This window comes from Oryctolagus cuniculus, chromosome 16, assembly GCF_051225735.1.
Source record: "Oryctolagus cuniculus isolate XC-2025 breed Fujian yellow rabbit chromosome 16, ASM5122573v1, whole genome shotgun sequence".
NCBI classification, from domain to species: domain Eukaryota; kingdom Metazoa; phylum Chordata; class Mammalia; order Lagomorpha; family Leporidae; genus Oryctolagus; species Oryctolagus cuniculus.
This window is the reverse complement of record NC_142882.1, coordinates 52,079,634-52,132,436: the sequence shown is the minus strand read 5'-3', so window position 1 is coordinate 52,132,436 and position 52,803 is coordinate 52,079,634. Positions and strand designations below refer to the sequence as shown.

General features: G+C 45.5%; 1 protein-coding gene across 4 annotated transcripts; it reads right to left on the bottom strand.

The window, feature by feature from the left end:
* Positions 1-10,054: 10,054 nt before the first annotated feature.
* On the bottom strand, positions 10,055-34,582 carry FAM221A (family with sequence similarity 221 member A). 4 transcript variants are annotated; one of them, XM_008261537.4, is made up of 7 exons: positions 34,453-34,582; positions 31,432-31,605; positions 22,465-22,655; positions 21,217-21,423; positions 17,233-17,340; positions 14,046-14,128; positions 10,055-10,574 (listed from the first exon to the last, which is right to left on the bottom strand). In XM_008261537.4, the coding sequence occupies exons 1-7, from the start codon at positions 34,515-34,517 to the stop codon at positions 10,506-10,508; spliced, it is 897 nt and encodes a 298-aa protein (XP_008259759.2). In that variant the 5' UTR covers positions 34,518-34,582; the 3' UTR covers positions 10,055-10,505. The 4 variants fall into 4 exon arrangements, with proteins under 4 accessions (XP_008259759.2, XP_051708786.2, XP_008259760.2 ...); XM_051852826.2 differs by having other exon boundaries at positions 10,055-13,049; positions 14,046-14,125; XM_008261538.4 differs by having other exon boundaries at positions 14,046-14,125.
* Between the last annotated feature and the right edge of the window lie 18,221 nt (positions 34,583-52,803).

The following is a 52,803-nucleotide window of genomic DNA, read 5'->3' as shown; positions in this document are numbered from 1 at the left end:
AGGAAGAAACACCTGGCTCCTGGCTTCAGATTGGTGTAGCTCCGGCCATAGCGGCCATCTGGGAAGTGAACCAGCAGAAGGAAGACCTTTCTCTCTATTTCTCCCTCTCACTGTCTGTAACTCTTCCTCTCAAATAAATAAATAAAATCTTTAAAAAAAAAAAATAACAGGAGCCAGTGCTGTGGCGCAGTAGGTTAAAACCCCAGCCTGCAGTGCTGGCATCCCAGATGGGTGCTGGTTCAAAGCCTGGCTGCTCCTCTTCCGATCCAGCTCTCTGCTATGGCCTGGGAAAGCAATAGAAGATGCCCCAAGTCCTTGGGCCCCTGACCCATATGGGAGACCTGGAAGAAGCATCCTGGCTCCTGGCTTCAGATCAGCTCAGCTGTGGCCATTGCAATCATTTGGGGACCAGTGGAATGGAAGACCTCCCTCTCTCTGGTTCTACCTCTCTCTCAACTCTTTCAAATAGATAAAATAATTCTTTAAAAAAATTGACAATACAAACTGCCAAGCTTAGTCAGTAATAAAGATAATTTAATTGACCTCTACCTATTAAAGAAGTTGAATTTGTAGTGAAAATTTTCCTACAAAGAAAATTTCAGGTTCAGGTGGCTACATTGAAGATGTTACCAAATATATATGGAACAAAGTATCAGTTCTCTACAGATGTTTCCAGAAAATTGATGTTGGGAATTCTTTCCACTTACTATATGTGGCATTGTTCTGACAACAAACCACAGACATTACGGGGAAAGAAAATTTCAGAGCAATAGCCTCTTGAACATAGGTACAAAAGTGTTTACCAATTTTAGCAAATTTAATACAAGAGTATATACAAAGCTTAGGCAATCATGATGAAGTGTGTTTCATCCCTGGAATTCAAGGTTGATTCAACAGTTGAAAGTTAATCAACATAATTCATCCTAACAACAAACTAAAAAACAAACACATGATCATAACCAATGGATATAAAATAAGTATTTGACAAAGTTCAACACATGTTTATCATGAAAATTCTCATCAGATTGGGGACAGAAGGTAGCTTCTTCAATCTGTTAAAGAGTATCTGGAAAATCATACAGCTAACCTTATACCTGAGGGTGAAAGGAAAACACTCCTACGTGCTGGGACGTGGCAAGGTTGTCTTCTCTCAGCACTTCCATTTAACATCATACTGGGTGTCTAGCCTCAGCAATAGGGTCAGATAAAAGAAGCAAAATATACCTGGTTTGGAAAGGGGAAAGTTAAAGTCTTTTTTTAAAAAATGTATGCATTTTTATTTGACTGAAAGGCACAGCAACAGAGAAAGAGTGAGAGCAAGTGAGAGAGAACTTCTATCTACTGGTTCACTCCTCAGATGTCCACAACAGACAGGGCTGGGCCAGGCCAAAGCCAGGAATTCCATCTGGGTCTCCCAAGTGGATGGTAGAGACTCTACCTGAGCCATCATCTGCTGCCTCCCAGGCACATTAGGAGGAAGCTGGATTATGTGGGGAGCAACTGGGAGCAACTCGGACTAGACTAAGTTACTCGAATTAAGCCTTATTCTATGCATCTGCTTTCCCACAATATGGCGCTGGGAGAGGAGAAAACAGCTTCTACGCAGCTGCCTCTTGCCAACTTGAGTGATGACCTCCAGGAGCTGATCCTGCTCCTGATTGGAGGAGAGCAGCATACTCGGCGTGTGGGCAGCTGAGTTGGGATTGGCGGAGGAGGACTATAAAAGAGGAGAGAGACAGCATGCACCAGGAACATCTAAGGGGAACATCTGAGGGAACACCTGTGCAGCCCCCGAGAGAGCCGGCCGGCGGTGTGCCGCTCCCCTGCGGAAGTGGGGAAAGTGGCTAGGGGGAACCGCCCTTCCACGGAGGTGGAAGGGACGGTAGCCAACCTGGGAAGAACCAGCAGCAAACCCGGCGAGGGCCGAGCAGACAAAAGAATAGCGCAGGGTCCTGTGTCGTTCCTCCACAAAGACGGGGAGCGACATAATGGTGCCGTGACTCGGATATGAAGCCTAGGCAGGGTTTAGTGTCGTTCCTCCACGAAGACGGGGAGCGACATAATGGTGCCGTGACTCGGATATGAAACTTAGGAGGGAAGAAACGGGAAGAAGTGGAAAATACCGGAGAGAGAGACTAGCAAAGAGCCTAGGGGAAAGCCAGACGAAAAAGGTGCCGGAAGAAGCTATCGAAAGCCTAGGCATAGACTCGGATACGGACTGTGGGAAAGAAGTTAGGATTTAAAGTGAAAGCAAGAAGAAACTTAGACTCAGATACGGACTGCAGGTTGAAAGTGAAAGTGAAACCTATAAGAAACTTAGACTTGGATACGGACTGTGGGGAGAGGCCAGGAGAAATGAGGGAGGAATATTGTTGGAAGAAAACTTAGGGAAACATACCGGCTAGAGAAAAATGTTAGGGAGGATGAAGCTGCGAGTGCAGGCTGAGGCGGAGACGGAAGCCATCTTGGAATTCTTCAAGTCAGCCCGGGGAGCAAGAGGCGAAGATCTGGAACCAGAGGCAGAGACGTGGGCCGCCAGGTTGGAATTCGCCAGGTTAGTCCGGGGAACTTGGATTGAATGCTAGTGGCGGAAACGTAAGCTACGCTGTGTGACTCGCGGAAGCCGCCGCGTGCAGAGAGAGCACGGGGCGTGAATAGATAGGGAACGTGGGGCTAGTGCGAGGCCGTGGTGTGGGCGCGAAGGGGCGCGGAGACCGCGGAGTGCGCGCGCGAAGCCGGGAAGCCGCGCAGCCGCGCAGATGAGAGAAGCACGGGCTGAAGCGGCTCAGAGCCGGGAAGCCGCCGAGAAGCAGCCTCGGGGCGGGCGCCGGGAAGCCGCAGGGATAAGAGAAACAGAAGTCTAGAAGTGATATGAGAGAAATAGGAATGCTGGTAGATAGAAGTAAAATAGGAGAAATAGGAATGCCCGGAGATAGAGAAATAGAGAAAGGCCTCCCCACAACACAGCAATGAGAGAGCTTGGATTCGGTCTGCCTGATTAAGTGAGGCGATGAGCACCTGCGGGCGGCTAGCAGCTTATGCGCCACAGGTCACCGAAGACAGGCACGAATTAACACCAATAAGTCTCCCCACAATACGGCAATGAGAAGGCTTGGATTCAGTTTGCCTGATAGGGCTTGTAAGCACCTGCATGCAGTTCTAGCAGAGCAGAGCATGCGCTGCAGGGCACCGAACACAGGCACGCATCAGCGCCTAAAAACCTCCTCATAACATGGCGAAGAGAGGACCCGGATTCGGTTTGCCTGATTGATAGGACTTGTAAGCACCTGTGGGCAACTCTAGCAAGCAGAGCAGAGTGTGTGCCGCGGGGCACTGAAGACAGGCGCGTATCAACGCCAAAAAATAAAAAGAAAGGGGGATCTGTGGGGAGCAACTGGGAGCAACTCGGACTAGACTAAGTTACTCGAATTAAGCCTTATTCTATGCATCTGCTCTCCCACAATATGGCGCTGGGAGAGGAGAAAACAGCTTCTACGCAGCTGCCTCTTGCCAACTTGAGTGATGACCTCCAGGAGCTGATCCTGCTCCTGATTGGAGGAGAGCAGCATACTCGGCGTGTGGGCAGCTGAGTTGGGATTGGCGGAGGAGGACTATAAAAGAGGAGAGAGACAGCATGCACCAGGAACACCTGAGGAACACCTGTGCAGCCCCCGAGAGAGCCGGCCGGCGGTGTGCCACTCCCCCGCGGAAGTGGGGAAAGTGGCTAGGGGGAACCGCCCTTCCACGGAGGTGGAAGGGATGGTAGCCAACCTGGGAAGAACCAGCAGCAAACCCGGCGAGGGCCGAGCAGACAAAAGAACAGCGCAGGGTCCTGTGTCGTTCCTCCACGAAGACGGGGAGAGACAGATTGGAAGCAGAGGTAGAGGCAGGACTAAATCCTAGGCACCCTGATCCAGGATGTGGGCATCATAAGTGGCAGCTTATGCTGCTATAGCCACACCCCCATATTTATTTGCATATATAATGATCATCTGTGTAGAGAATTCTAGAAAATCCACAAACAACAAAAATTTCCATCACTATAATAAGTGAATTTGCAAAGATGCAGTAAGCATGATCAAAACACAAAATTATATTTCTATATTCTAGCAATGAAATAATCAAAAATTGAAATTAAGAAAACAATAAGGGAAAACTCAGTGCCTGAGTTGGATTCCTAACTCTGCTCCTGATCTGTCTTCCTGCTAACGTGCCTGCTGGGAGGCAACAGGCGACGGCTAAAGTAGTTGGGTTCCTGCCACTTACATAAGAAACTGGGATTGAGTTCCCAGCTCCTGGCTTCAACCTGGCCCAGCCCAGCCCTGGCTGTTTGAGGAGTGAACAAATGGATAGGAGATTTCTGTCCTTCAAATAAAACAAATAAATGAAAAACAGTAAGCAATACTGCTTATAATAACATTGAAAAAATGAAATCTTTAGAAATCAAATAGATAAAAGACATACAAAACTTTTACATTGAAAAGTACAAAACATTGCTGTGAAAAATTAAAGAAGACCTAGGATCAGGCATGTGCTGCAATGGTTAAGATGCTGCTTGGCACCGGCGCCACGGCTCAGTAAGCTAATCCTCCGCCTTGAGGCGCCGGCACACCGAGTTCTAGTCCCAGTCGGGGCACCGGATTCTTTCCCGGTTGCCCCTCTTCCAGGCCAGCTCTCTGCTGTGGCCCGGGAGTGCAGTGGAGGATGGTCCAAGTGCTTGGGCCCTGCACCCGCATGGGAGACCAGGAGAAGCACCTGGCTCCTGGCTTCGGATCAGCACGGTGCGCTGGCAGCAGCACACCGGCTGCGGCAGCCATTGGAGGGTGAACCAATGGCAAAAGGAAGACCTTTCTCTCTCTCTCTCTCTCTCTCTCTCTCTCTCTCTCTCTCTCTCCCACTGTCCACTCTGCCTGTCAAAAAAAAAAAAAAAAAGATGCTGCTTGGGATGTCAGGATCTCATATCAGAGTGCCTGGGGTTGAGTCTTGGCTCTGCTTCTGGTTCCAGGTTCCTGCTAAGACACACTCTAGGAGCTAGCAGTTGATGGCTGAAGTACTTTAGTGCCTGCCTCCCAAAATGAGTTCAGAACTCTTGGCATTAGCTTTGTTCATCTGGTGAACCAACCAGCAAATGGGAAATCTCTGTCTCTTTCAAATACTAAATAAATAAATTGTTTTAAAAGGAAAAAAATAAAACCTAAATGAGTTAGATGCTATGTTCATAAATCAGAAAAGTCAGCATAGTTAAGGTGTCAATTCTCTGCCAATCGGTGTGCAGATTCAATGCAATCCCAAACAAAACCTCAGTAGCCGTCTGTATGTGTGTATGTGTGTGTACGTTCATGTATGCATGTTTATAGACAATGACAAGTTGATTCTATAATTTTCGTGGAACCACAAAGCTAAAACAACTTTGAAACAAATAACAACCCACAAAGTTAGGTTTATAGTACTTGTCTTCAAGGCATACTATAAAACTATAATAATCGAAACAGTGTGGTGTTCGTCTAGAGGAAGCAAACAGATCCAAGTAACAGAACAGAAAGTGTAGAAACAGACTTACATGTACATGGTCAATGTCCCCTAGTATCCACAGAGTGTCTGCAGAATCTATAGTGATGTCACCACTCTCATTCCCAACACTGGCAGTTTGTGTCTTCTATCACCAACCAGTCAGGCTAGAGCTTTATCCATTTTATTAATCTTCCCAGTCAATCTTCAGTTTTATTGATTGTTCTCTATTGTTTTTGTTTTCCATTTCAACCTATACTCTGCTCTTAAATATTTATTTTCCCCCATTTATTTTAGTTTTCATTTGCTCTTCATTTCTAGTGGGTTTTTTCTTTTTTTTTTTTTTTTTAAGGGAAAGGGTTTATTGGAGGAAACCTGACAGACTGTAGGGCAAAAAAAGGAAAAGAAAAAGAAGGAGAGTGTAAGAGAGAGAGACAGAGACAGAGGTCAGGAGAGGGAGAGGGAGAGGGAGAGGGAGAGAGAGAGGAGAGATCTAGTGGTTTTTATTACCATGGTAGATATCAGCTTCTGCTTGCCAGTTCTCAACATTTGGTGGTGGTGGTGGTAGTGGGGAGCTAAGTATATAGATCAAATAATATTCTAACCAGCTGTCCCTCAGTTTTCTGACCCTGTCCTCAATAATATACAGAACAGCCTCTGTATCATACACTGTATCTTCTTTTTATTTTTTTTTTTTGAAGATTTATTTGTTTATTTAAAAGTCAAGAGTTACAGAGAGAAAGGGAGACCAAGAAAGAGCTCGTCCATCCACTGGTTTACTCCCCAGATGGCAAAATGGCTGGAGCTGAGCCAGGTGAAAGCCAGGAGCCAGAAGCTGCATCTTGGTCTCCCACATGGGTGGAAAGGGCCCAAGTACTTGGGCCTTCTGCTGCTGCTTTCCCAGGCCATTAGCAAGGAACTGGGTCAGAAGAGGAGTAGCCACGACCCAAATGGGCAGCCAAATGGGATCCCAACATCGGAGGCAGCAGCTTTACCCTCTACACCACCATGCTGGCGCATTCACCATATCTTCTATACACCATGCTTGCAGTGCACTGGGACAGCTCCACATAGTCTTGTCAGGACATTAACATGAAGCATCGCGAGTGCTCCTATGTCACTCTCCCATCAAGCTTTATCTTCCACCCAACACTCTTTCTTTTTTAAAAAAAAAAAGATTTATTTATTTGAAAATCAGAGTTACATAGAGAGAGGAGAGGCAGAGAGAGAGAGAAGTCTTCCACCGATAGTTCACTCCCCATATGGCCGCAACAGCCGGAGCTGCGCCAATCTGAAGCCAGGAGCCTGGAGTTTCCTCTGGGTCTCCCATGTGGGTACAGGGGCCCAAGGACCTGGGTCATCTTCCACTGCTTTCCCAGGCCATAGCAGAGAGCTGGATTGGAAGAGGAGCAGCCAGGTCTCAAACCGGTGCCCATATGGGATGTCAGTACTTCAGGCCAGGGCTTTAATCTGCTGTGCCACAGCACCGGCCCCAACCCAACATTTCAAGATCTCCTCCCACACTTGTTTCCTAGACTCCTGCATTACTAGAATCTGCAGTTCATTCATGGTGTAACCCATCCACCTTGATGAAGGGCTGTGTGAGGGATCCTCCAAAAATTCATTCAAAACATGTATAATGAAAGAATTGTCACTGGGCTTTAAAATTGTTTTATACAAAAATAAACTTACTTTTTAATTCCATTTTCCACGAGCCTTTTGAAGTCACCTTGAACTTCCCCGCCTGGGACTGTGACGCCCAGCATCAGGAGTTACTGATCCAGAGCTAAGAAGTGTCATCCTGTGATGCAACTGCCTCACGTAGCACCTCTGCAGCAACTCAGGGCGCGAGCAGGCTGCCCCTCGCCAGAAAACTACAAGATGTTGTTCTGCCAGCTCACAAGTCCAAGGGCACCTAAGGGTTCGAGCTTCCAGGCCCACCAATACAAGTGTCCCATTTCTCTGTCCGTGCTCCCCTGTTGCCTGTCACAAGCTGACTGTCGGGGAGGATGAGACTGCCACGGCTGTGTATGTAACCCCTGCACGGCCCTGCCGCCTTCTCTGTTAGATGTGCACCTGATGGCTGGCGGTCTTCCTTGCATTTGTAGATGAGATTTTCCTTAAAGGGTGCTATGGAGGGACTCTGGCTTTCACGGAATACCTTGAATTATGTGGCCAAACAGGAATGCATATCATTTTCTTTTCACAAGATTTCGCAGGCAATTAACAATCACTAACCAACACCTCGGTCCTTGTTAGTCCCATTCCACTGAAAGGATACAGTGACCACACAAGCAAATGCCTCCCTTCCTCCTTTTTATCCACGTCTGCTGAAGTAACTGACCTAGTCTTAGAATCCCATCCTGAGAGTTTGCTTTTTTTTTTTTTAATTTTATTTATTTATTTGAGAGGTAGAGTTACAGACAGTGAGAAGGAGAGACACAGAAAGGTCTTCCAATACACTGGTTCACTCCCCAAATGGCCACAATGGCCTGAGCTGCACCAATCCAAAGCCAAGAGCCAGGAGCCAGGAGCCAGGAGCCAGGAGCCAGGAGCTTCTTCCAGGTCTCCCACGCGGGTGCAGGGGCCCAAGGACTTGGACCATCTTCTACTGCTTTCCCAGGCCATAGCAGAGAGCTGGATCAGAAGAGGAGCAGCCAGGACTAGATCCAGCACCCATAAGGGATGTCAGTGCAACAGGCAGAGGATTAACCCACTGGCTTCCAAGAATTTGCTTTCTAAGGCCATTTTAGAAGCAATCATTCTCTCCTGAGTCTACTCCACACCCAAAAGCAAAGTCTAAGATCAGTGTTCACACACAGGTAATTTGTGTGATCAGAAGGAACCAGAGGGAGTGATGGGGTAGTGGAAAACGGAGAAAGAGAAGAGCAAAATAAGGATATACATGGATTCCTCAAAATGTTCATGGAAAATGGAATTAAAAGATAAGTTTAAGGGGCTGGCATTGTGGTGCAGTGGGTTTAAGCTGCTGCCTGTGACACCAACACCCCATACTGGAAATGCCAGTGCTAATCCAGCTGCTCCACTTCTGACCCAGCTTCCTACTAGTATGTCCAAGAAGGCAGTGAAAGATGGAACAACTACTTGAGCCCCTACCACCCATGTGAGAGACCAGGATGGAGCTCGTTGTTTCTGGCTTCAGCCTGGCTCAGATCTGGCTGGGGCAGCCATTTAGGAAGTGAACCAGTAGATGGAAGAGATTTCTCCCCTGCCTCATGTTCTGCCCTTCAGATAAAAATAAAAAAATTTAAAAAGCTTATTTTGGTACAAAAAGTTCTGAAATCCATGTATATGAAGACTCTTCAAGAAGTTCATGAAAAATGCAACTATGAAAAAACTGTAAAGAATTCAAAAATTTGGGGCACCAAAATAAAATTTTTTTATTTTATTTATTTGAAAGGCAGAGTTACAGAAAGAGAGAGAAAAAGAGAAAGATATCTTCTATCTGCTGGTTCGCTCCCCAAATGGCCACAATGGCAGGAGCTGGGCTGATCTGAAACCAACAGCCAGAAGCTCCTTACGCTTGTAGGTACCCAGGCACTTGGGCCATCTCCCACTGCCTTCGCAAGTGCACCAGCAGGGAGTTGGACTGGAAGCCGAGCAGCCGTGACTCGAACTGGTGCCCATATGATATGCCAGCACCGCAGGCAGCAGCTTTACCCACTACACCACAGCAACAACCCCTAAACTCATCTTTTTTTTTTTTTTTTTTTTTTTTTTTTTTTTTTTTTGACAGGCAGAGTGGACAGTGAGAGAGAGAGACAGAGAGAGAAAGGTCTTCCTTTTGCCGTTGGTTCACCCTCCAATGGCCGCCGCTGCAGCCGGCGCACCGCGCTGATCCTGGCAGGAGCCAGGAGCCAGGTGCTTTTCCTGGTCTCCCATGGGGTGCAGGGCCCAAGCACCTGGGCCATCCTCCACTGCACTCCCTGGCCATAGCAGAGAGCTGGCCTGGAAGAGGGGCAACCGGGACAGAATCCGGCGCCCCGACCGGGACTAGAACCCGGTGTGCCGGCGCCGCAAGGTGGAGGATTAGCCTATTGAGCCACGGCGCCGGCTTAAACTCATCTTTTAATTCCACTTTTCCACAAGCTCTTTGAAGTACCCTCATATTATTGGGTCACCGCTATGGGTGACTGGTGCTCAATCCTACAAGATTTTCTGAAGAAGCTTAGAAAAGGCATCTCGGAATTACCTTCCCAGGGAGAGCATGAATTTCTGGACTACCACCTACCATTAATCAAGGGTGGCCCCAAGGTCATGAGCTCTCCCACATCTTTGGGCTGCAAGTGATGACCCAGTGGGCATCCCAACCCACCGTGTCAGAAGATCCCTGCAAAACAATCAAAAGAGCCGGACGTGGGACCCAGACAGATGGCATCAAACGGCCTCCATGTGAAGCTGTCAGAGCCGGCTTCAAAGCGTCTCACAGCGGTGCTGCAGGAAGCAGTGGGGCCGTGAGGACCTGAGTGGCACATGAGAGGATCCGGTCCAGTCACACTGAAAATGACCACGTATCACTATAAAATTGTTGTGTAGCTTCAAAGTACATGTTTATTTATAAAAACATACATCAAAAACCAGCATTACAAAGCTTGAGCAATAAAAAAAATTAACAATTTCAACTTACTATTTTAGATGGCAAAGTGGCCCTTACATATTTTCAAATAACAGCTTTAATTTTTAGATAGCCTGAAAAATTAAATTTTGATAGACTTAAACATATTTACTGTATTTTCAGGGTTTGCCTCCTGTGAAAACAACCTCATCTGTTAGGAAAGAGCAAAAGCATATACAAAGTGTAAAGTGATAAAATTTTGACAAAAATAATATAAGGTACTTTCACTTATTTAAATAAATTAAACATCTAAAAAGATATATTTATACAGTAAAAAAAAGAAATTAATTCAAGAGAAAATGAACAATATTATTACATGAAAGGACAGTTCAGATGCCGGCTGCGATTTGCCCAGTTGTGTTCATTGTGGCCTTGTAGTTGATGGCAGTGGAGCTTGGCCTTTCTGCTTAGCAGCCTTTTCCATTTTCACCTGTAAGTTTAAAGCATCCACTGATATAATCATTTGTAAAGCACTGTGAAGAAAGGAAGGCCGCACACACCTCATTTGAATGCCTGTCCTAGGGGCCAGGCGTCGTGAGGCAGCAGGTGCAGCGGTGCTTGCAACGCCAGCATCTCACACTGGAGGGCAGGCTTGAGTCCCACACTACCTCCTCCACCGAGGTTAACACAAAGCAGCTGCACACACGCCTAAGCAGTGGCCTTCCGACTTTCCAGACACCTCTGCACTTCTGCTATGGGCTGAAGGACCCCAAAGAAGAAGAAAGTCCACCTGCTTCTTCCTCACCACCACTCAATCACAAGAAATCTTCCCAATGGCAGCAACACTGCCTTACCCTTGCTAGAGAAAGGGGAAAAACTAACGGCACAGTAGGCAGAGGCACGGCCTCCTACCTTCTAGAGCGACAGGAGCCTAGTAAAATCAGTCTTCCCAACCCCATCAAATTGTAAGTAAAAAATTCCCAGTAATAAAATCAGATGACTCCAACCTCTGTTTCTTCCTCATGTTTTATCTCACTCACTCTCCTCTTTGAGTTGTTTTGGAATCCTATTCTCCTATTCAGAAACCACACACTCATCACTCCTGCAGCCAAGATGTCACATGAAGGATCCCCAAAGGATCCCGTATTCTTAGGCAAAGGTGATGGGTTTTGGAGTCTAACAGAAGAGCATTTGAATCCTACCTGGACTCTTGTATTAGCATTTTAGACAAGTTATTTAATCCATAGTTTTTCATTTGTAAAAAAGGTCACAGTAATAGCTACCTCTCAGGGTTGTTCTTAAGGTATAAATAATATACAAGGTACTTCAAAACATTTGTGGAAAATGCAATTAAAAGATAAGTTTATTGGGTACAAAAAAACTTTAGCCCATGCAGGTTTTTTTAATAGTACACTTTTCCATGAGCATTTTGAAGACCCCGTCATATATAAAGATCTAGACACTGAGAAAGCACTCAAATGTTAATCCCTTTTCCCTTCCAATATATAAATTACATGTTAGATTTGTAGTAATGTGATATGATACATAAAAGAAGCCATATAATGGAGCCAGCATTGTGATGCAGCACATTAAATCACCTCGTGCAACACCACCATCCCATATCAGAGTGCCTGTGCCAGTCTGGATCCTGGCTGCTCCACTTCTGATCCAGCTCCCTGTTCATGCACCTGAGAAAGCAGGTGGCCCAACTATTTGGGCTCCTGCCACCCTTGTGGGAGATCAAGATGGAGTTCTTGGCTCTTGGTTCTTGGCTTCAGCCTGGCCCAGAAGTGAAACAGCAGATGAAAGACATATCTCCCTGCTTTTCCCTCTGTGTTGCTCTGCCTTTCAAATAAAATAAATAAATGTCTTTTTTAAAAAAAAAAAAAAAAGCAACTTTAAAATTGTGTCTAAAAGTAATGGGTAAACTACCACAAAGGCTGCAGTTATCAAAGTCAGCTTATACTTTTCACAGATTCGTCCCCTATGCCAAAGGTTGCCCATGGATTTTGCTACAGATACAAGCAAAAAGCAGATGCACGTTGAGCACTGCTCTTGCGGGAGGCACTGAGCCATCAGATGCAGCTTCCCGACAATCCTCCTCCCTTCAGTGGTTCTGGAGAGGGACTATCCCAGCAGTGAATAGGGGATGGGTCAGCTCTGAGAAGCCATCAGGCTTGGCTCTAGTTTACACTCCATTAACCACACAGGCTAGGGAGTTGGTAAGCTGCCACTCATAAATCACATGGGACGGAAAGGTATAAACTACATTTCACAAATCCAGCAATTCCAGATTTGTTTATAACAGACAAGGTAGGCCCTTGAAAGCACTGACAGAGAACTCTTTTCATTATCTTCCCACAAGCAAATATCGTTAACACATTTTCAAGGCAATTATCACTTCTCAGGCTTCTGGAGAGGAATGCAGGCCCCAGAACCTAGTCATGCATAAGACTATGAGGAAAAACTTAAATTCAGCTATGTATGTTCCAAAAATGTGTACACCTAGAGTGGGTATTTTCCAAGAATGGAGACTGATAGGAGTGTAAGTCCCACCCACGATGCTGCTGCTACAAAAACAGTCCTTTCTTTCGCTGCTCTGACCATTGAGCTCTCTTCCACTTGTCTGACTACCTCTTCTCTTTGCTACGGTCTGCGTGCTTGTGTCCTCCCAAATTCACATGCTAAAGCTTAATCAACAAGGTGATGGTATTAAGAGGTGGAGCTCCTGGGAGGTGATCAGAAAGCAGAGCCAAAAATAGAAGAAAGCAGAGCCCTCCTGAATCAGAGTGGCGGTCCCAGAGAGCTGTCACCCCACTGCGAGGAGGCACCTACTGCGGCCCTCACCAGCCACCAAATCGGTGGCCTCTCTGTCTCCTACTCACTCCCTCTGCTTCTGTATGGCAAATGTACTTCGTGTTCTGCCCTTCTCACACCTTCAGTGATTTGATGAGCGATTGTCAGCCTGGAAGAGGACACAACAAAAAGTGACAGAAGTGTCCTTCCTTTCATGCCCGCAAAGCAACTACAAAATAATCCTCAAGAAAGCACTTTCAGCCAGACAGCTGAAATACCATTCCTCACACCTCAGCAAGTCAACGTTCTTTCACCTAGCAAAGAGCAAAAACAAAACTCTCAAATAGAAATATTGCCTTGAAACTTATCAAAAGTATAAGTCGTTGACATTTATGGAAGAGGATATCAATTACTTTTGTGTTAATGTTTCTCAATTTTCCATAAATAGTTATTGGAAACTTATTACAAAGGTACTGAACTAGGTACCAGGGAAAAACCAAAAATGAATAAAATACTATGTTTATCCCCAAGGCATTTACAATGTGGTAAGGAACTGACAGAAATGACCATTACCAAAAGCTGTGAACACATCAAGACTATAGTTGTTGAGTCCTGGGAATTGTTAAAATATGTTTCTCTTTAGTGTTCTCTTCCTTAAAGACTACTGAGTGATTTCTGAGTCTGGATATACCCAACAGTCTCTAAGAAGAAGAAACACTGCCTATCAAAAATTCAAAATATACTGTCTTTATTTGACAACTAAATATTTTTAAATTTAAAAAGGTACGTGTGTTTTAAAAAAATTCAAGATACAGATAATTTACAAATCTGATGGCTGATATTGATTATTGATCACTATATCTGTGTATGTAATGTTGATGACCTTCATAAATCAATCAGTGTACTATACAAGGGTACTTTAAAAGTTCACAGAAAATTCACACTATCTTCTAATTCCATTTTGCCATGAACTGTTGAGTGCTTTCATATATCATATTATTCCTTCATGCTATTTATGTCTAAATTATTCTAAGCCTCAGACCTAACACCAGCTGTAAGACTTTATAAATTAGTTTTAATGATGTCCCCTATTCCACATATAGTGATTCTACAGCGTTTTTGCTACAAGCAAATGTTTAATGCAAGTAGATTTTTTCAAACGTACCCTTTCCTGGTATTGCCTTTCAAAGAAAGCCATATCGTCCTCTTCAGATCTCCGTAAGGTAGAAACTTGACCACTTGTACCTGCTACCAGGAAAAAAAATCATTATATATTTCCCTGAAATTTAAAAAAAAGAAAAAAGAAAAGTTTCCTCCTATCAGGTGATAATGTTTTCTTTTCTCAAGCCAGAAATGACCTAAATGGATAATTGGTTCTACTTAAATTGGTTCTTATTTGGAAAGAACAGCATCATAGGGCAAAAATAATTTTCACTGGCAAAAATTCTTGAAATGTTTAACTGGCTCATATTAAATAACACTATATAGCTACTCCATATAAGAGTACACTTAATTCTGTTTAACTATGTTTTACATTTTATAACTAAAAATCCATATTACAATTATTAGGTAATGCATAGAAGAAATTACTAAGGCTTGGCTTTGTATAGTGTCATAGAGTGGATACTATCTACTTCAACATTTTTCAAAACTAAAGTACTTTAGGAGCTAGCATTTGGCATAGTGGTTAAGAAACCAGTTGAGGGGGCAGTGCTGTGGCGCAGCAGGTTAAAGCCCTGGCCTGAAGCACCGGCATCCCATATGGGCACCGGTTCGAGTCCTGGCTGCTCCACTTTCGATCCAGCTCTCTGCTGTGGCCTGGGAAAGCAGTGGAAGATGGCCCAAGTCCTTGGGCCCCTGCACCCACGTGGAAGACCCAGAGGAGGCTCCTGGCTCTGGATTGGCACAGCTTTGGCTGTTGTGGCCAGTTGGGAAGTGAACCAGCGGATGAAAGACCTCTCCCTCTCTCTCTCTACCTCTCCTCTCTCTGTGTAACTCTGACTTTCAAATAAATAAATAAATCTTAAAAAAAAAAAGAAAGAAAAAAAGGAATCAGTTGGGACACCCACATCCCTTATCAGAAAGGCGGCTGAGTCCAAGTCTCCGATCCACTCCTGATTAAAGCTTCCTACTACTGCAGACCTTGGGAAGTAGTAGCAAGTGATGGCCCAAGTAGCTGAGTCACTGCCACCCACATGGGAGACCTGGATTGAGTTCCCAGCTCTCCAGTATTTGGGGATGAACCACTAGGTGATACCTGTTCTCTCTCAAATAAACAAAATTTTGAAAAGCAACTAAAATATTTTAACCATCTTTCATGGCATTCCCTTTGTAAAATTAATGAAACACTAGTTCATGTGTTGAAAATTACTTCAGGAGGGAGCCAGCAATGTGGCTTACTTGGTTAATCCTCCGCCTGCGGTGCTGGCATCCCATATAGGCGCCGGGTTCTAGTCCTGGCTGCTCCTCTTCCAGTCCAGCTCTCTGCTGTGGCCCGAGAGTGCAGTGGAGGATGGCCCAAGTGCTTGGGCCCTGCACCCCATGGGAGACCAGGAAGAGGCATCTGGCTCCTGGCTTTGGATCGGTGTAGCATCAGCCATGGCGACCATTTGGGGGGTGAGCCAACAGAAGGAAGACCTTTGTCTCTCTCTCTCTCACTATCTAACTCTGTCAAAAAAAAAAAAAAAAAAAAAGGTAAAAAAAAAAAAAAAAAAAGAAAATTGCTTCAGGAAAGAAAATCTGGGTTTCCCTGTAGGGAGCCCAAGAGCCTAGGAAAACAGAGCATCAACTTAAACACCAGTTCTAGTTCTGAAAGCACATGCATCCACCCTCAACCAGCAACACAGAAACATCAACTGCAAAGAATCACTAGAGTACAACCATCGTCTCTTCATTTAAAGCCTTGTTGAACAAATAAGAAATACTGCTTGAAGTAAGTTCTCTGTATCCATTCCCCTGGAAATGCTGGGTCCAGATCATATGAGCTAAGCCTCCTGAAGGCTCACTCACCTTCACTGAGGTGTTTTTTGTTTTTTTTTTTTTTTTTTTTTAATGGACAGGTAGAGAGAGCAAGCACTCCCTTCCACTGGTTCACTATCCAAATGCCTCCAATAGCCGAGAGTTGAAGCCAAGAGTTGGAAACTCAGTCCAGGTCTCCCCCATGGGGGGCAGGACACCAGTGATTTGAGGAATCACTGCTGCTCCCATTGTCTGCACTAGCAGGAAGCTGGAGTCAGCAGCCAGAGCTAGCAGGAGAAGCCAGGCACCCTGATGTGAGGCACACGTCTTCACCTCTAGGCCAAATGCCTGGCTGTGAGTTGTGTCTGAATGGTGCACTACCAAACTCATCAAAGGGAATGACCAGAAGCAAGCAATCATATGTTACATGTGCTGAAAAAAAGTTTTGTGAGGGGCCAGAGCCGTGGCATAGTAGGTTAAGCCTCCTCCGCCTGCAGCACCAGCATTCTGTATGGGCGCCAGTTTATGTTCCCGCTGCCCCTCTTCCGATCCAGGTCTCTGCTACGGCCTGGAAAGGCTGTAGAGGATGGCCTGAGTGCTTGGGCCCCCTGCACCTATGTGAGAGACATGGAAGAAGCTCCTGGCTCCTGGTTTCCCTCTGGCCAGCCTCGGCCACTGTGGCCACGTGAGGAGTGAACTAGTAGATGGAAAACTTATCTCCCTGCCTCTGCCTATCCCTCTCTGTAACTCTGCCTTTCAAATAAATAAATACATCTTTTTTTTTTAAATGAGAAATTCTCTTTGTTCTTACTTTATAAATAATAAAACCCTGCTAAGCTATGGTTATCACTGGATTACATCACTTTAAGAGAACCCAAAGGATCCAGGCAACCCTTCCACAAGGGAGCCCTCTTATTCTAACACTACAATAACGTACCAGAAAAATGCTTAAAACCTCAAATTATAGGGGCAGGCTTTTGGTTTTGTGGTTAAGACACGCACATTCCACACGGGAGTGCCTGGATTTGATTCCCAGCTCTGCTCCTGAGTCCAGCTTCCTACTAATGCAGACCCTGGGAGGCAGCAGGGACGGCCCAGGTAATTGGCTTCTTGCCACCTACATGAGAGACATGATTCTCTCAAAAAAAATTTAAATAACAACTTAAATTATAGTATTATCAGGACTGTAACAATTCTCAGATTTAGCAACTTTTTCCAATATAAAAAGAAGCTGCTTGCATTTTCTCAGTGCCTCGTCACTATAGAGGAAAGTAAAATGAAAGATTTACTTGAAGTCAAATTATAGTAATAAAGACAGAAGCCTAGAAAACAAACCAAAGTTTTATATTCACATTTCTGACACACAAAAGTATTTCTCAGTTTAATTTCAGTACCATCTGCCAGTGTTTCTGGAGAAGAGCCGGACGGTGCTTGGAATGCTTTTAGAAACGGGTGGTCTGCAGCCGTAATGGGAGAATCTAAAAATTCAACTGAAGGTGCGCCTGGGAACAAAATAAACAGAGGATGAAAATTCAATCTCTATGTATTAGGATACAAACTAGGTCTTATTTCTAATGTGAAATAAATTTCAACTGCAACAGAGCCAGCAGGAAAATCCTTCATATAATAGAAACTTTTATTTAGATTTTTAGCTGCCCTATGAAGTAAAGGCAAAAGGGTAAAAAGTGCTTTTGCCTTTCTCAACACATTTCTCACAGACCTTTATCACAGTGGAAAAAATACCACGCAATGATGTAAGTGCATCTCAGCAAAGAAGTGCCAAACCAGCACAGACCCCGGAGTTACACAACACAATCTAGAGCAAAGCACTGGCAGGCCCCTCTGGGCGAAGAGGTGGAATGATTGCACTTCTAATCTGTTCCTTGCTAGGAAACCAACTAAACACAAAGATGGAAAGTTTCTTCTTCGATAAAATGAGGGCACATCCACAACCCCAAACCACAAACCACAAACAGCAACTGCTAAATACACTGACTCCCAGGCCCAAAAGACTGAAACTGCAGAGAAACAGTTCCACCCTCTTCACAAACACCACACCCCATGCAGGTGAACCTGCCTTACCGTGGAGACACAGTGGCAACAGTGTGGGCAATCCCTGTCTCCTCCTTACCCCCCGCCCCTCGCCCACATGGCAGGGGGGCTATACAAGAAGGGCACAGGTCACCCCATGAGCTGCTCAGCTCGGCTCACGGCTGGCCCCAGCTTACAGGAACTCATACTTGCCCTCTCAAGGACAAGACCCCTCAATACCTGCCACTTCCTCCCCTGAATCCCTCAGCTCTGCTCTGCTCTGGGGTCATCTTGGCCCCTACTATGACAGATGCAAGGGCAGGCCTGCTGCCTCTTAGCTGTTCCAATGCCTTCCAAGCACCCCAGAGAGCTAGGAATCAGAGACTCCTGTACCATAAAGGAATCGAACTCCAGTCAGAGTCACCTGACGGACTGTGCGTGCTCAACAGAGCAGTCCCTGTGCCCCATTCCCTACTTCCCCTGAAGTCAGGACCAAATCATCTTCCTTTCCCTCTCCTCACTCTCACCTGCCTTCACCCCATCTCCCCTCAGGGGCCAAAAGGCAGAGATATTCTTTCTTTATACCTTAAAGATACTTAACTGATAAGACACCAAAAGTCACAAAGAGGCAAGGATGCCAGCTACCAACACTACTACTTAGCACTGTTCTGAAAGCACTATTTTGATTAGTCAAAAGTAAGATGAGCCATAAATACTGCAAAGAGATAAAAATGTCATTATCTGTAAAAAAAAATTATTACAAAAACTAAGATTAAGACTGGTAACAAAAGCAACAGAAAACATTTGCTTTTTTATACCAAAAAAATCACAAAAAATAATGTACGATACCTAATTTTTTAGGAGATTAAATTTAGGGACATGCACAGTTGCGCAGCAGGTAAAGCCGCCACCTGCAGTGCCAGATCAGAACACCAGTTCCAGTCCCAATTGCTCTACTTCCCATCCAGCTCTCTGCTAATGTGCCTGGGAAAGCAGTGAAAGATGGCTGAAGTTCTTGGGCCACTGCACCCATGTGGGAGACCTGGCTTTGGATAGGCCCAACTCCAGCCATTGCAGCTATTTGGAGAGTGAACCAGCAGTTGGAAGACCTCTTTTTCTCTCTCTCTCTGCCTCTGCCTCTACATAACTCTGCCTTTCAAATAAACGAATAAATCTCTAAAAAAAAAAAAAAAAAGCCCTTAAAAATAGAAAGAGATTAAATAGAAATAAACTTAATTAAGAATTGTACAAGACTTCCAGAAAGATAAGTTCAGAATTCCACGTAGTTACATAGTAGACAAAGAAATGGAGACAATATTTCAAACTACCAAGGATACCAGGAGGCAAGTACAAGGCTTTTCTCTGCAAGATTGTTTATAATGGGGGCAGGCACTTGGTAATGGGGGCAGGCACTTGGTGCAGCAGCTAAGATGCCACTTGGGGAGTCAGCATTATGGTGCACCGGGTTAAACCCCACCACCTGCACTGCCAGCATCCTATATGGGCACTGGTTAGAAGCAGCAGAAGATGGCCCCAAATGCTTGGGCCCCTGCTACCCGTGAGGGAGACTCAGATGGAGTTTCAGGCTTCTGGCTTCGACCTGGCCCAGTCCTGGCCGTTGCAGCCATTTGCGAGTGAACCAGTAGATGGAAGATCTTGGTCTCTCCCTCTTTCTAACTCTGCCTTTCAAAAAAAAAAAAAAAAAAAAAAAAAAGATGCCACTTGGGATGCCTGCTTTGGATGCCACACCCCACGTTGGTATCCCTGGGTTTGAACCCTGGCTCCGCTTCTGATTCCAACTTCCTGTTAACGTGCACCCTAGTAAGGAAACAGAGAGATCTTCCGTCACTCCCCAGGTGCCTGCAACAGCTGGGGCCCTAGTACTTGAGCTATCGTCTGCTGTCTCCCAAGGCACCCATCAACAGGAAGCTGTAGCAGAAGCAAAGTAGGTGGGACTTGAACCACAGCACTCTTGCACAGGATGCAGGTGCTCCAAGCAATAGCTTAAAAAAAAAAAAAAAAAAAGATGTATTTATTTGAAAGCCAGAGTCACAATTACAGAGAGAGAGAGAGAGAGAGAGAGAGAGATCTTCCCTCTGCTGGTTCAGATGACAACAATGGCCAGGGCTGGGCCAGGCTGAAGCCAGGAGCCAAGACCCAGGAGCTTCTTCCAAGTCTTCCATGTTGGTGGCAGGGGCCCAAGCACTTGGGCCATCTTCTGTTGCTTTTCCAGGGCCATTAGCAGGGAGCTAGATGGGAAGCAGAGCAGCTGAGACTCGAACCACTGCCCATATGAGGTGTCAGCATTGCAAGCAGCACCTTTACCCACTATGCCACAACACCAGCCCTCCCAAGCGACATCTTAACTCCTGCACCATATGCCCACCCCCATATTTTAAATAATTTTTAATAAATAAGACAAAAAACATGTTTGTTGTAAAAAAAATCTGAATGTCAACTCCCTAACCCCAGTCAACTCTCAGAAAGGTACAGCTGTTGCCAATAGTTTGGGATACATGCTATCAAACTTTTCCCTATGTTCTTTATGGTTTATATGCATGCAAGAAGATATATTTGTGTACATATATATACAGACACACCTTGTTATGGATATGACTACAGATATACATAAGTATGTGCATGTATTTTTACATGAATATATACCTTTGTGTTTCCAAAATAAAGTAGTTATACTAGCAAATACTGTATAAAATAGGATAACACATAAACTGTATCTCACCAAATAAAAGAAATATTACTGAGTTATTACAGACAAGGTATGTAGACTGGGATTTGAGTCCAACTATTAGGATAGTAATAGTCTTTTCCTCTGTCTTTTCTAAATTTTCTCTAATAACAATAGGTTATATAGTGGCAATAAACCTTTTTTAAGAATAAAATGGGCGGGCCGGTGCTGTGGCGCAATGGGTAAAGTCGCCACCTGCAGTACTGGATCCCATATGGATGCCAGTTCTAGTTCCGGCTGCTCCTCTTCTGATCCAGCTCTCTGCTATTGCCTGGGAAAGCAGTTAAGGATGGTCCAAGTCCTTGGGCCCCTGCACCCGTGTGGGAGACCTGGAAGAAGCTCCTGGCTCCTGGCTTTGAATCAGCACAGCTCCAGCCGTTGCAGTCAATTGGGGAGTAAACCAGAGGACAGAAACCCTCTCTCTCTCTGCCTCTTCTCTCTCTGTGCAACTCTGATTTTCAAATAAATAAATAAAAATTTAAAAAAAAAGAATAAAAATGAATATTTGATGAAAAACCATGACAAATATAAAGTGCTAACAAACAGAAGGGTTTGCTATTGTGAAACAACACACATTCATAGTGCATCCATCATCACTTACCAATCCCACTGTCATCCAATCGCATGTAGCCTTCTGCCAGTGAGCTGAAACCAGTTAGTCCTCCCATTGCTGCATAAGGAACATCTTGTCCCACAGGCTTTCCCTGGGCCAATCTTTCTTGCTTAGTCTCCACCACTGTGTCATGGGCATATGCAGGTTGACCACAAGCACAGGTAAAGCAGCTGTGGAATCCTGAACACTTGGAACCTGAATCAAGATGCAGAAAGATTAAACACTTACACGTTATTTTAAAATTATATTTATTTATTTGCGAGATAGAGAGTTTCCTTTTGCTAGTTCACTCTGCAAATGTCTCAATGGCCAGGGCTGGGACTGAACTAGGGCCAAAGCCAGGAGCCAGAGCTAGGAACTCAATCCAGGTCTCCCACGTGGGTGTGGAAACCCAATTACTTCAGCCAACCCCACGTCCTACCAGAGCCTACGACAGCAGGAAGCTGGAATCAGGAGCCGAACCTGGCAGTGGAGCCCAGAAATTCTGATGGGGGACACAGATATCTTAATCACTAGGCTAAACACCAGGCCAAACTCCTAAAAACATGGATACTAAACTGTCTACACGAAAAACACTGAGCTTGGCCAAAGTCAGTAAAATCTATATTCCCTGGCCCCTCTGACTGTTACCTCCAATCCCTGAGTACCCGCCTGGCCCCTGTTCCTACTTCTACTGCTAGTACAACCACAATGCAAGACAGTTTAGAGACTCCTCAGAAATCTGAAAATCAATCTATCAATCAATCAGCCATCCCACGCCTGGGAATATACCCTAAAGGCATGAAATCAGCATTTGAACATTGTCTATATCCCCATGATTACAGCAGCTCAATTCACAATAGCTAAGCTATAGAATCAACCCAGATATCCATCAACTGATGACTGGATAAAGAAAATAGGGTATATAGGCCTGCACCGAAGCTCACTAGGCTAATCCTCCGCCTGCGGCGCCGGCACCCCAGGTTCTGTCCCGGTTGCTCCTCTTCCAGTCCAGCTCTCTGCTGTGGCCAGGAAGGCAGTGGAGGATGGCCCAAGTGCTTGGGCCCTGCACCCGTGTAGGAGACCAGGAAGAGGCACCTGGCTCCTGACTTCGGATCAGCACAGCGCTGGCCGTAGCAGCCATCCGGGGGGTGAACCAACGGAAGGAAGACCTTTCTCTCTGTCACTGTCTAACTCTGTCAAAAAAAAAAAAAAAAAGAAAGAAAGAAAGTAGGGCATATATATATATACACTCACATGCATTGCACGTGAAGCCAGGAGCAGCGCTGTGTTGATCGGCATAGTGTTTGCACCGGCAGCGAATTGGCTGGGTACCGTTTAAAGGGACGTAGAGGAACGCCCTGCAGCGGCAGCCGGCCACCTGGCAGGGCAGCTCAATGGGGCGCTGCTGCGGAAGCTTTTCAAAGTCAGTTTTATGTTGCTTATACCTTAAAAAAAAAATAGAAACATAAAAAGCAATGCAAGCATTGCCAAAAATTACAGTTTCTATTCTATTAAATCCAAGTATGAATCTTTAATTTCTTCTTTTTGTTCTTGTTAGCAACGTGGAGATAAACCCTGGAGCATGCAACATCTCTGTCAGCTGTGTTGCCTTGGACACAGAAAATCTTCATTCTTGCAGATTTTTATTTAAAAAAATTCATAGCAATATAAAGAAATATATAATTCCCTTAATACAAGGAGTCTTCAAAAAGTTCACAGAAAATACAGACCATGAAACATTTGTGCATAGACTTCAAAACTTTAATAGATATCTTTTAATTTCATTTTCCATGAACTTTTTCAAGTACTCACACAGAAGCACAGAGTATAAAAAAGTTCTTCATAAAAACAATGAAATCCAGTCATTTGTAACAAAATGGAGGAATCTGGAACACATCATGCTGAGTGAAATAAGCCAGTCCCAAAGGGACAAATATCATATGTTCTCCCTGATCGGTGACAACCAAGCACAAAAAAGGAAACCTGAAGTGAAAGGGACACTATGAGAAACAGTGACTTGATCAGCCCTTGTCCTGACTGTTGATGTACAATTTAATACTTTATCCCTTTTAGTATTTTTTTTGTTCTCATTAATACTATTGGTTGAACTCTATAATTAACACACAATTATTCTTAGGTGTTTCAATTTAATTGAAAAATGATCCCTGTTAAATATAAGAGTGGGAATAAGAGAGGGAGGAGATGTACAATTTGGGACATGCTCAATAGGACTTGCCCCAAATGGTGGAGTTAGAAATGTGCCAGGGGATTCCAATACAATCCCATCAAGGTGGCATGTACCTTGCCATCTCACTAGTCCGAGTGATCAATTTCAGGTCACAATAGATCATAATGATAGGTCTAAGAGTCAAAGGGATCACACAAACAAGACTAGTGTCTGCAAATACTAACTGATAGAATAAAAAAGGAAGAGAACGATCCAACATGGGAAGCAGGATACACAGCAGACTCATAGAATGGCAGATGTCCTAAACAGCACTCTGGCCTCAGAATCAGCCCTTAAGGCATTCGGATCTGGTTGCAGAGCCCATGAGAGTATTTTAGGCATGGAAAGCCAAGACACTCTGGCGAGAAAAAAAAAAAAAAAAAAAAAAAAAAAAAAAAAAAAAAACACCTAAATGAAAGCTCTCTCCAAGTGAGATCCCAGTAGAAAAAACGGGCCATGAAAGAAGGAGGTACCTTTCTCTGAAGGGAGGAGAGAACTTCCACTTTGACTATGACCTTGTCTAAATAAGATCGGAGTCAGCAAACTCAAAAGGCTTCCATAGCCTTGGAAACTCATGACTAGAGCCTAGGGAGATTACTGACGCCATAAACAAGAGTGTCAAATTGTTAAGTCAACAACAGGAGTCACTGTGCACTTACTCCTCATGTAGGATCTCTGTCCTTAATGTGTTGTCTAATGTGAATTAACGCTATAACTACTACTGAAACAGTATTTTACACTTTATGTTCTGTGTGGGTGCAAACTGATGAAATCTTTACTTAATATATACTAAATCGATCTTCTGTATATAAAGATAATTGAAAATGAATCTTGATGTGAATGGAATGGGAGAGGGAGTGGGAGATGGGGGGGGTGCGGGTGGGAGGGAAGTTATGAGGGGGAAAAAGCCATTGTAATCCATAAACTGCACTTTGGAAATTTATATTTACTAAATAAAAGTTTTAAAAAAAAGAAATTTCTCTGATCTGCTGTACTACTTTGTATAATAAAGTCAAGTTCATTCCTGAAAAAAAATTATTATCAAAGTGCATTACGTAAATTTACTTCTATAGGCTTGCTATTTGAAATTTAAGTAAACCAAATAAATATTTTATTTTAATAAAATTTTATTTTCAACTTCAAAATAAATTGATATTTTAATAGCATACTCTTTAGGAGACTGTAAATAACATTTTTAAATAGGCTTTTTGGTTTCTTCTCATAAGGTGCTATACAATAAAATAACAAAATTTATCATTGTTCTTAATATTAAAATGCAATATCTACGCATTTCAATATCTAGGAAATGCATAGTAAAAACTATGAGATACCATTTTTCTTTTTTTTTAAGGTTTATGTGTTTTTTACTTGAAAATCAGAGTTACACAGAGGGAGAAGAGGCAGAGAGAGAGAGAGAGAGAGAGGTCTTCCATCCTCTGGTTCACTCTCCAATTGGCTGCAACAGCCAGAGCTGAGCTGATCTGAAGCCAGGAGCCAGGAGCTTCCTCCAGGTCTCCCACATGGGTGCAGGGGCCCAAGGGCCTGGGCCATCCTCCACTGCTTTCCCAGGCCATAGAAGAGAGCTGGATCGGAAGTGGAGCAGCTGGGACTCGAACCTGCACCCATGTGGGATGCCGGCACTACAAGCAGCAGCTTCACCCACTACGCCACAGCAACAGCCCCATACTATGGTTTACAAAGAAGGAAGACCTTGGGTTTCCTACCAGTTTCTCAAATGATATAGAAACTTGATCAGGAAGGACTGTACCTCCATTTGTGGTGAAACCGTCTGCCGTATGTCACACATCATACTCTTTCTCTCTTTCTAAATAATAAAGTGTGGTAAGAGAAAAAAAAAAGTCTTGATAAAATTTAAAAGGCCCATCTTGGCCGGCGCCGCGGCTCAATAGGCTAATAATCCTCCACCTAGCGGCGCTGGCACACCGGGGTCTAGTCCCGGTCGGGACACCGGACTCTTTCCCGGTTGCCCCTCTTCCAGTCCAGCTCTCTGCTGTGGCCCAGGAAGGCAGTGGAGGATGGCCCAAGTGCTTGGGCCCTGCACCCCATGGGAGACCAGGAGAAGCACCTGGCTCCTGCCTTCGGATCAGTGCGGTGCGCCAGCCGTGGCAGCCATTGGAGGGTGAACCAACGGCAAAAGGAAGATCTTTCTCTCTGTCTCTCTCACTATCCACTCTGCCTGAAAAAAAAAAAAAAAAAAGCCCATCTTTTGGAGCTGGTTTTATGGCACAGTGGTTAAGCTGCCACTTAGATCACCCACATCCCTTACTGAAGTACTGGTTCAAGTCCTGGTTATCCCACTTACAAGCCAGGTCAGGCTAATGCACCTGGAGAGGCAGCTGTTGATGGCTCAAGTACTTGGGTCTCTGTCACCCATGTGGGAAACCTGGATGGAACTCATGGCTCCTGGCTTCAGCCTGGCCCATGCCCTCGCTACCGAGGCCATTCAGGGAGCGAAAAACAACAAATGGAAGAACTCTGTCACTCTGCCTTTGAAATAAATAAATCAATCTGGGTCCAGCGCTGTGGCAGAGCAGGTTAACGCCATGGCCTGAAGTGCCAGCATCCACTATGGGATGGTTTGAGACCTGGATGCTCCACTTCCAATCCAGCTCTCTGCTGTGGCCTGGGAAAGCAGTAGAAGATGGCCCAAGTCCTTGGGCCCCTGCACTCACATGGGAGACCTGGAAGAAGCTTCTGGCTCCTGGCTTTGGATCGGCGTAGTTTCGGCCGTTGTGGCCATCTGGGGACTGAACCAGCAGATTGAAGACTTCTCTCTCTCCTCTTTCTGTGTAACTCTGACTTTCAAATAAATAAATAAATCTTTAAAAATAAAAAAAATAAATAAATCTACAAAATAGGTATCTGTTAACCCAGAAAGTCCATTGTAGAAAATAGATTCTAAGGGCTGGCACCGTGGCTCACTTGGTTAATCCTCCACCTTCGGTGCCGGAATCCCACATAGGCGCCAGGTTCTAGTCCTGGTTGCTCCTCTTCCAGTCCAGCTCTCTGCTGTGGCCCGAGAAGGCAGTGGAGGATGGCCCAAGTGCTTGGGCCCTGTACCCGCATGGGAGACCAGGAAGAGGCACCTGGCTCCTGACTTCAGATCAGCATAGCTCTGGCCATAGCGGCCATTTGGGGGGTGAACCAACAGAAGGAAGACCTTTCTCTCTGTCTCTCGCTCTCACTGTCTGTAGCTCTACTTGTCAAATAAATAAATAAAAAATCTTTAAAAAAAAAAAAGACAATGTTAAAAAAAAGAAAATAGACTCTAAGAAAATAATTCTATGTATAGAAAAAGCTTTCTGGGTAAAGAGAGTATTAACAGTACCTTTAATAGCAAATATATATCCATATATGAACATGAGGATTGTGTAAGTAAATAGCTAGAGAATAGTTCTTACACTTTTTATTAATGAAATCCTTTCTTCAAATAAAATCTTTCACAGAATCTTAAGAGGTAGACTTGATTAAAGCAAGGGAAGAGCCAAAACTATACTTTTCCCCTTTGCCTAACCTGCTCTTCCACCCGGCCTGCCCCTGAGGCTCCCACCCAGCCGAGCTGTGGCCACCACTGGACTACTAGACTACATGCGGGTATTAAAGTCTTGTAAAGGGATTGGCACAGTCGACACCAGAGCTGGCTGAGGCACTAGGGCAATGGTTCTGGGCACCCAGTGGACGACGACGTGTTACTGTCACCCCTGAGTGGCAAACAGGGTCATGATCACCGCTAGCTGCCTGGCCCTGTGGGTCATGGTGCTTACCCTCTATGTGTACAAAAACACAAGGAATACAAACAGATAGAGAACAGCGCTAGGAGCACGGCCGGCGGTGGAGGCCTGAATGTCGGCCAGGGCCACGCCAGGGCCGCGTTCCTCCCCGGACGCCAGGAGAAGCATCCGCTGCTCAAGGACCAGCCGGGGAGTCTCTAGACCCGCACCTCCCTCTCACCCTCCGCCACACCTGCAGTGCCGCCCAGGCGAGCTGTGCAGGACTGGGTGGCTGTTCCCTTGTTCGTTTTTCTCTCTCCCGGAAGAGTCTTGTAAAACACTCTCGCGGTGTGGGCAGGCTGGATTTGTCCTCAGGGGTAAGTGACGAGCGAGCGAGAGAAGCGCAGTGCCACTGCCTGCAGCCTGGGGCGCGTGTCTCAGGGCACAGCTCAGCCGCACTTCCTGTCCTGGTTGTGTCTCCCTCACGAGGTCTTAGGTAGCGAGTAGGGTAGCCACACGCGGTCCCAAGAGCGTCCCTCGCTGGAGTCTGACCCAGGGAGCTGGAAGGACGGGCTGGACACCGTCCGGCTTTCCGTACGACCACGGGCACAAAGCCAGCGGAGTCCTGGCCTGGAGGTCTGCTCCTGTTGCAGGGGACACGCGTGAGCTCCTGACAGAGCAGCGCGGGCCCAGGCCTTCAGCACGATGTACGCACTGGACGCGCTCAGGTAAAAAGGCCGGTCTTATTACTAGATGGGAGCCCTGTGTTTGCGTGACAGCCTGCCCTGCCCGGCTGAGTGAAGGAATGATGTTCATTCATTTTGTTAACCAGGGACATCTGTGTAGTGCTTTCTGTATACCAGGCCTGGGGACACCTGCCCTCAGAGTTGACACTCTTGTGTATAAACCTGAATTTCTGTACATTCTAGTGCCTGTATTTGAGTTCACATACTGTGGTGTTTTTTAAAAGATTTATTTATTTATTTATTTATTTATCTGAAAGGCAGAGTTACAGAGAGACAGAGACACAGAGAGAGACAAGTCTTCCATCCGTTGGTTCACTCCAAATGGCTGCAAGGGTTGGAGTTGTGCCAAGAAGCCAGGAGCCAGGAAGTTCTTCCGGATCTCCCACATGGGTGCAGGGGCCCAGGGACTTGGTCATCCTCTACTGCTTTCCCAGGCCATAGCAGAGAGCTGGATCGGAAGTCAGACTAGAACTGGCACTCATATGGGATGCCAGCACTGCAGGCAGAGGCTTTACCCACTACACCACAGCAACGGCCCCCATACTATGATTTTCCAAAGAAGGAAGACCTTGAGTTTCCTCCCAGTTTCTCAAATGATACAGAAACTTGATAAGGAAGGACTGTACCTCCATTTGTGATGAAACTGTGTGCCATATGTCACACATCACACTCTTTTTCTCTCCTTTCTAAAAAATAAAGTGTGATAAGAGACAAAAAAAAAAAAAAGTCTTGTAGGGGGCTGGTACTGTGACGAAGCAGGTAAAGTTGCTGCCTGCAGTCCCAGCTGCTCCTCTTCCAATCCAGCTCTCTGCTGTGGCCTGGGAAAGCAGCGGAGGATAGTCCAAGTCCTTAGGCCCCTGCACCTACATGGGAGGCCCAGAAGAAGCTCCACGCTCCTGGCTTCAGATCAGCCCAGTTCCGGCTGTTGCAGTCATCCTCTCCCTCTCTGTCTGTAACTCTGCCTCTCAAATAAATAAAGAAAATCTTTAAAATAATAAACAAATAAATAAATCTTTATTTAAAAAAAGTCTTATTTGCCATGACTTTATAACCACATGTAATACTCACTCCTGTGATTATCATGAAAACAGTGGCTGGATTTATACACACACATAATTGACAACTAAATATGTAGCCACGAGTGTGCCATTCAGGCAAGGCTGGGGCAGGGGCTGCACAGGAACAATGAAACAGTTCACTCTCAGAGGGGGCTTCCCAGAGGACCAACCCGGAGGGCTTACCTTGAACACTGCACTCAAAGGACGCCAGACCACCACAAACAAGGGAAGTTGCAGAAACCAGCCTGAGTCAGATTTCTGCATGAAGTATGCTGTGTGAGCAGGAAGTGTGCCCACTTTCCCCTTTTCTACACCCTGGAGGTAAAACGCAGGCAGGAAGAGCCCTCCCACACCCCTTCACCCCTTGCTCCATCCTGCACACTCTCCAAACCCTTGCTAGGGAAGCTCTGGCAAACTGATTCTGAGGGAGGCCCTTTCTGGAGGGAGCTACACTTCCCCACGCTACTGTCCTTCCTTCGCTGTCACAACCCCACTGGAGCAACCCCAAGCAAACAGACCCCTGTGTCTGCTGACAAATGGACTACATAAAGAAAAATAGTTACACAGCCACGTAAAAGGGATGCACAGAAGCTTGCTGTGGACAGAGAGTCCTCCCTTTTCTCTGTGAGGGGGCTGAATAAAAGTGTGGGTGTGGGCCGGCGCCACGGCTCAATGGGCTAATCCTCCACCTTGCGGTGCCAGCACTCCGGGTTCTAGTCCCGGTCGGGACACTGGATTCTGTCCCGGTTGCCCCTCTTCCAGGCCAGCTCTCTGCTGTGGCCAGGGAGTGCAGTGGAGGATGGCCCAAGTCCTTGGGCCCTGCACCCCATGGGAGACCAGGATAAGTACCTGGCTCCTGCCATCGGATCAGCGCAGTACGCTGGCTGCAGCGCGCTGGCCGCAGCGGCCATTAGAGGGTGAACCAACGGCAAAGGAAGACCTTTCTCTCTGTCTCTCTCTCTCACTGTCCACTCTGCCTGTCAAAAAAAAAAAGTGTGGGTGAGTATGACAAAACACCACGAGGAGACTCCAACATTTTCCCTCCACAAACTTTCTGAGGTACCCTTAAAAATCTCATGCCACTTTTATAATGGGGGCGGAGGAATCAGCCTTGGACAGAGATACCACTGAATGAGCAGCACTAAAGAACAGCTTCTCCATTAAGGCTGGGTTGGGTTTTTGAAAGTCAGTTTTGTGCTGTATAAACCACAGATAGTGAAGAAACCAGCATTACATTCTCACAAGCACAAATTATAAGGGACCATAAATTTATCAAACCCCTCTTCAGTTCAGAAAGATGCTAAGCTATGCCTGGTGCTCCATTCCTCCACAAGGTTAGAGTGAACGGCCAGCGCTGTGGTGTAGCAGATAAAGCCGCCACCTGCAGTGCTGGCATCCCATATGAGTGCCAGTTCAAGTCCCAGCTGCTCCACTTCCGATCCAGCTCCCTGCTAATGGCCAAGGAAAGCAGCAGAAGATGGCCCAAGTCCTTGGGCCCCTGCACCCACATGGGAGACGTGGAAGAAGCTCCTAGCTCCTGGCTTCAGGTCGGCCCAGCTCCAGGCATTGCGGCCATTTGAGGAGTGAACCAGCAGATGGAAGACCTCCCTCTGTTTGCCTCTGCCTCTCTGTAACTCTGCCTTTAAAATGAATAAATAAATCTTAAAATAAAAAAAAAAAAGGAGGTTAGAGAGAGGTTGCCTTTCCAGGTGAGCATAAAGTCTACATACAGCATCCCTCATCCTGGCAGCTGCCTGCCAACCTTCGGCAAACTGCAAGTCACCAAGCAGCAGCCATCAAAGAGCCTCCTAGGAAGAGCCCCAGAAACTGCCAACAAAACAGGGTAGTTGTCATTCAGTGGCTCCCTTGGAAAGAAAGTCAAGGTTGCTGCCTGAAACCATGCCTTAGATTCGGTGACTGTGACCTCTACAACTGTGAGGACACAGTAAAACTTAAAGCAGAGCACACACAAAGCAAAATGCGAACCTCAGACACAGGCTACACCAGTCAGTGACGGGGCCTCATGCACCTCCTTCCCTCTGCCTGCTTTCCTTGTAACAAGATCATTTGTAATAAAAAAAACAGTCTGCTTGTATTGTTATTTGCTGAAAGAGCTATATCCACCCAGCAGTTAGTTAAGGTTCAAAGGACAGATAGTAAATGTGGAGAAATGCTTCTGCAGATGGGTTTCAGGAGGGGTGTCCCTGCCCCCCACCCCGGTATATTTTTTTTAACTGATGGGAAGAGAACAGTTGTTTAATAAGGTAATAAGCATGATGAGTTCTAATAGAATACAACAGAAATTTTTAAAGCACAGCTCAGAAAAAAAAAAAAGACCCTTATATAATGGCCGCTGTATTACATAAAGGCTTATTTTTAACAGTGTTCTTTGTAGGAGGATATGCTTTGCTAGTTCTTTTGTTTGCTAATCATCAGAAAACAGCAACAAAATATCTTACCTATGTGTACAAAAACACTGCGTTTCTGGGCCAACAAGTTTACAATCCATTCCTGCTGGTGACCTCCAGCTCACGAATAACCTGTTCTGTAAGCGCCCGGGGAGAACTTTCCTTTTGTATTCTTCATATTCTTCAGGAGTAAAAAGTTTCCCTCCATCATCATCACCAACAATTCTACAACAACAACAAATGCTTCCTTGAATCTCGAGTATTTGTTTTCTGGGGTAAAATTACTTAACCCTCAAATTACACTATAGGTGCATAGTTAAAGGAAAGGCCGTCTTAACTTTGATTTTTTTTTTTTTTTTTTTTTTTTTTTTTTTTACTTTAGGTACATGTTGGTAGCCAAAGTACACATACTGGTCATACAACTTCTCCTTTGGATGCAGTTCATGACACGCTTCCCCAAAATACAGCAGCTCCTCACCTGAGTAACAGGGACAAGCAGGTCACCCTCCCCCTCCCCTTCCCTTCTCCGCTGAAACAAGTCAGAAAACATTCCCGTGGTACCTTCCCTTTAATGGAGGAAAGGTACATACTTAGCCCGCAAGACACAGAGAAGAACCTGAACAAACAGGCCTTGCTCAGCTCCCCAAGTTTATGACCACTGGATCACATGCCTTCCATCTTCAGTCATAGTTCTCCATGACTGTCTACTCTCAGACATAGCATAAAAACAACACACACAGGATTCCCTGGTTTTTTTTTTTTTTTTCTTTTTGGATCTTCATTTTCTGAAGGCTCCCAGTTCAAATAAAATTTGCATGAATTTGTAAGCTTTTCTTTCGTTAACCTGCCTTTTAGTATTATGTAAGTGCCTTCGTGATGGTGGAGGAGTCTTTTTTCCCCCAGACTTGTCATATAAAAGAGAATTATCAATGAGAAAGTCAATCAATTTGTAACATCCAGCTGTACGGACCAAGGTTTATCAGTGAGGATTACCACATTCATCTCAATTTCTCCTTTGATTCTGAAGCAAACATGCTCACTAAAAGCCAAAACTGAAACTGCTAAATACTCTAATGATTTCGTCCTTTAAAAACAGAACCCCAAAATATCCATGTGACCCCCATCCCTGGCCGGGAGTTTAAGCTGACATGGGCCCTAAACACAACGTGGGTCCCCACAAGCTCAAAACCTCATCTCTCTGTTAGGTACTCAGGTATATACTGTTTAATCTCAGAAACAGTTTTATGAGAAAAATTAACCTCTGCTGTTTCTATGGAGGAAAAAAATATAGTTGGCATCTCAAAGAAAAGAAAGTACAAAATAAGTTGTTCAGGGAGCGAGGGTTTAGATGGGCAGTTAAGATAACTGCATCTGAGGCTGGCCCTATGGTGCAGCGGATAAAGCCGCCACCTGCAGTGCCGACATCCCATATGGGCGCCAGTTCAAGACCTGCCTGCTCCACTTCCAATCCAGCTCTCTGCTATGGCCTGGGAAAGCAGTAGAAGATGGCCCAGGTGCTTGGGCCCCTGTACCTGCGTGGGAGACCCAGAAGCAGCTCCTGGCTCCTGGCTTCGGATAGGCGCTCCAGCCGTTGCGGCCAATTGGAGAGTGAACCAGCGGGTGGAAGACTTCGCTCGCTCGCTCTCTCTCTCTGCCTCTCCTCCTCTCTGTATATCCCTTTCACATAAATAAATAAATCTTTAAAAAAAAAAAATACGTGCAAACCTTTAAAGAAACTTGGTGGCCGGCGCCGCGGCTCAATAGGCTAATCCTACACCTAGTGGCGCCAGCACACCGGGTTCTAGTTCCGGTCGGGGCGCCAGATTCTGTCCTGGTTGCCCCTCTTCCAGGCCAGCTCTCTGCTGTGCCCAGGGAGTGCAGTGGAGGATGGCCCAAGTGCTTGGGCCCTGCACCCCATGGGAGACCAGGAGAAGCACCTGGCTCCTGCCATCGGATCAGCGTGGTGCACCAGCCGCAGCGCGCCAGCCGTGGTGGCCATTGGAGGGTGAACCAACGGCAAAAGGAAGACCTTTCTCTCTGTCTCTCTCTCTCTCACTGTCCACTCTGCCTGTCCAAAAAAAAGAAAGAAAGAAAGAAAGAAAAGAAAAGGAAAGGAAAGGAAAGGAAAGGAAAGGAACGGAACGGAACTTGGTATTTAAGCTCCAAACCAGCACAGCTCAAACTTTCCTGTTTTTGTTTTTGTTTGTTTGTTTGTTTTTCCAGAACCTCCAGAAGATCCTATTCAAACACAGGTTCTGATTAATAGGTCTGGAGTGAGCCTCAGACTACCTTTCCAACAAGCTCCCAGGGGACGCCTACAGCAGGGGTCCCTGCCATCCCCACTTCTCAAATCCTCAAGCCCACAAAGGACCGGATAATCTCTTTGACAGGGAAAGTGTTCCTGTGTAAGCCTGCAAAAATAATCTCCCACCAGGCCTGCCCTTAACACTTTCTGGACCAGGCAAGAGGCTACCGGAGGCCCCCCATCCACGCAGGTATACACACACTGAAGCCACCGGTGGACACCAAGGCCTCGCAGCTGGCTGGGGGCGCAGCGGGAGGCAGCCTAGAGAGCTGGAGGCTACAGTACCTGCCTGTGCGCTGGGTATGGGCTGGGGGGTCCCAGTTCGGGCCCAGGACTCACCTGAACCGGGCATGGGGTCTGACCCATCAGGCTCCCCGTGCTAGCTTTTCCTGCTCAGCATCTGCAGGCACTTCTCAGCTTTACCCACGACTACACCAGCGGGACAGTCCCAAGTGTGCAGTCAGCCAGGGAAGCCGTGTGCCCGGACACCCCTGGTGACTACCTGCGAGCCTGGGGCGACCACCTGCAGGCAGACGTCGTGGTCCACACACCCGGCCTCTGCGTCCATCTGGGGTTCAGAGGCCCCCCGGAGGGGCGCGGAGGGGCCTCGCGGGAGCCCCACTCCTGAAGGCAACGACGTTCGCTGTGGAGACCCGAAACCTGACAATATGCCGGACCTCCCTCAGCAGCCCGCGCACGGATTCCCGGGGATCCACCCGCGCCCTGCCTCGGCGCCCCAAGCACTCGTCCCAGAGCCGCACCCTCACCTCCGGTACTCCAGGTACTCGTCCACCGCCGCCGCGCCGCCGGCGGGCAACGTCAGCCGCTCCATGGCCGGCGCGGAAGCGGAGGGCGCCGGAGCCGCGCGCCAGCCACTGCCAGGGAGCCGGCCCCGCCCCCGGCACCAGGCCCCGCCCCCGGCACCAGGCCCCGCCCCCGGCACCAGGCCCCGCCCCCAGCTTCCTGATTGGCACTGCCCGGAGCCCTCGGCCGGCGCGCGCGACCCGCGGGGCGCCGGTCCTGACACGTGCAGCTCCGCCCGACACGCGGTGTGGCTATGCAGCCTCCCAACGCCCTGGCCCTGTCCCCGCACCGCCGACACGGAGGGACCTGGGACCCGGGAGCGCAGACGTGGGTGTGTCCTGGACGTCAGGGAACCGGCTTCTGTCTTTGCGCGCTCTTCGTCCCTTCTCTTGAAATGTTGGGGTCTTGACATGTTGGGGTCTCTGAGCGGATGCCGGTTGGTTTGAGGCTCGCCTTGGCGTAACGGAGGACGGTGTGTTCTAGAGTGGCGTTTGAACACTGGTCCAGGGGCAGCGTCCAGTGTGGGCGAGTGAACACCTTGTTCCTGAATACCAGCTTTGAGGGGAAACAAATTGTGAATGATTGGGGTGGTTGTGTTGGTTTTTTTTTTTTTTTTTTTTAATCTTCAGAAAAACTGCACAAACTCTGTTTAACAAAGTTGAGTCACCACTCGACACTTCGGTTCAGCAACCTGGCAAGGGGTAGGCAATCCGCCAATACTCAGGTAAGCAGTTAGAAAAATACTTCGTTGAACTCCGGTATTTTGTTTTACATGTACATTTTGTATGTTTCAGGCCCCAAAACGAAATGTTACATAGGCAGACTCTTAGGGCGCCCCCACCTGGGGAGCTGCCCTCCCCCTCACGCAGGTCCCATTCCCCTCTGACTTCCTCTCTACTTTTGTCAGCTGCCCTCCACCAGAGTTTAACCGTTTAGCAAGAAGTCTTCAGAAACATTTACAATTTTTTCGATGTATTTATTTGTTTGAAAGGCAGAGTTAACAGAGAAAGGGAGAGAGAGAGAAAGAGATCTTCCATCCGCTGCTTCAGTCCCACAAATGTCTACAAGGGCCAGGGCTGGGTCAGGCTGAAGCCAGGAGCCAGGAGCTTCATCTGGGTCTCCCACATGGGTGGCAGGGGCCTGAGCGCTTGGACCATCTCCTGCTGCTTTCTCAGGAAGATTAGCAGGGAGCTAGGTGGGAAGTGGAGCAGCTTGGACACAAACCTGCACTCATATGGGATGTAGGCATTGTAGGTGGCAGCTTAACCCACTGTGCCTTGACACCAGCCCTAGGATATTTGCTTTTATACAGGCTTTTTAAGGCTAAAAAGTGGACTTGAAAGTGGGTTCAAGAAAGTACGTGGCTCAGTACTTTCTTCGACTCCATCTGAGGTTTGCCAGAGTTACCTCTTATGTTTAATTTACCTACTTTCATTTTTTTTTAGAGATGTTTTTATTTTGTTTATTTGAAAGCGTTACAGACAGAGGTAGAGACAGAGAGAGAGGTCTTCCATCCAACGGTTCACTCCCCAGATGGCTGCAACAGCTGGAGCTGTGCTAATCCGAAGCCAGGAGCCAGGAGCTTCCTCCGGTCTCCCACGTGGATGCAGGGGCCCAAAGACTTGGCCATCCTCTACTGCTTTCCCAGGCCATAGCAGAGAGCTGGATTGGAAGTGGAGCAGCCGGGACTAGAACCAGAGCCCATATGGGATGCCGGCACTTCAGGCCAGGGCTTTAACCCGCTGCGCCACAGCGCTGGCCCCTCTGCTTTCATTTTTATTTAAAAGGCAGAGACAGACATCTTCCATCATGGGGTTATTACCCTACGTGCATCAGCTAGGGCTGTGCCAAAGCCAAGAAGCTGGTATTCAGTCAGAGTCTCCTGAATGAGTGGCGGGGGAGCCATCACTTTCTGCCTCCCAGGGTGCATGTTGACAGAAAGCAGAATCCAAAGCAGAGTAGCAAGGATTCAAACCCAGGCACTACAGTGTGGGCTGTGGATGTCCCAGGCGGCAACTTAACTGTTGCACAAAACGCCTGCCCTCAGTTTTACCTCTTTATAAGCACCTAGCCCTGCTTTGGGCAGTAGCTAAACTAGCGATGATAAATAGCAGAAAATGCCAGGTGATATGAGCTTACAAAAAAGTGGCCAGGGAATACCTGGGTAGACAAGTATAATTTAATGAATCTAGAGGGAGATAATTAAAATAGGCTTATTTTAAGGCCGGCGCCGCAGCTCAATAGGCTAATCCTCCACCTTGCGGCGCCAGCACACTGGGTTCTAGTCCCGGTCAGGGCGCCGGATTCTGTCCTGGTTGCCCCTCTTCCAGGCCAGCTCTCTGCCTTGGCCCGGGAGTGCAGTGGAGGATGGCCCAAGAACTTGGGCCCTGCACCCCATGGGAGACCAGGATAAGCACCTGGCTCCTGCCATCGGATCAGCACAGTGTGCTGGCCGCAGCGCACCGGCCGCAGGGGCCATTGGAGGGTGAACCAACGGCAAAGGAAGACCTTTCTCTCTGTCTCTCTCTCTCACTGTCCACTCTACCTGTCAAAAATAAAAATAAAATTTAAAAAAAGGCTTATTTTAGACACTTGCGGGACGATACTGGAGTGGCAAACACTTCTGACCAGAGAAGTTAACAGAAACATTGGACATGACAAATAAATGTGTAGCACAAACTAGAAAACGTTATCCTAACCTTATATGTACAATGGACATCTTCGCTAATACTATACATGGTTCCGACCTCTGCCCTAATGAGAAGGTGTAACTAGAGGTGAGGTGAGTTTTGGCACAGCAGTTAAGTCACTGCTTAGGACACCATCATCCATATCAGTGGAGCGCCTGGTTGGAGTCTGGGCGACTCTGCTTCCCAACCAGCTTCCTGCTAATGTGCACGCTGGGAGGCAGCAGGTGGTGGCTCAAGTATTTGAGTCCCTCCCCCACAAAATGGAAGATCCAGACTGAGTTCTGGGCTACCGGCTCCAACCTGGCCCAGCCCTGACTGCTGCGACTGTATGGGGAGTAAACCAGCACATGAAGTCTCTCTCTCTCTCTCTCTCTCTCTTCCCATTTCTCTCCCCTTCTCTCCCCCTCCCTCCCTCACTTTCAAATAAAATGAAAAGCAAGTAAAACTTCAAATTTTTATAAAGGGTATAATCTCCCTCCCAATGTAGCTAAATTGATCTAGAAAGTAGAACAGGCAGAGGGACATGAAAATTGCCTAGGGAAGGTTGAACCTTTTGCATATTTAATCCTCATAAGACTTGAGACCAGAATTACCAGTGTTTTGCAGTGATGTATGCTAGGAATGCTTTTTTCTGCAAACAACCAAATCATCAAACTCATAGTTTATATTTTTGTTACCCTAAAGTAGAGTGGTTGTGGGCAGATGCTGGCATTGGTTCAGAGCATGGTTGAAGAGCTGTCACATCTCCAGGGATGACAACCAAATTCAAGAAGAGGAAAAGGAGCTTTTCATTTCATCAAGAAAGAAAGAATCTTCCTAGAAACCCTCTGCAAAAGATTTTCCCTTTTGTGTCATTCACTGGAACTGTGTCACCAAACCCCTGGCTGCTAGGTGTAAAGATGGCTGGGAAGGCAAGTGTAGCACTCAGGTTTCCAGGCTGTATGATGGGAATGACCAAGGAGAGGGTTAGGGATGTGTCTGGGGTCAAAAAGACGTATTTGGTTAGCCAAAGGGTCTGCTAGAGCTCACCCTTAAACCATTTAATATCCATACATCCATGCATGTGTCCGTGCCTTCTTCCCACGTGGAAATGTCACTCAGATGTATTCATTCATCAGACCCCTAAGGAAGAAGGCAAACCCAGAATCTCACAGCCTGGAGTTTAGCATCTCTGCAGTCTTCTTTATCACTCCTTCTTAATGGTTCGGCAGTTGGTAGCTGAAAGACAAGAGAGGCGTGCCGCTCCCATAAATAGCATTATGGTGACAGGGAAGAGTAATTGCAAGAAAAACTCCCATTTAGAGACCTAGATTGGCCCTCAGCTTCAGCCCCAGGCTGGCCCAGGGTCATTGTGGGCATATGAGGAGTGATTCGGCTCAGGGGAGTTTTCTTCTCTCAAACAAATAAATTTTTCAAGAAACATCCCATTTAGAAAAGAAGAAAAATGGGAAATGCATAGAAAAATATATATACTCTAGGAATCCTGTTACTACAAGAGTAGCAGTGACTCGATGTGCTGATTGTAGGGAAGTTCCGTGCCTGGGTAGGATCTGACTCTGTGCTGTAGGACTGCCCTTGTCTGCACCCTCCCAGCTCCTGGTCTTCCTCTGCAGAAGATGTTCTTATTCCAGAACCACTGTGGCAGTCTCTCGTGTGGGCACTGTGGAAAACGACTGTTCTGGGTGAAGCGCACAACTCTCACAATCTGCTTCCTGCTGCTGCGGCTGCAGGATCCACGGTACAGCCAAGGTCGAGAGCCACAGTGCTGCTGGGACCTTAACAGGCCTCTTCTTCTGTCTTGACAACAGCAAATAACAATCTACTCTTTCTTTAAAAAAAAAAAAATTATTTGAAAGACAGAGTTACAGAGAGAGGCAGAGAGAGAGAGAGAGAGAGAGAGGTCTTCCATCTGCTGGTTCACTCCCCAAATGGCCGCAACAGCCAGAGCTGAGCCCATCCAGAGCCAGGAGCCAGGAGCTTCCTCCCGGTCTCCCACATGGGTGCAGGGGCCCACGGACTTGGGCCATCTTCTATTGCTTTCCCAGGCCATAGCAGAGAGCTGGATTGGAAGAGGAGCAGCCAGGACTAGAACCGGTGCCCACATGGGATGCCAGCACTTCAGGCCAGGGCTTTAACCTGCTGCACCACAATGCCAGCCCCAAAACTAACTTTTGTAACTTTCCTTTTGATCCTATTACATATACAGAACAAAGGTGCGCACAGTTTAGTTTTTTAGTAATAAAATAAACATCCAAGCAGTCACCATCCAGCCCAAGAGGTAAACCAGTACTCACATTTTCTGGTAATTCTTAATTTATTTTTATAGAAAAATTAGCCCAAAATCATGCTTTCAAATTTGTAAGATTTGATCTTCTGACAACTGCTGTTGAAATCATCTTTGTGTTTTTGAAGCTCATCAGCATTGATATTTACATTGTTATCCTTTTTCATTTCTATATAGTAATCCAGCAATTAAATAAAATATACTATGCATTCTACTATAGTGGACATTTAGGTAATTTCCAGTTTTTCATTATATACATTGTTATTGTGAATGTCGAATGGACATACATCATGGTGCAAATGTTTCTGCAGGATACACTTGCTGCTATTTTATGGTATGTAATTTTATCTCAATTGGGCTGTAAAAAAAAAAAAAAAAAAGGCTTTTAGGACAGTTTCTGGGGCCGGCGCTGTGGCACAGTAGGCTAATCCTCCACCTGCAGTGCTGGCATCCCATATGGGTGCCAGTTTATGTCCCGGCTGCTGCACTTCTGATCCAGCTCTCTGCTATGGCCTGGGAAATCAGTGGAGGATGCCCAAGTGCTTGGGCCCCTGCACCCTCATGGGAAACTGGGAAGAAGCTCTTGGCTCCTGGCTTCCGATCGGCTCCTCAGCACCGGCCATTGCAGCCATTTGGAGAATGAACCAACAGATGGAAGACCTTTCTCTCTGTCTCTCCCTCTCACTGTCTATAACTCTTCCTCTCAAATAAATAAATAAAATCTTTAAAACAAAGAAAGAAAAGTTTCTGTAAGACAGTGGTTCTTTAGTGGTCTATAAAGTCACCGGCAGGGCTTGTTAAATCACAATGGTGTTGTTGGCTCCATCCCAGAGTCTCAGATTAAGAAGTCTGCAGTGGGGAATTTTTATTTCTCATGCTCCTGCTGCTGGTCTAGAAACTCTTCTGGGGTAAGTACACAGGTGTAGAATTGCTGGGTCACATGACAGGTACATGCTGTACTTTCTGGATGATGCTAAATGGTTTTCCAAAGTGCTTGTGCTTCCAACAGCAGGCTACGCACATTCTGATGGCTTCATAGTCTCATCAACATAGGAAACAATCAGGGTTTTTTTGCATGTTTGCTAACATTGTGGCTTTAATACGTCTCTCCCTGAGGGCTAGTGACACTGAGCACCTCTTTATTATATTGACCATTTTTTTAAAGATTTATTTTATTTATTTGAAAGAGAGTTACAGAGCGAGGTAGAGCCAGAAAGAGAGAAAGAGAGAGAGAGGTCTTCCATCCGCTGGTTCACTTTCCAAATGACCGCAATGGCCAGAGCTGAGCTGATCCAAAGCCAGGAGCCAGGAGCTTCTTCTGGGTCTCCTCCATGGGTACAGGGGCCCAAGGACTTGGGCCATCTTGTACTGCTTTCCCAGGCTATAGCAGAGAGCTGGATCAGAAAGGAAGCAGCCGGGACTCGAACCAGTGCCCGTATGGGATGCCGGCGCAGCAGCCACGGCTTTAACCCGCTGCGCCACAGTGCCGGCCCTATATTGGCCATTTCTGTTTCCACCATGAAATGCCTGTTCACAAATTTGTGTCATTTTGATTTTTTTTACTTAGTCATAAGTGTTCTTTGCATGTTCTATACATTAATCCTTTATTGGTATCATATGCTATAAATAGCTTCTCTGGGTGGTAGCATAAATGAACAAAAATTACTTAATGTCAAATTTATCCATCTTTTTATGGTTTGTGCTTTTTGTGTCCACCTTCAGAAATAATTTTCTAACCAAAGGCCATAAACCCAATCTTCTGCATTGTTTTCCAAAAGGTTTACATTTAGAATGCTAAGATGTCTAGAGCTGACTTTTATGGACCCAGTTTCACTGTCCTCATTATGAATACTCAGTTGTCTCAGTACCATTTATTGAGAACTTTTTATTGTGTACTGACATGTCAAGTATATGAACGGAACTCATTATAGACTGCGGATTATAGTCCATGGTCTGTCTGTCTACACTTTACCAAAATGACCCTATATTATTACTGTTAACAGAGGTCGGCTGCTCAGGGGTTCTTGTCTTCACACAGAAAGGATTCAGGTGTGAGTCAGAGTAGTGGTAAGCAACATAGTAAAGTTTAATGAAAAGAAGTAATAAATGGAGTGCCTGATAGCCAGGCGGGCATCTCCAGAAAGCACAGTCTCCACTCAGACTGGAGTTCTTGTGGACATCATTGTGGATCCCCCGTTTCCTCTCCCCTCCCTCCATCCCTCTTCTGGAAAAGTGTGGCAAGGTGGTTTCTGGATGGAGAGTTCCCTAAAACCCTCCAGGATGTTATCAGCGCAGTGTTATGGGCCCTAACGGCCTTCTTGGTGAGGGCAGGGGGAGTCTCCTGAGCTACCCAGGGAGTGGGCTGAACCCACCTGACAGGGTCAGAGAACAAGAGCAGTGACTTCAGGCATCACTCCTCTCTGCTCTCAGGGCCTGTTTCCTCATTCCATTGCAGAAGAAATCACTTTCTTCAAAAATTCTCATTTGCTTTCCATTTTCTTTGACCCCTCTTACACACACAGGCTGATTTGTACCTAGCTACCTTAACATTAGCACTTCAGAATAAGTACTAGCACATGGTAGGGCAAGTATTACAAAGCTGCTTTCAAGATTGTCTTACCTTGGGCTTTTAAAAACAATTTTATTTATTTATTTATTTAAATGACAGAGTGACAGCAACAGAGAGAGAGCTTTCATCCACTGGTTCATTTCCCCGAACTGCCACAACACCCAGGGTTGGGCCAGGCTGAAACCAGGAGCCAGGAACTCCATCCGTATCTCCCACATACTTGGGTCACCAGTCACTGCTCTCCCAGGCATATTAGCAGGGAGCTGGATCAGAAGTGGAGTGGCTGGGACTCAAACCAACACTGCAGTATAGGCTGCTGGTGTTGCAAGCGCAGCTTAACCTGCTGAGCCCCAACACCACCCCAACTTGTGCTTTTGTGTACTTCCATCTAAAATTTAAAATCAGCATATCAAATCGTACCAGAAAAAAATACTGACTTCAAATGTCAATTTAGGGATAATTGTCATCTTTATCTTTAGTCTTCCAATCCAGTGGTTGTTACATACATCTGTTTATTCAGATTTCCTATAATGTTTTCAATAAAACTTTGTAATTTTCTCCATAAAGTTTACACAGTTTTTCAGATTTACTTCTAATATTTTATGCTTCTGATTATATAGTAAACATTTTTAAAATTTTTTTATTTATTTTGTTTTATTTATGTGAAAGGCAGAGAGAGGTGGGATAGACAGAAATCGCCCATCTTCTGGTTCACTTCCCAAATGCATGCCAACAGCCAGAGTTAGGCCTGGCTGAAGCCAGGCACCAGTTACTCAATCCAGGTTGCCCACTTGTATGGCAAGAACTCAACCACTTGAGTCATCACCTGCTGCCTGCCAGAATGCAAATTAGCAACAAGCTGAAATCAGGAGTGTAGCTGGGACTTGAACCCAGGCACTCAGATATGAGATGAGGACATGACAAGCAGGTCTTAACTGAAAGGCCAAATGCCCACTCCCTAACCATTATTTATTTTTCAAGTCGTATTTTCTGTTTGCTGCTAGTGAACTAGCAATACAATTGCATTTTGTGCATTTTTTTAATCCTGCAGCATTACTAAAATTTCTCAATTTTAATTAACTATAAATAATTCTAGTTTTTTACATATATGATATTATCCAATTAAATGGCTATGTTCTTTCCAATCTTTTTATTTATTTTTATCTTACTTGTCTTATTTCATATTCCTTGTGATTTACATGGCATTATTTTCAACTACTTCAGTTCTCTTTTTAACCCTAACACAATCTTAATGTTCTAGCAAATACACATTACATTCACCCACAAATGTATCACCTCCTTTGTACTCCAGTTCTTCCTTCCCCTCAGACTGTCCTTCTGGGATCACCTTTCACCTTGAATACATTTTCTAAGAATTTATTTTAGGCGCAGGTGTTTGGCACTGAGTTAAGTCGCCACTTGGATATCCGCATCCTATATTGCGAAGTCCCAGGTCGATTTCTAAATCTAGTTTCCTGCTGATGAGCACCTTGAGTGGCAAGCAGGTAATGGTTCAAGTACTTGTGTCACTGCCACAGTTCTGGGCTCCTGGCTTTAGCCTGGCCCAGCCCTGACTGGGGAGTGGACAAATGGACAAATGGACAGAAGATCCCTGCCTGCCTTTCAATTAAATAAAAATTATTTTTAAAAAATTTTTTATTTTAATGAGGATCTGACCCGGAAAAGGTTTTAGCTAAGAAGTACATTTATATTGTCTTCTCAACTTCACTTTCATATTTTCCATTTTTATTTCTTTTGCTGAATTCTGGATATTTTCTTCTGACCTATCTTTCACTTAACAAATTTTTTTATTTGTCTAATTTGTTGTAAATTCATCCTTTGAGTTTTTATTTTATTTCCCTTCTAGAACTGCTATTTGTTTTTTTCCAAGTTTGCCAAGTCATTTTTATATTATCCTGTTTCCAACAATATTTTCAAGCTTGCATTTTATGTCTTTAAACATAGCATTCAATCATCGTTAGTTCATAATCTGTTTCTGATATTTCCAGTATCCAAAGCCTTGGCAGGCATGTTTCTGGTAATTTCTGTTGATTCTTGCTTGTGGAACCATTGTCCTTAAAAAACTGTGACAATTCCTCTTTTTTTTTTTTTTTTTTAAATTAACTTATTTTCATTTTTTATTTGAAAGACATAGAGACAGAAAACACAGAAATCTTCCCTCCACTAGTTCACTCCCCAAATGTCTGCAAACAGCTAGGGCTGGACTAGCCTGAAGCTGTGACTGAAACTCAATTTGGGTGTCCTGTATGAGTGGCAGGAACCTAAGCAGTTGAGCCATCTACTGCCTCCCAGAGACTGCGTTAACAGGAAGCGGAATCAGAAGCACAGCTGGGACTTGAACCCAGGCATCCTCTATGGGATGTGTACATTCTAAGAAGTGACTTAACTTCTGCACCAAATGCCCGTCCCTATTTGTGAGAATTTTTTTTTTAAGATTTATTTATTTATTTGAAAGGCAGAGTTACACAGAGAGAGAAGGAGAGGCAGAGAGAGAGAGAGAGGGGTCTTCCATCTGATGGTTCACTCCCCAAATGGCTGCAAACAGTCAGAGCTGCACCAATCCGAAGCCAGGAACCAGGAGCTTCTTCAGGGTCTCCCATGTGGGTGCAGGGGCCCAAGGACTTGAGCCATCTTCTACTGCTTTCCCAGGCCGTAGCAGAGAGCTGGATTGGAAGAGGAGCAGCTGGGGCTTGAACCAGCACCCATATGGGATGCCAGCACTGCAGGCAGCAGCCTTACCTGCTGTGCCACAGCGCCAAGACCTGTGAGAATTCTTAAAGGCCCAACTGGAAGCTTCTTCCAGAGATACTTTGCTCCTCTCTTTGCTTGCAGGAACTGACCATTTGGAACCATTTAAATTTTTTTTAAAGATTTATTTATTTATTCTAAAGTCAGAATTACACACACACGCACAGAGAGAGAGAGAAAGAGAGGTCTTCCATCTGCTGGTTCACTCCCAGTTGGCCACAACGGGCAGAGCTGCACCGATCCAAAGCCTGGAGTCAGGAGCTTCCTTTTTAAATTTTTTTATTATGGAAATTTTAAAACCCATAGAAGTAGAGAGAATAATAAAAGGTACTCATCACTCAGCTTTTAATAGTCATCAACATTTTATTTATTTACCTCTTCATAATTTTTCGTAAGTATTTTAGAGAAAAATTTCAGGTATCATCTTTGAATCCATAGACACTTCAGCATTGTCTCTAACAGATAACTTTTTTAAAATTCACAATGCTATTATCAGACCTAAAAAGTGAACAGTAATTTCATGATATTATCTCATACTCAGACCTCATTCACATTTTTCTGCAGTTTTTATCCTGATATGGTGCAGATGTTCAGTGTACAGTTATGATGCTTACCTGTGGCACAGTAGGATAAGCTACCACCTGTGACAGACGCCACCATGACCCTGCCATCCCATATGGGCACTGGTTCAAGTCTCAGTTGCTCCCTTTTCCATCCAGCTCCCTATCAATGCACCTGGGAAAGCAGTGGGAGACCAGGTTGGAGATCTTGGCTCCAGCTTCTGCCTGGTCCAGCCCCAGCCATTACAACCATTTGAGGAGCAAACCAGTGGATGGAAGATCTCTCTCTGTCTCTCCCATTCTCTGTAACTCTGCCTTTCACATAAAAACTGAATAAAACAGAAAAAGAAAAGGAGAATAGTACATTGTATTCTAGCCACCAGTGAAAAAAATTGTGTTAAAAGAAAAATAAAAAATTTTTAAAGGCACTGCTTGAGACACTGGCATCCCGTATCAGAGTGCCTGGGTTTGAGCCCAGACTCTGCTTTTGATCCAGTATCCTGCTAAAGCCACCCTGGGAGGCAGCAGATGATGACTCAAGTACTTCAGTCCCTGCTACCATATGGAAGATCTGGACTGAGTTCCAGCATGCTGGCTTCAGTCTGCCCCAAATCCTGGCTGTTGTGTTATATGCATTTGGGGGGAGTGAATCAGCATATGAAAGCTACATTCCCTCTCTCTCTCTCTCTCTCTCTCTCTTTTTCTCTCTCTCTCTCTCTCTCCCCCCCATCTCCCCCACCTCCCTTTCAAATAAATAGAAATAAAAGTATTTAAAAGAATTCAAGCAAGATCCATACTACATTTGGCTTATATATGTTAAACATCTAACAAGTCTTTTAGAATTGTAAATAGTTCTATTCTCCCATCCTGACTTTTTGTGGCATTTATTTGTTGAGTAAATTGGATCATTTTTTCTATAGAATATCTTTGTGTATTTGATTGTTGGCAAAAATATGTCCTTTATTTTATTTTTTTAAATAACTGGTTGGTCGATTTGAAAGGCAGAGCAAGAGAGAGCGAGAGATTTCCCATCTGGTTCACTCCCCAAATGGCTGCAATAGTCAGGTCTGGGCCAGGCCAAAGCCAAGAGTCAATTGACAAGGGCCCCAGTACTCTGATCAGAAGCAGAACAGCCAAGACTCAAACCAGTACTCTGATGTGGGATGCCAGCATCACAAGCAACACTTAACCTACTGCCAGCCTCTCATTCATGATTTTTAGTCCTTGTATTTTCTCTAAATTGGTATAAAAATTTGAAGATTCGAATAGGTTGTAGATTCAGAGGCAGTTATTTTCACAAAGGCACTGTGTTGATGGTTCTCTGTCATGAACTCACAACTTAAAGTTGAGAAACAACCCAGGTGATGGGAATTTTGACTGCAAATTCCCATAAGGGCCTGAAAGGAAGGGCTGTACACTGGGGACCAGCTCATCCCTCTCCTAGTCATCCCCAACCCAGCTCAGCACCAAGGCTATTATCTCTGCTATCCTCTGTAGATCAAGGGGTGAGATGGTAAATATCTCTCACTCACCCTTACGTAGGGCCCTTTGGGGTCCCAGCTCAACGTGCAGTCTCCTCTCCAGCTAAGCAGGCCCTGAACTTTGATTTCATATTCTTAGAGCACATGCTCTTAGTACTCTGCTTTCCTCTCTGGATTCTCGGGCTTTCTTACATTTTTCCAGGATTTGGGTATTGTACACTAGGAATTACTCAATTTTCTTATGTGTTATAATGGTGTTGTAGTTATGTTCAAATTCTCAGGAATGAAGGTCCACAATGTCAAACTGTTTACCAATTTCAAATGTTTTAACGGTTATTAAATCTCAATGGTGGCCGGTGCCGCGGCTCACTAGGCTAATCCTCTGCCTTGCAGCGCCGGCACACTGGGTTCTAGTCCCGGTCGGGGTGCCGGATTCTGTCCCGGTTGCCCCTCTTCCAGGCCAGCTCTCTGCTGTGGCCAGGGAGTGCAGTGGAGGATGGCCCAAGTGCTTGGGCCCTGCACCCCATGGGAGACCAGGAGAAGCACCTGGCTCCTGCCTTAGGATCAGCGCGGTGCACTGGCCGCAGCACACTTGCCGCGGTGGCCATTGGAGGGTGAACCAACGGCAAAGGAAGACCTTTCTCTCTGTCTCTCTCTCTCACTGTCCACTCTGCCTGTCAAAAAAAAAAAAAAAAAATAGTATGGGTATATGGCTGTTCCTTGTACCATAAACTTTTCTTTGTATTGAATATGAATCAGGAAAATAACGTAACATGGTCATTCCGCACATCCTGACAACTTGGATGGTTTTAAGGTTTTTTGTTTTGTTTTGTTTTGTTTTTCATGTGTTGGCCAAAATGTTACTGTTTTCAATAGGTTTGGCCCAAATATCTGAAATAACCTGTCACATTACTGCAAACAGAGCTTTCCCTTTTATTTTCTTAGGGTTCTTCTGTGGTCTTTTTTACATTGAATATTTAGCACAGTATTTTGCATATCCAACATGTATATATATAAAACTACAAATTTCCTTCTAATTATTGCTTCATTTGTATCTCAAATTTTATTATTATCTATTACTTTCATTATCCTGCATTTCTTTTTTCTTCTGTCCACTATAATTTCTTTTTTTCTGTATAATTTTTTTGTTTTGTTTTGTTTTGGTTTGTTTGTTTGTTTTTTAAAGGCAGAGTTAGACAGTGAGAGAGAGAGAAAGGTCTTCCCTCTGTTGGTTCACCCCGCAAATTGGCGCTGCGCCAGTCTGAACCCAGGAGCCAGGTGCTTCCTCCTGGTCTCCCTTGTGGGTGCAGGGCCCAAGGACTTGGGCCATCCTCCACTGCACTCCCAGGCCACAGCAGAGAGCTGGACTGGAAGAGGAGCAACCAGGACAGAATCCAGCACCCCGACTGGGACTAGAACCCAGGGTGCTGGCGCCGCAGGCAGAGGATTAGCCTAGTGAGCCACGGCGACGGCCTGTGAGTTGTGTTTTGAAAGTTTCCAGGGGCCGGTGCTGTGGCGCAATGGGTTAACACCCTGGCCTAAAGTGCCAGCATCCCATATGGGTGTCAGTTTGAGACCCAGCTGCTCCACTTCCTATCCGCTCTCTGCTGTGGCCTGGGAAGGCAGTAGAAGATGGCCCAAGTCTTTGGGCCCCTGCACCCATGTGGGAGACCTAGAACAAGCTCCTGGCTCCTGGCTTCAGATCGGCGCAGTTCCAGCCGTTGTGGCCAGTTGGGGAGTGAACCATCGGATGGAAGACCTCTCTCTCTCTCTCTCTCTCTCTCTGCCTCTCCTCTCTCTCTCTGCCTCTCCTCTCTCTCTCTGCCTCTCCTCTCTATCTCTGCCTCTCTCTCTGCCTCTCCTCTTTCTGTGTAACTCTGACTTTCAAATAAATAAATCTTTAAAAATATATATATAAATATATATTTTGACAGGCAGAGTGGACAGTGAGAGAGAGAGACAGAGAGAAAGGTCTTCCTTTGCCGTTGGTTCACCCTCCAATGGCTGCCGCGGCTGGCGCACCGCGCTGATCCTAAGGCAGGAGCCAGGTACTTCTCCTGGTCTCCCATGGGGTGCAGGGCCCAAGCACTTGGGCCATCCTCCACTGCACTCCCTGGCCACAGCAGAGAGCTGGCCTGGAAGAAGGGCAACTGGGACAGAATCCGGTGCCCCGACTGGGACTAGAATCCGGTGTGCTGGCGCCGCAAGGCGGAGGATTAGCCTAGTGAGCCGCGGTGCCGGCCTCAAATATATATTTTTAAAGCTTACCTATTTATTACTGATTTCTAATTTAATGCATTGTGATTAAAGAATATGATCTGAATGACTCCTGATTTTTGACTTTGTTGAGCCAGGCATTATAGCCTGGTATGTGGTCAGCTTTTGGATATGTTCCATATACCACTTTTATTTTTATTGTTTCAACTAATTTTTATTTACAGATTATAAATCTCTTCAAAAAGATACATTCCTTCATTTAGTCAATGGTAAAAAGCCTTATTAAACAGAAAAAAAGCCTAAACATCATCACTTATATTTAAACAGAGATACAGATCATTAACAGTGTATGAACACAGAACACAAAATGTAGTTTTTACTTAAGCAGTTATACGAATGAGACTGTTTTTAAGTTTCTTCACTGACAACCCCATTTTAACCATTGAACAAACTGCACTTAAATTAGCAGTAGTAAAAATGTAAAAATTCAAATTTAAACATGAAAATATAGAACAACAAAAAAAGAAAAAGAAGAATCTTCATTATCAAACAGATTAAGAAATTTGCAGACACTCAGATACTTTCTGAGGCATATCAAAACACCTACATCAAAGGCTGCATTCATTTGAGAGGTGTCAATACATGTTCAGTGCTGAGGCTATTTGTAGCACTTACAGTATATACAAAGCAGCGTTAGACTACTGTGGTTCACATTTCAGAAACATAGGTTTAAGCTTCATGCTACAAATTGCTCCATATACTCTTAAAAAGAACACTTGTTTTCAGCTGTTTGGAGAAGTGTTCTTTATCCATTGCAGTAAATATGTTAATTGCTACATTCCCCTGTAAGTATTACTGGTTGATACACTCATTATTTTTAAAGATTTATTTATTTGAAAGGCAGAGTTACAGAGAGGCAGAGGCAGAGAGAGGGAGAGAGAGAGAGAGAGAGAGAGAGTCTTCCATCTGCTGGTTCACTCCCCAGATGGCTGCAACAGCTGGATCTGCATTGATCTGAAGCCAGGAGCCAGGAGCCTCCTCCAGATGGATGCAGGGACCCAAGCATTTGGGCTATCTTCTACTGCCATAGCAGAGAGCTGGATCGGAAGTGGAGCAGCAGGGACTTAAACAGGCGCCTATTTGTGATGCCAGCACTGCGGCTTTATCCACTACGCCACAGCACCAGCCCTGATACACTCAATATTGATGAGTATTAAAAACTTTCATTCTATTTCATCAGTTCTCCTAACAGTCATATTAACATTTTTTCCATTTAGTATTTATTTTTGTTTTTTCATATTTCAGTATGAACCTAAAAAACATAGATACTTCTTAAAAATAATCATTATACCATTGTAATTTCTGTAAAATAAATATAATGCCTTAATGTCCTAAATATCCAGGACTCAGATACCCCAATCAGCTGACATATGTTGTTTTATATTTAGTTTGTTACACTTAGGATGCAAACATTCCAAGGTACATTGCGTTTGGGTAGAAGTCCTGTTGTGGATTGCTCTTGGGCACGATTTCAGATCCTCCTGGATCTTCCATCCCTTTGTCAGACACTGCTGTGCTGGCTCTCAGCCAGCTTCACACAAGTGCAGCCTAACAGAGCCAGGAGCTTTGGCCCACCCTTAACACCTTTGTCTTCCTTTCCGCAATGTTTTCTGTTCCTAGTGCAGGAAACTGATTATTCTCCATGTGCGAACAATAATCCACAAGCACAAGTCAATGCCTCAGGAGCACACTTTGACCGTGAGGCGTGTGAGCTGATAGCTCCATCCCTGTGTCCCTTTCTCCCCTCCAGACGCCTCTGAGACACATTTCACATGTCTCCTAGAAGGTCTCAGAGGACTGGACAGTTTTCTGATCCTTCGTCTGTGCTTATGTTGACTCTTCTTCCTTCTGGCTTTTTTGTTATTGTCATTTTTTTTAGATATGTGTTTATTTATTTGAAAGGTAGAAAGAGAGATACAGAGATCTTCCATCTACTGATTCACTCCCAAGTGGCTGCAACAGCCGCTGCTGGACCAGGGTGAAGCGAGGATCCAGAAACTCCATCTAGGCCTTCCAGTCACATTAGCAGGAAGCCAAATCAAAAGTGGAGGAGCCAGGACTCAAACCAGAACCATATAAGATGCAGGCATCCCAAGCAGCAGCTTAACCCACCTTGCCACAACCCTGGCTCCTTTCCTTAATCTCTGGGTTTATACTCCTACATTAAATAGTCATGCTGTCAGGAGAACACAGGTAAGATAGTGTCCTAAATCTGTCATAGGCTGTACTTTTTTCTCCTTTCCTTTGACATGCTGTTTGTTGAGCACACTGTGCCATTTTCCTGTAGAGTTTCCCACATTCTGGGCTTCACCGATTCCATTCCTGCAGTTTTGCTGTATCTGCCCCCTGTAGATCCATGAGCTAATAGCCCTGATGAGACTGGGGTTCAAATCTTTGGCAGGAATACCTCATAGGTAGTGTATAATAGTTTTTTCTGGAAGACACGTATGATATCTGGTTGTCTTTTTTTAAAGCTTTTTCTATAGTGTTTTATTTCTGTTACTATCTATTTGAAAGGCAGAGTGGCAGAAAGAGAGGGTGGGGTTGGGCCAGGTCAAAGCTAGGAGCTAGGAACTCCATCTGGGTCTCCCACATGGGTGGCAGGGACCCAAGCACTTGGGCCATCTTCCACTGCCTTCTTAGGTGCATTAGCAGGGAGCTGGGTTGGAAGTGATATAGCTGGGGCTTAAATCAGCAGGCATTGCAGGTGGCAGCTTAACCCACTACGCCACCACGCCAGCCCAGACAGCAGTTCTTCAAAGAAGTCCACCCTGGGCATATTATCAAAAAGATCCTGGCTTCACATCTGGTACTTCTGGGATTCTTTCCACCATCTATTCTATTTCACCCTGAACCCACAAGCCACATCTGTCCAGGCGAACAGAAACACAGGAATAAGATGATGCTTCTGGAAGACAGCAACAGCCCAATCAGCAGTGAGTTCTTTGTTATGCTGTACAGATATCTCCCTGGCCTTTACTAGTGCCTAGGAAAATATCCTGCACCTACTCCCACTGAGCATTCTGGTTCACAATTTATCTTCTCAGGCATCTTAGTCCTGAAAGAATAGCGTGCTAAGAGACTCTAGCCTCAATAAAAAAAAAAAGAAATTTATTCTGAATAAGCAAAGGAGCATTTCTGTTTAAATACTAGCCTCAAATAATACTAGTAACTAATATTTTAATAAATTTTTCTATGTATGAGGCTCCCTGCTAATCTGTCTAGGAAGACAGCAGAAGATGGTCCAAGTGCTTGGGCCCCTGCTACCCATGAGGGAGAACCAGATGAAGCTCCTGGCATCTGGCTTTGGTCTGGCCTAGCCCCAGCCATTGTGGCCATTTGAGGAGTAGTGGATGGAAGATCTCTCTCTCTCTCTCTCTCTCTCTCTCTCTCTCTGTCTCTCTCTCATCCTCTCTCTGTAACTGCCTTTCACATAAATTAAATAAATCTTAAATTTATGGCATAAATTTATGCATGATATATGATGGATATACCCAAAGCATATGGGAAAGTTTTCATTTCAGATATCAGTACCTGCATGGGCTGGCAATGTTCTTTACTTCTCCCTTCCACCCCACAGACTCCTCCCGTTTCAAATCCAAGACAGCCCTGTGAAAGCCTCTCCCCCAGCGCCACCCCCGAAAGGCAATCCTTCTTGGGCCCTTGCTCTCTTGCAACATTTAG

Coding starts and splice junctions, on each gene's coding strand:
- FAM221A (XM_008261537.4), bottom strand. CDS start 34,517: ATGGAGCGGCTGACGTTGCCCGCCGGCGGCGCGGCGGCGGTGGACGAG. Junction 31,606..34,452: donor GAGTACCTGGAGTACCGGAG/GTGAGGGTGCGG, acceptor TTGTTGTTGTAG/AATTGTTGGTGATGATGATG. Junction 22,656..31,431: donor CAGTGTTTTTGTACACATAG/GTAAGATATTTT, acceptor TTTTTTTTTAAG/GTATAAGCAACATAAAACTG.